Raw genomic sequence first — 72089 nt, forward strand, 5'->3', positions numbered from 1 at the left:
ACTACTTGCTTAATCACCAGAAAGTCGCTTTTCCATTTACTCAAGAGAAATACAATGACTTGGCTCTGATACTGCTATCAAACTGATGTCATTTCTAAACATTCACTCTTAAGTGTCAAGTCCTAGTCAAAGATCTCCATGATTAGCCAGACTCATATTTAAAAGACCATTTTACTTAAAACTGAGGGCAGGCAGCTACTATAACCACTGAGTAGCCCTAGTTATCAAGAACAATTACCCTAAAATTAATATGGGGTTGCCATCCAAAAAATTGTCTCTGTCAAAGTGACCTCTTAAAAGCAACTCATTTTAATCTGACGAGGAGGGTCAGACTAAGAATTTTCAAAGGAGTGCAGGCTCCTTAGTCTTGAGCACAGACCCACTGTCCTCACACTTGGGCTCTTTCCGACTCTGATTACTAAGCCCAATACATAGGAAAACCCAGGTGGAAAAACCCTGAAAGACTGCAGGGGGAAGTTGTTTTTTGAAACCTGGGGAGCAGAGCTGGGTGTGACCATCGGAGAGGCAGCTCTGAGGCGCACACCTCCACAAGCTCTGAGGCGCACACCTCCACAAACTGGTAGTGAGTGCCATAGAGGGGGAAAAAAAAAAAAGCTAGAGAGGCCCGGAAATCAATTCAGAAACACTGCCACCCAGGGGCTGAAACGCTAATTGTCTCTGGTGTAATCAAAAATAAATACGAGAAATTAAGACACGGCCGGCTTAAAAAGCAGGACTGGCTTACAACACTGAGGAGCAGTGGAACGAAGCTGAACTGAAATACCGCCCAGACTGGGAAACAGGCATACCAAACAGAATAATAGAGGAAGTGAATGACAGCCGCTACTGCACATTTTAGTCTTCCTATTTTTTAATTTTAAATTCTTTTTTCAATTTTTTTTAATTTTTTTATTCTAATTTTTTTATTTTCATTTTTTGCATCTTTTACTTAAGAAACTAAATTTTTTTCTTTTTCCTCACTCGATTTTCACCTTTTTAATTATTACATTTTTATTTTCAATCAGCATCATTATTACTATTATTTTACTTTTTTTTTCTTTTTTTTTAATGTCATTTGATTTTCTCTTTCTTTTATTTTGGGATTAGTGTCCTACATTCTATTTGCATCTTTCCCTTACAATCGTTTTACCCTATTTCAACGCTAACATTATGCCATCACTCTCCTCCTAACCTTTCCCTTTTTCGTCTCCTGTTTATCTTAACCCTTTCTGGCTTTAGATTTTCCCTACTTTTTCAGTTTACCTTCTGCTAAAATTTCACCCTACTTATATATCTAATTCCCAACCCCCTGCTCCAAATCCATACATACCTCTCTCTACGCTACCTTAAAAAAATTATTTTTCTCTCTGGCCTTTTGTTGTTGTTTGCTTGAATGTTGATTAGATTGAATTTTTATGCTTTTTTATGAGATTGTTTTTATTATTCTTTTTGTTTGTTTGGTTGGTTCTTTTGTTTGCTTTGTTTTTGTTTGTTTTTTACTTTTGTTTTCCCTTGCCTCACTTGATATTAGTTGGTGTTGCAGTTTGTATTAATCTCCAGGCTCGTGTTGCTGGAATTTGCTGGGATTAGTGGTTGTTCTAGTGGAGTTTACTCCCCATATATATAGTTTGTTCCCCTTTTCTCTCTTAGTATCGTTCTTGTCTCTCTTACTTTTTTATCTTTTCCCTTTTTTTTCTGCTCTTTTCCCAAGTTCAGATTCACAATCTTTTTTTTGTTGTTGTTCTTTCTTTTTACTCTCCCTCTTCCACTCCTATTCCCTAATTTGTCTTTCTCTGGTGGTTACCTTTATTGGAGGTTATTAATATCGTGAATACAATTCTGTTCAGTGCCTTGTGTGTTGTGCCTGGTTGTGTTGTATTTTGTACCTTTAAATCAACGCCAGAGAGAGACAACTATATAATCAGACATCCAGAGAAGAGAGACCATGGGGAGACAAAGAAATAGCCCCCATAGGAAAGAAAAGCAGGCATCACCAGAAAAGGAAGTAAACGAATTAGAGGCAAACAACCTGTCAGAGAAAGAATTCAGAGAAATGGTCATAAGGTGGCTGAAAAGGATGGAAGACAAATTCGACAATATGAGTAAGAACCAAGAGGAAATGAAGAAGAACCAAGAAGAAATGAAAAATGACATCGCTGCTGTAAAGAACTCAATAGAAAGCATCAAGAGTAGACTAGAAGAAGCAGAGGACCGCATAAGTGAGCTAGAAGACAAGATGGAAAAAAATACCCAATTACAACAGCTTCTAGAAACAAAAATTAGAAAGCATGAGGAGAGCCTAAGGGAACTTCGGGACAACACAAAACAAAACAACATCAGGATAATAGGGGTACCAGAAGGAAAGGAAACGGAGCAAGGAATAGAAAACCTGTTTGAAGAAATAATAACAGAAAACTCCCTTGATATAGGGAAGAAAAAACCCACACAAATCCAAGAAGCTCACAGAGTTCCAAGCAAAATGAACCCCAAAAGACCGATGCCAAGGCACATTATAATTAAGTTGGCAAACACCAACGACAAAGTAAGAATCTTAAAAGCGGCCAGAGAGAGACAGACAGTTACATACAAAGGAACCCCCATCAGACTAGCAACTGATTTCTCAACAGAAACTCATCAGGCCAGAAGGGAATGGAATGAAATATACAAAGTCATGCAAAGGAAGGGTCTCAGTCCAAGAATACTGTACCCAGCAAGGCTATCAATCAAAATTGAAGGTGGAATCAGGAGCTTCACAGACAAAAAAAGGACTAAGGGAGTTTATCACCACCAAACCAGCAATGAAAGAAATGCTAAAGGATCTGCTGTAAAAAAAAAAGAAAAAAGAAAGAAAGAAATAGGAAGCAAAGAAGGAACACAGGGGTATAGAATAAAAATGGCGACAAATAAGTACCTATCAATAATAACTGTAAATGTAAATGGATTGAATGCCCCAATCAAAAGACACAGGGTAACAGATTGGATAAGAAAAGAAAACCCATATATCTGCTGTCTACAGGAAAACCACCTCAAAAAAAAGGACGCATACAGACTGAGAGTAAAGGGATGGAAAAAGGCTTTCCAGGCAAATGGAAATGAAAAAAAAGCTGGGGTAGCAATACTTATATCTGACAAATTAGATCTCAAAGTGAAGGACATAACAAGAGATAATGAAGGCCACTTCATAATACTAAAGGGAGAAATCCAACAAGAAGAAATAACCCTGGTAAACATATATGCACCCAATACAGGAGCACCAAGATACATTAAAAAACTCCTGGAAGATATCAAAGGAGAGATTGACAGCAATACAATCATAGTAGGAGACTTCAATACCCCACTATCACCATTGGACAAATCCTCTAAACAAAAAATCAGCAAAGAAACATCAATCCTAAATGACTCACTAGACCAGATGGAATTAATCGACATCTTCAGAACATTTCACCCCAAAGCCACAGAATATACATTCTTCTCAAGTGCACATGGGACATTTTCAAAGATAGACCATATGTTAGGACATAGGAAAAGTCTCTCCAAATTCAAGAAGATAGAAATCATATGAAGTATCTTCTCAGATCACAGTGGCATAAAACTGGAAATCAACTACAATAAAAACAACCCAAAGAAATCAAACACATGGAGACTAAACAGCATGCTATTAAACAATGACTGGGTTACCAAAGACATCAAAGAAGAAATAAAAAACATCATAGCAACAAATGACAATGAAAACACAACAGTCCAAAATCTATGGGACACAGCGAAAGCAATCCTGAGAGCGAAGTTCATAGCTCTACAAGCCTACTGCAAAAAACAAGAAACAATGGTAATAAATTACCTAACCCAACAACTCAAAGAGTTAGAGAGAGAGCAACAAGAAAAGCCCAGTGTAAGCAGAAGGAAAGAAATAATAAAGATCAGAGCGGAGATAAACGACATAGAGACCAAAGAAACAATACAAAAGATCAACAAAACCAAGAGCTGGTTCTTTGAAAGGATAAACAAGATTGATTAACCTCTACCCAGGCTCACCAAGAAGCAGAGAGGACCCAAATAAACAAAATCAGAAATGAAAGAGGTGAAATAACAACAGACCCCGACGAAATACAAAGGATTGTTACAAAATACTACGAACAACTCTATTCCAACAAACTGGACAACCTGGAGGAAATGGACATATTCCTAGAAAAATACAACCTTCCAAAACTCAATCAGGAAGAATCTAAACAGCTCAATAGGCCAGTAACTATGGACGAAATTGAAGCAGTCATCAAAAAGCTTCCGGCAAAAAAAGCCCAGGGTCTGATGGCTTCACAGGAGAGTTTTACCAAACATTCAAGGAAGAACTAAAACCTACCCTCCTCAGACTATTCCAAAAAAATTCAAGAGGAAGGAACACTTCCAAGCTCCTTCTATGGAGCCAGCATCACCCTAATACCAAAACCAGATAAAGACAACACAATGAAAGAGAATTACAGACCAATATCCCTCATGAACATAGATGCCAAAATCCTCAACAAAATGCTAGCAAATCGGCTCCAGCAATACATCAGAAAGATCATACATCATGACCAAGTAGGATTTATCCTAGGAATGCAAGGATGGTACAATATCCACAAATCAATAAACGTGATCCATCACATAAACAAATTGAGAGATAAAAATCACATAGTCATATCAATAGATGCAGAAAAAGCATTTGACAAAATCCAACACCCTTTCTTGATAAAAACTCTCAACAAGGTGGGAATAGAAGGATCATACCTCAACATAATAAAAGCTATATATGATAAACCCACAGCAAACATCATACTCAATGGGCAAAAACTAAAACCATTTCCCCTAAGAACAGGAACAAGACAGGGATGCCCACTCTCACCACTCCTGTTTGACATAGCACTGGAAGTATTAGCTATCGCAATTAGGCAAGAAGAAGAAATAAGAGGCATCCAAATTGGAAAAGAAGAAGTGAAGCTGTCCTTATTTGCAGATGACATGATATTGTACATAAAAAACCCAAAAGATTCCATCAAAAAACTAATAGACTTAATAAATGAATTCGGCAATGTAGTGGGATACAAAATTAACGCCAAGAAATCTATGGCATTTCTATACACCAATAGTGAACTTACAGAAAGAGAGACTAAAAAAGCAATCCCATTTACCATCGCACCAAAAAAATTAAGATACCTAGGAATAAACTTAACTAAGGAGGTAAAAGACCTATACGCGGAAAACTACAGGACACTGAAAAAAGAGATAGAGGAAGACGTAAACAAATGGAAGAACATACCATGTTCATGGATTGGTAGAATCAACATCATTAAAATGTTCATACTACCCAAAGCAATCTACAGATTCAATGCACTCCCCATCAAAATACCAACAGCATATTTCACAGACCTAGAAAGAACTCTCCAAAAATTCATCTGGAATAAAAAAAGACCCCGAATAGCCACAGCAATCCTGAGAAAGAAGAATAAAGTAGGAGGGATCTCAATACCAGATTTCAAGCTGTATTACAAAGCCACTGTTCTCAAAACAGCCTGGTACTGGCACAAGAACAGACATATAGATCAATGGAACAGAATAGAGAATCCAGATATCGACCCAAACCACTATGCTCAATTAATATTTAACAAAGGAGGCATGAACATACAATGTAGTCAAGACAGTCTCTTCAACAAATGGTGTTGGGAAAATTGGACAGATACATGCAAAAAAATGAAACTAGATCACCAACTTACACCATACACAAAAATAAACTCAAAATGGATACAGGACTTAAACATAAGACAGGAAACCATAAAAATACTAGAGGAATCCACAGGCAACAAAATCTCAGACATATGCCAAAAGAACTTCTTCACTGACACTGCCCCTAGGGCAATGGAAGCTAAAGAGAAAATTAACAAATGGGACTACATCAAAATAAAAAGCTTTTTTACAGCAAAAGAAACCATTAACAAAACAACAAGAAAGCCCACTGCATGGGAGAACATATTTGCAAATGCTATCACTGATAAAGATTTAATCTCCAACATCTACAGGCAGCTTATGCAACTTAATAAAAGGAAGATAAATGATCCAATTAAAAAATGGGCAACGGACCTAAACCGAATATTTTCATAAGAAGACAGAAGGAAGGCCAAGAGACACATGAAAACATGCTCAAAGTCACTTATTATCTGAGAGATGCAAATCAATACAACAATGAGGTACCATCTCACACCTGTCAGAATGGCTATCATCAACAAATGACAAGTGTTGGCGAGGATGCGGAGGAAAAGGGACCCTTGTGCACTGCTGGTGGGAATGCAGACTGGTGCAGCCCCTGTGGAGAACAGTATGGAGTTTCCTCAAAAAACTGAAAATGGAACTCCCATTTGACCCAGTAATCCCACTCCTGGGAATATATCCAAAGAAACTAGAAACACCAATCAGAAAGGATATATGTACCACTATGTTCATAGCAGCACAATTTACAATAGCTAAGATTTGGAAACAGCCTAGGTGCCCGTCAGCAGATGACTGGATCAGAAAACTGTGGTAAATCTACACAATGGAATACTATGCTGCCATAAAAAAGAAGGAATTCTTATCATTTGCAGCAACCTGGATGGAATTGGAGAACATTATGCTAAGTGAAATAAGCCAGTCAATGAAAGAAAAATACCACATGATCTGACTCATTTATGGATAATAAAGAACATTATAAACTGATGAACAAAAAGATAGATACAGAGACAGTAAAGCATCAAACAGACTTTCAAATTACAGGGGGAAAGTTAGGGAGAGGTGGGGGAGATAAGAAATCAAACGAAGGACTTGTATGCATGCATATAAGCATAACCAATGGACGCAAAACTCTGGGGGGTGAGGGCATGTATGGGTGTGGAGTGGGGGGGACAATGGTAAGATATGTACACATATAATACCTCAATAAAAAAAATGTCAAAAAAATAAAAAAATAATGTAATAGAAAAAAAGTTGTCTCTGTCAGACACTAATCCTAAATTTCTTACAGTTCCAGATAAATTAAGGTACAACAATTATCTAATTTTTTTACAGTTTTGGCACACACACACACAAAAAAATGAAATTTGGGGGATTACTTGTCCTGCATTCTAAAAAGAAATTTCTACTGAGACATCAAGAAAAATGAAAATGGGGAGGAACCAAGATGGCAACATAGGTAAACACCTGTATTTGCTGCCTCTCACAACCACATCAAAATTACAACTCAGCCCTAACTGGTTTCGCTCAGTGGATAGAGCATCGGCCTGCGGACTGAAGGGTCCCAGGTTCGATTCTGGTCAAGGGCATGTACCTTGGTTGCATGCACATCCCCAGTAGGGGGTGTGCAGGAGGCAGCTGATCAATGTTTCTCTCTCATCGATGTTTCTAACTCTCTATAAGAAATCAATAAAAAATATATTTTAAAAATAATTACAACTAAAAGACAGAACAACTATCATCCAGAACCACGGGAAAGCTGGCTGAGTGGAACTAGAGGTAAAGAATAAAACACATTGAGACTGGTAGGAGGTGCGGAGGCACGGAATGGGCTGGCACCTAGGTGCGCTGCTTTTGTAATCGGGAGGGAGATACAAGCTCCTGCTTGCTCTGAACTCCAGTTCTGGGCAAGACTCTGGAGGACCCAGACACATATGGGGTGAAACTGGACTGTCTGGGATTGGGACAGGGATGGGAGGGCAGCTTTCTTTCAGACAGAGGTGCTTGCAGCGGTCATTTTTCCTGTGCTGGGACCTCTCTGGTGCAGGGCTGACTGGCAGCCATTGCTGTTTGCTCTGCCCAGGAGATTACCTGAGACCCTGCCCCATCCAATTTACAACCCTACCCAAGCTGTGCACAGCGGCTGTTGCATACAAATGGCCTGTCGTTTCTCAGCCTAAAACCTCTCAAACAGGCAGCAGCAGCAGCAGCCTGCCTTGCTACACAGCTGGGCCTAGTCTGGGCACTTCCAATCCCAATACAAAGAAGAGGAATCTGCATATCTCTCTGTAGCTCCTGCTGGGTGGCCCCATGCAGTGGCTGATTTTGCACCTCCTTGGAGATCCAAGAGACAGTGTACCCATGGTCAGTGTGAGACCATACCAGATTACAATTCTTCACATCCATAAGTGACACACTCAAGGGGCAGACTCAGTGAGCACCAAAGCCTCACTGAAGCAAGTCCTGCCCCATAAGGGTGTCTCCTGCACAGCAGCTATTCCATTGTAGACACAGCTGGTCCTCACAGCCAATTGGCCTGGAGGTCAATTCCTCCCAGTGATACCAACAGCAATCAAGGCTTAACTACAACAAGACTGTGCACACAGCCCACAAAGGGGTGCACCAAGAGTGTCCACCTCAGGTGACTGGGGAGGCTGAGCCACTGGGCCCTATAGGACACCTACCACACAAGGTCACTCTATCAACTCAAGGAGACTTAGCAGTTACCCAATACATAGAAACAAACACAGGGAAGCAGCCAAAATGTGGAGACAAAGAAACATGTCACAAATGAAAGTAATGGATGAAAGCAAAATACTAGATATAGAGTTCAAAACCACAACTATAAGGTTACTCAAGAATCTTCTAGAAACCTCCGAGGAACTTAGTGAGACCTTCAAGGATCTTAGTGAGAACGCCAAAAAAATGGAAAAGGACCAGTCAGAAATTAAGCATACACTGACTGAAATAAAGAATAATATACACAGACCCAGAAACAAGGAGGCATGGATCAGACTGTCGGGCCTCAGGGGGAGGGTACGGAAGGGTGGGGGTAAAGGGGGAGATCAACCAAAGGACTTGTGTGCAAGCATATGAGCCTAACCAGCGGTTAAGGACAACAGGGGGGTGGGGGCATGTGTGGGGAGGGGTGTGGGATGGGAATGGGGGGACAAGGACAAATATGTGATACCTTAATCAATAAAGAAATTTTTTAAAAAAAGAATAATATACAGAGATTCAACAGTAGACTAGAGGATCCCAAGAATCAAGTCAGAGATTTCAAGTATGAGGAAGCAAAAAACACCCAACCGGAAGAGCAAAAAAAAAAAAATCCAAAAATATGAAGATAGTGTAAGGAGCCTCTTGGACAACTTCAAGTGTACCAACATCCAAATGATGGGGGTGCCTGAAGAAGAGAGAGAACAAGATATTGAAAACCTACTTGAATAAATAATGACAGAAAACTTCCCCTACCTGGTGAAAGAAATAGACTTATAAGTCCAGGAAGCACACAGAACCCCAAACAAGAAGAATCCAAAGAGGACCACACCAAGGCACATCATAATTAAAATGCCAAGGGCAAAAGACAAAGAGAGAATCTTAAAAGCAGCAAGAGAAAAACAGTTAGTTACCTACAAGGGAGTACCCATACGACTGTCAGCTGATTTCTCAACAGAAACTATGCAGGCCAGAAGGGAATGGCAAGAAATATTCAAAGTGATGAATAGCAAGAACCTATAACCAAGATTACTCTACCCAGCAAAGCTATCATTTAGAATTGAAGGTCAGATAAAGAGCTTCACAGACAAGAAAAAGCTAAAGGAGTTCATCACCACCAAACCAGTATTATATGAAATGCTGAAGGGTATTCTTTAAGAAGAGGAAGAAGAAGAAAATGGTAAAGATAAAAAATTATTAACAACAAAGTGACAAGAAATACATATCTATCAACAAGTGAATCTAAAAATCAAATGAATAAAAAAATCTGATGAACAGAACAAATGTAATGGTGAATGTAATAGAATCAGGGGCATGGAAAGGAAGTGGACTAACAATTCTCGGGGGGGAAGAGGATGTGGGGGTGCGGGAAGAGATTGGACAAAAACTTACACCTATGGACAAGGACAGTGGGGGGCGAGGGCATGGGGTGGGGTGGGAACCGGGTGGGGGGGAGCTATGGGGGGGAAAAGAAGAACATCTGTAATAATATGAACAATAAAGATTTAAAAGAAAAATGAAAATGTCCTCATATCTTATTTCTCCATACTCCCAGAACACCACTTGCACTTGAACAAAATAAACTAACAAGCAAAATAGAAACAGATGAGAAACAGACTCATAGATTAAAAAAAAAAGCAGATTGAGAAACAGACTCATAGATAAAAAAAAGCAGATTGACAGCTGTCAGAAGGGAAGGGGGTTGTGGGGCTGGGATTAAGCAAACAGCAACAACAACAACAAAAATATCATAACAGACAGCAGTATGGTGATTACTAGAGGGAAAGGGAGGTGGGGAAGGTAGAAGAGGGCATGGAGGGGATAAATGGTGTTGGAAGGAGACTTGACTTTGGTGAACACACAATGCAATACATAGATGATGTACTATAGAATTGTACATCTGAAACCTATATAATTTTATTAACCAATGTCACCTCAATAAATTCAATAAAAAGAAAAAAAGCTGCTGCTAGCATGTATGCTAGAATCAAAGAAGATGTGGTATTAATACAGATGATGTATTAAAAAAAGATAATTCCAAGGCTCTTTGTTTCATCAGAAGTATTTTACTAAATGACTTCTATGCTCTTTACATAATGTTGAGGTAAGGTTTATCTCAACTGAGCTCCAAATATCATGTATCAGTAAGCTTTTATTTAAAAGTAAATCATTTTGCCATGGCTGGTTTGGCTCAGCGGATAGAGCATCAGCCTGCAGATTGAAAGGTCCTGGGTTCGATTCAGGTCAAGGGCACGTACCTCAGTTGCAGGCTCGATCCCGGCCCTGGTCAGGGCGCATCCAGAAGGCAACCAATCGATGTGTCTCTCTCATCATTGATATTTCTATCTCTCTCTCCCCCTCCCTTCCTCTCTGAAAAGTCAAATCATTTTCTTTTTCATCTTGGAAAATAGATTTGAAGGAATTATCAGTTAATTTACCTGCCTGATTTTTAGAGGTGCGTTTAGAGGTTTCATAGAACAGAATCATATCTGAAGAAACTATCAGAAACTCTTTAGGTTGGGAGTGACTCACCGGTACTCCTTGGTGTACTCAAAGTCTTGTTTGTTGTAGGCAGGTTTTAAGAAATTGCACTCAATGACTCCAATTACTCCCACACCTTCTCCATGAGTTGGCTTAGGAAAAAAATATTAATTTCAACACTCACATTACTGTTGACTGCCTGGAAGCATTTTCTTTTTATTCCAAACAATAATAGAAAGGTTACATAACCTTTATGGGCAAGGTAAGGCCAACAAGATCTACAGAAACACTCAGAATATATTTCAATAGACTGCAAATATTACATTTAACTTCAACCTCTGGCAAGTTCTAGGACAAGATTTTCAAACTATGATCGTAGATCTAGGATTTTCCAAGGATTAATAGCCATCTCTACTTCTCCCACACTACCTCCGTTTTCATCTGTTTTATATTCTGAAATTGCCATAAGATTTCATTTGAACAAAAAATGACACTGCTAAAAAAAATCAAACTTATATACTACTGTTCTAGGGAACAGAAACCAAACTTCCTCTGAAAAAAATTTAAGGATGCTATGTAATCATCACACTCTATTAAAATAAACAAGTAGGCCACTAATCAACTACAAACATGAGTCAGACTTGCAGTGTTATTAATTACAAGTTGATACAAGATTTTTTTGGATTAAAAATCTTTTTTATTCTTTAATGGAAGGAATTAAGTCAAGGTGTAGTTAGACAAGCACACAAACATGAGTTGTATAAAGATGATATAACAAAGAAAATCAACATAGACTGAAAACTATCTATCCTGGGTCTAATATAAGTTTGTCCTACTGTGAAATATAAAGCAGTTTGTCATTCTTTGTACTTTAGCAATCTTATCTATAAAATAGAAATGAATGGAATTGTGGATATTTCTACTTTAAATTGTAATTAAAACATTAAAGATGATGGTAATATTTGTATAATTCAGTTTATAAAGTATTTTCACATAATTTATCCCATTTAAATCTCTCAACCTTGTAAGCTATAAGGTAGGCAGAGCAGGTAAAATTATTATTGTAGTTCCCATTCTACAGGTAAGAAATTGAACCTAAGATAAATTAAGCAACTAGGTTGTGTAGCTTGTAAGTAGAAAAGCCAGGTCTCAAATCCTGGCCATCAACCACTAAATTTTATGCATTTTCCACTATGCCATATCATCTCCCCAAGAATATATAAAAAGCTACCTTCAACACTAATAGACTTATACACATGGCAGAGTTCTGGTGTTCTCATTCTATTTCTTATTAACATTCACCTAGAAAATGCATTCAGCAAAGTTTCCGTGTTGATAAGTATCTATGAGGAATGAGAAATAGAATTTTTTAACACAAGATGGCTCACTGGTAACATTGAATTCCAGGATAATATTTAATGACCATCATAAGACGGGAGTAAAAGCCATTAATGACTTAATCCCCTTTGCAAATTTTAAATCCTCTTCCCACTTTTTTCAGTCTTCTGTGAAAAAAAAATTAATCACTCACCTTCACCTGGCATCCCACCTTTTCAAAGGGCTTTATGAGTCGGTTGTTGTGATACATCATTATTCCAAACTGGTTATTATTCTTGCAAGAGAACCCAAAAGTTATTTTCACCTGCTTATTCTGAGAAGAAAATCATTAAGGAGAAAAACACCAGGAACTTTGGCAGAAAAAAAGCTTGCATTTTATTACAGCAAAGAACATTGAATATAAATTGGTGCAACATTTCTAGAGGGCATTTTAAAAACCTGTAGTAGTAACTTTATAAATATTAACCTTTGACCAAGTAGTTCTCTTTCTAGGAATCCTACAGAAAAGTCAAGGAAGCCCATAAAGGTTTATGTTACAGAGATTTATCAATTAGTTATAATGGCAAAAAACATAACTAATTTAAATGTTTGACATTAAGAGAATGATTAGATAAATGTTGGTATATCCACATGGTCTATTATGTAGCTTTAAAATTATGTCCTTGAAAAATATTTTGTAATATTAGGAAATGTTCAGAATATAATAACAAGCATTACCTAAAAATAATTATATACAAACATATACATAGAAAAGACTGTAAGAATGTATACCAAAATGCCAGCAGTGATTTTAAAAATTATAAATAATCAAAATGATTCTTAACCTTTGCTAGTGGCTCAATTTTCTGCTAGTTCTCCCAGGTTCTCATAAGAGTTGTAAATAGTACAACACAAATCTACACAATTAAAATTAAGAATGTAAGTCCTGCTAATCATGTGAAACAATGACAACAAAAGCATGAAGAATCAAATAACTTTTAAATATAAAGGATAGTCCTGTTGTAACATATATCATGGGACGAAGTTAACAAGCTTGGATAGATGAAATAAAGAGAACTAATTATTATATATAAAAAATGAACAATGATGAGTTTTTAACAAGTCTGATTTGATTTAAAAAGAAAGGTAAGAGAGTGAAAAAGATAAAGGGGAGAAAAAGTAACTGAGATTTTCATTAAAACAAATACTAACAAGAAATCTTCATATCCAAATTAGTTAAATAAAATTTATTTTTGTTACTTATTTTTTAATTTAAATTCTTTATTGTTTAAAGTATTACATATGTTTCCTTTTTCCCCCATTGACCTATCCCCAGCCACTCCCAGCCCCCACCCCCCTACTGTCTCTGTCCATTGGTTATGCTTATATGCATGCATACAAGTCCTTTGGTTGATTGGTTGATATCTTATCCCCCTACCCCACCCCCCTACCTACCCTCTGAGGTTTGGCAGTCTGGTAAATGTTTATATGTTTCTGGATCTATTTATTAAAATTTCTTTATTGATTAAGGTGTTACATATGTGTCCTTATTCCCCCATTATCCCCTCACCCCCCCCACTCATGCCCTCACCCCACTGTTGTCTGTGTCCATTGGTTAGGCTTATATGCATGCATACAAGTCCTTTGGTTGATCACTCCCCCTTACCCCCACCCTCCCCTCCCTTCCCTCTGAGGTTTGATGGTCTGGATCTATTTTTGTTCATCAGTTTATGTTGTTCATTATATTCCAGAAATCAGTGAGATCGTGTGATATTTATCTTTCTCCGAGTGGCTTATTTCATGTAGCATAATGCTCTCCAGGTCCATCCATGCTGTTGCGAATGGTAAGAGTTCTTTCTTTTTTACAGCAGCATAGTATTCCATTGTGTAGTTGTATCACCGTTTTTTTAATCCACTAATCTGCTGATGGGCACTCGGACTGTTTCCAAATCTTAGCTATGGTAAATTGTGCTGCTATGAACATAGGGGTGCTTATATCCTTTATGATTGGTGTTTCTGATTTCTTGGGATATATTCCTAGAAGTGGGATTACTGGGTCAAATGAGAGTTCCATTTTTAATTTTTTGAGGCAACACCATAATGTTTTCCACAGTCTGTATTCCTACCAACAGTGCATGAGGGTTCCTTTTTCTCCACATCATCTCCAGCACTTGTCCTTTGTTGATTTGTTGATGATAGCCATTTTGACAGGTGAGAGATGATACCTAATTGTCATTTTGATTTGCATCTCTCAGAGGATTAGTGACTCTGAGCATGTTTTCATATGTCTCTTGGCCTTCTGTATGTCCACTTTCAAAAAGTGTCTATTTAGATCCTTTGCCCATTTTTTGATCAGATTGTTTATCTTCCTTTTGTTAAGTTGCATGAATTCCCTATAAATTTTGGAGATTAAACCCTTATTGGATATAACATTGGCAAATCTGTTCTCCCATGCAGTGGGCTCTCTTGTTGTTTTGTTAATGGTTTCTTTCACTGTGCAGAAGCTTTTTATTTTATTGTAGTCCCATTTGTTTATTTTCTCCTTAGTTTCCATTGTCCTAGGAGCTATATCAGTAAAGATATTGATAGGATATACTAGTATGTCAGATATTTTGCTGCCTATGGGCTCTTCTAAGATTTTTATGGTTTCCCATCTTATGTTTAAGTCCTTTATCCATTTTGAGTTTATATTTGTGTATGGTATATGTTGGTGGTCTAGTTTCATTTTTTTTGCATGTATATGCCCAATTTTCCCAACACAATTTATTAGAGAGACTGTCTTGATTCCATTGTATGCTCTTGCCTTCTTTTTTAAAATATATATTTATTGATCTCAAAGAGAAAGGAGAGGGAGAGAGAAACATCAATGATAAAAGAGAATCATTAATTGGCTGCCTCCTGCACATCCCCTACTGGGGATCAAGCCACAACCCAGACATGTGCCCTTGACCAGAATCGAACCTATGACCCTTCAGTCCGCAGGCCGATGCTCTAGCCCCTGAGCCAAACCGGCTAGGGCTGCTCTTGCCTTCTTTGTCAAATATTAATTGAGCATAATGACTTGGATGAATTTCTGGGTTCTCTGTTCTGTTCCATTGGTCTATATATCTGTTCCTGTGTCAGGACGAGGCAGTTTTGAGAACAGTGGCTTTGTAATTTAGCTTGATATCTGGTATTGTGATCCCTCCAACTTTGTTTTTCTTTCTCAGGATTGCTGCAGCTATTCGGGTCATTTTTTACTCCATATGCATTTTTGGAGAGTTTGTTCTAGGTCTGTGAAATATGCTGTTGGAATTTTAATGGGGATTGCATTGAATCTATAGATTGCTTTGTGTAGTATGGACATTTTAATAATGTTGAGTCTACCAATCCATTAACACGATATATTCTTCCATTTGTTTATGTCTTCCTCTATCTCTTTTTTCGACATCATATAGTTTTCTGAGTACAGGTCTTTTACCTCCTTGGTTTATTCCTAGGTATCTTAATATTTTTGTTGTTGCAGTGGTAAATGGGATGGTTTTATTAGTTTCTCTTTCTGTGATTTCATTATTGGTGTATAAAAAAGCCATAGATTTCTGGGTGTTCATTTTGTGTCCTGAAATGTTCTGGACTCCAGAAGCTCAAATCAAACCACAAGTAAGACCCTATACAAATACAATTTGCTACATTTCCAAATTCATTTATTAAGTCTAGTAGTTTTTTGATGGAGTCTTCAGGGCTTTCTATGTACAATATCATGTCATCTGGGAATAATGGCAGTTTTACTTCTTCTTTTCCAATTTGGATGCCTTTTATTTCTTCTTGTCTGATCGCTATAGCTAACACTTCCAATATTATGTTGAACAAGCATGGTGAAAGTGGGCATCCCTGTCTTGTTCCCATTCTCAGGGGAAATGGTTTTAGTTTTTGCCCATTGAGCATGATGTCAGCTGTAGGTTTGTCATTTAAGGCTTTTATTATGTTGAGGTATGATCCCTCCATTTCCACTTTACTGAGAGTTTTTATCAAGAAAGGGTGTTGGATTTTGTCAAATGCTTTTCCTGCATCAATTGATATGACTATGTGATTTTTGTCTCTGAATTTGTTTATGTGATGTATTACGTTTATTGACTTGCGGATATTGTACCATCCTTGCATCCCCAGAATAAATCCCACTTGGTCATGGTGTAAGATATTTCTAGTGTAATGCTGGGTCCAATTTGCTAGAATTTTTTTGAGGATTTTAGCCTCTATGTTCATCAGGGATATTAGCCTATAATTCTCTTTCTTTGTTGTGTATTTTTCTGGTTTGGGGATTAGGGTAATGCTGGCCTCAAAGAAAGAGCTTGGAAGTGTTCTTTCCTCTTGAATTTTTTGGAATAGTCTGAGGAGGGTAAGTTTTAGTTTTTCTTTGAATGTTTGGTAAAACTCCCCGGTGAAGCCGTTCAGACCAGGGCTTTTGTTTGCTGGAAGTTTTTTCATTACTGCTGCAATTTCACCGGCAGTTATCAGCCTATTCAGATTTTTTATTTTTCCTGATTGAGTTTTGAAAGCTTGTATTTTTCTAGGAATATGTCCATTTCATCAAGGTTTTCCAGTTTGTTGGAGTAGAGTTGCTCGCAGTACTTTTTTTACAATCCTTTGTATGTCTGTGGGGTTGTTTGTTACTTCACCTTTTTCATTTATGATTTTGTTTATTTGGGTCCTCTTTGTTTCTTGGTGAACTTGGCTAGAGGTTCATCAATCTTGTTTATCCTTTCAAAGAACCAGCTCTTAGTTTTATTGATCCTTTGGTCTCTATGTCATTTATTTCCACTCTGATATTTATTATTTCCTTCCTTCTACTTACTCTGGGCTTTTCTTGTTGCTCTCTTTCTAATTCAGTAAGTTGTAGGGTTAGATAATTTATTACCAGCTTTTCTTTTTTTTTGAGGTAGCCTGTAGAGCTATGAACTTTCCTCTCAAGACTGCTTTCACTGTGTCCCATAGATTTTGGATTGTTGTGTTTTCATTGTCATTTGTTTCTAGGATGTTTTTAATTTCTTCTTTTATCTCTTTGGTAACCCAATCATCCTATATAATAAAGAGGTAATATGCAAATTGACCATCACGCCCTCACACAAGATGGCCACCCCATGTGGTCACAAATTGGCTGCCACAAGATGGCTGGCAGGGGAGGGCGGTTGGGGGTGACTGGGCCTGAAGGGGAGGGAGGGCAGTTAGGGGCAACCAGGCCAGCAGGGGAGGGCAGTTAGGGGTGACCAGACCAGCATTGGTGGGCAGTTGGGGGGATCAGGCCTGCAGGGGAGGGCAGTTGGGGGGGACCAGGCCTGCAGGGGAGGGAAGTTGGGGGCAACTAGGCCTGCAGAGGAGGCAGTTGGGGGGACCAGGCCTGCAGGGGAGGGCAGTTGGGGACAAACAGGCCTGCAGGGGAGGGTAGTTTTGGGGAACCAGGCCTGCAGGGGAGGGCAGTTGGGGGCAACCAGGCCTGCAGGAGGGGACAGCTGGGGGTGACCAGGCCTGTACAGAAGGGCAGTTAGGGGCGACCGGGCCAGCAGTAACTCTCTGTCTCTTTCTTGCAGCCCTTAAGATTCTCTCTTGCCTGGACAGTGTGGCTCTGTGGTTGAGCATAGACCTATGAACCAGGAAGTCATAGGTTAGATTCCCAGTCAGGGCACATGCCTGGGTTGCGGGCTCAATTGCCAGTATTGGTCATGCAGGAGACAGCCGATCCATGATTCTCTCTCATCATGGATGTTTCTATCTTTCTCCCTCTTCCCTCCTCTCTGAAATCAATAAAAATACTTTTTTTAAAAAAAAAAAGATTCTCTCTTTGTTGTTAACATTTGCCATTGTAATTATGGTGTGTCTTGGTGTGGGTCTTTTGGGGTTCATCTTGTTTGGGACTCTCTGTGCTTGTGTGACTTTTTTCTTCCCCAAGTCCAGGATGTTTTCTGTCATTATTTCTTCAAATAGGTTTTCTAATCCTTGCTCTTCTTCTTTCCTTCTGGCACCTTTATTATACAGATGTTGCTTCGTTTCATGTTGTCCCAAAGCTCCCTTAAGCTCTCCTCCTGCTATCTAATTTTTTTCTCCAATTGATGTTCAGATTGGTTGTGTTTTTTTACCCTGTCTTCTAATGCACATATTCAGTCCTCCACTTCTTCTAGTCTACTGTTGAAACCTCCCATTGTGTTTTTTTTTTTTTATTGTAGCCATATCATTCTTCATTTCCTCTTGGTTCTTACATATGTTGTTGATTTTCTTATCCAGCCTGTTTAGGAACTTTATGAGCCTTACTCTGAATTCTCTGACATATTGCTTGCCTCCATTTCATTTAGTTCCTTTTCTGGTGGTTCCTCATTTCATTTCCTTGGGGGATTGCTTCTTTGTCTCCCGATTTTTGCTGTCTCTTTCTGGCCCTGGGTTCCCTGCTTGGGGTTTCAGAGGTTGAAGACACTATCAGGGCAATGATCTTGAAAATCGTTAGTCCAGAGGCTGGGTCTGGCTTGAGTCTCACACCTTTATTGTCTCTGCTCTGAGTAGTAGCCCCTTCTCCCATGCATCTCGTCCCTCAGTAGTCTGCTTCAGATACTTGGAGTGGTGGGAGCACGTGCACAGTTCCTCTGGTGTGTCACTTCCTGTGAGGACCCAGAGCCCTTTGGCATGCAATTTGCCTTGTGGCCCTTGCACCCATGGCAGGGTGGTACCCTAGGTCCCTCTGGCAGTGCACTTGCAGTGCGATCCTGTGGCCCCCGGCTGGGCACACCACATTGCTCTGTGTCTCCTGGCAGCACTCTCCTGTGGCCTGCATGGGGCACGTGCTGGGTTGCTCTGGTTAGCCCTGGCGGGACTGTCCCTGGGGCTGGGGTGGAGCGGGTGTGGGTTTCTCTGAGTTGCACAATCAGAGCTCTTCTGTGGCCTGGTGTGGGGTGTATACTGGGTTGCTCCGGGTCTCCCAGCAGCAGGTCCCAGGGCTCAAGGTGGAGTGGGTGCCAGGTGGCTCCAGTCAGACTGGCATCATGGTTCTGGGGTCCAGGGTGAGGGCGGGGCACAGGGGTACATCTGGCACTCACTGCAGGGTCCTGGAGCCAGATCCTGGGTTGCTGGGTCCTGGCAGGCTGGTGAGGAGGCCTGGTGTGGGAGGTCATTCTGGCAAGCACTCACTGCAGACATCTGGGAGCCTGCTGGGAGGTACTGTGCCGCTCACTGCCAGGGCACGGTGGTGGTTCCATGTGGGTTTTGGCTGGCAAGTGGCGTTCTCTAGGTGTCCTCTGCCCTTCCTTATTGAAAATTGTCTCTTTAGCTGTGTCTAATTTGTTAATTCCGGGTGGATGTTCTCCAATTTAGTTGCTTTTCCAGCCTGGCCCCAGGAGAATGTGTGAGACATTTCTGCCTATTTGGCTGCCATTTTGAAATCCTTTCTTACTAATTTTTAAAATGATATCAATATCCTCCTCTAAATAACAAGCTATTGCATAAACCCAAGTGACAAATGAGCCAGGTATGAGAAAACACAGTAATGTCTGGCTCAGAACATAAAATGTTCTGGACTCCAGAAGCTCAAATCAAACCACAAGTAAGACCCTATACAAATGCAAAAACAAAACAGGACAAAACTCATCCAAACATACTAAAACTCTATACCATAAAATTAACATTTTTAAGACAAAGATTGTCAAATACTTTCTTTCTATGGTACACTTTTAAAATTCTAAATTATGAGAAGGGAGTACACTGGGGTAAGAGGTTCTCCAAATTAGTATAAGGCAGTGATGGTGAACCATGACACGTGTGTCAGCACTGACGCACGTAGCCATTTCTGATGACACGCGGCTGCTGAGCAGGCTGAGGATGAAACATTTGCTGCTCCTGAGGATGAAACATTTGCGAAATAATGTTTTTTCCTCAAAGTGACACACTACCGAGTTATGCTCAGTTTTTTGGCGAAGTTTGACACACCAAGCTCAAAAGGTTGCCCATCACTGGTATAAGGAGAGGACAAGAAGGGAAAAGAGGCCTGCATTAACTGAGGAATAAATAAACCAGCATCAGTGATCTTGTCTCTCAGTGACATTGGGGGAAATGTTATTAGGAGTTTAATTTTATTCATGTCTATAGTGAATTTTATTTGAATCTTTTTTGTTGTTTTTTTAAAATACATTTTTATTGATTTCAGAGAGGAAGGGAGAGGGTGAGAGAGATACTAACATCAATGATGAGAGAGAATCATTGATCAGCTGCTTCCTTCACATGCCCCACTTGAGACTGAGCCTGAAACCTGGACATGTGCCTTGACCGAGAATCGAACCATGACCTCCTATTTCATAGGTGGACGCTCAACCACTGAACCATGCCAGCCAGGCTCTATAGTGAATTTGTTTAGCCCACATTCTATTAGAGAGAGTAACTAGTTTAATGAGAAGGACAGGTAAGAAGAGTTAAGGTACAAATAGAATGCATAGGAGTCGCCCTGATAAAAACCCATAAAAGACAGAAGTTGGTACAGAAATGTGACACATCTTTAGTAGCTAGAAAACAATTCTTTAGACTGACTCTGTTAAGCTTATGACACCGATATCCTAGCCTACATATAGGGATATAACTAATTTACCTATAGATGCTAACAGTGCTACCTCTGGCTTTGTTAAATTGTATTTGTTCAGGGCTTTAAAAAGAACTTCCCCAATATACTATGTATTTCCAAAAAAGAGAAAATCAATCAGCTTAGAGTAACAACTATATAGCTTTTTAAAAAGAAACAACAATTTCTAATTTTTGGTCAGGGGAAGAAAGACAAAACAAGATAAATAACACCTTTGATAAAGTAAACAGAGTGTATTTCTTTGTCCAAGAGCTGTGTTTAGCTACTAGAAAATACCGTAAATTACAAGAATAATTATTCATAATTTCTTATGATTTCTCAACCTTTCAAATACTTTTTCCCCAAAAAGCCATCAACAAAGTTAGACCTAATTTTCTCAAGTGTCTGAAATCCATTCCTAGTGCAGTGGGAGGGGGGTTAGACGTGAAAATGAGTAATTATTTCTCTGAGTGGCTGCCATTATGAGAAGTAGAAGGAAATCCAAGTTAAACCTGTTAAAGATTTATCTCACCCCAGAAAATCAACCTTAAATTCCCACTCTCCTAACTTCCATCTACATAAGTATGGACTTGTCATGACAAAAGTTCATGCTATGAGTCCTAGTAGGTTTTGGCTCTGTGGATATAGCGTTGGCCTGTGGACTGAAGGGTCCCAGGTTTGATTCCAGTCAAGGGCACATGCCCAGGTTGCAGGCTCGATCCCCAGTAGGGGGCATGCAGGAGGCAGCCAATCAATGATTCTCTCTTATCATTGGTATTTCTATCTCCCTCTCCCTTCCTCTCTGAAATCAATAAAAATATTTTTTTAAAAGTTCATGCTGTCCAAAACATGAACAAGTTCTAGTCAATATTTTGCTTATTTCAATCAATCTATATATATAAAAGCCTAATATGCAAATTGTCCCCATGGCAGTTCGACCAGGAGACCGATTGCTCACTATGACATGCACTGACCACCAGGGGGCGGCACAGAACAAATGAAGGCCCTGGCCAGCAGCCAGAAAGCCCCAATAGGCCCTGATCACCAGCCAGGTCTAGGGACCCTACCAGTGCATGAATTTCATGCACCAGGCCTCTAGTGTTATAATAAAATCCCAATATAAACCAAATGGTGTGGACCTTAAAGCAGAGTTTCAAAACTGGCTATTCACTAGAATCGGCTTAGAATTTTAAAATAAAAAATATTTATTATTAAAAAAAGAGATTTCAGAATCTACTTAATCAGAATCTCCAAAGTCTCAGGATTCTGTATTATAACCATTTCCAGATGGTTTCTAACAACAACAACAACAAAAGTGGATAGATTGGCAACTAAGAAAAAGAGTAGCCTTTGCCAGTTTTTCTCAATGGTTAGAATATTGGTCCTGAAACCAAAGGGTCTCAGGTTCGATACCCAGTCAAGGGCACGTACCTTGTTTGCAGGCTCCATCCCCCAGGTCAGGCATGTGGGGGAAGCAACTATGAGATGTTTCTTTCTCTCTCCTCCATCCCATCCACTCTCTCTAAAAAAACAAAAAAAAAACAAAACAAAAACAAAACAAAACAAAAAACAATGGGAAAATAACTTCTGGTGAGGATTTAAAAAAATAAACAGAGTATATTATAATAGGATTTATATTATAACATATATTTTTTAATTAGGAAAGTAAAGTTTTTTGTTTTTCTGTGCCAACTTTGAAATCTAATCCTGAAATGAAGAGATAAATTTCATGTAGTTGTAAGGATACTGTGAAGGTAGGTTTATATATATCATATGCTACATTCACCAGGCTCTTGGCAATCATCTGGGTAGTCACCTTCTTTTGACGCAGAAAAATTTTCATTCTTGGCTTCATATACAGAATGCCACAAAATGCCTATGGAACAGTGAAGGGAAAGTTATTATACGATATAACCAATTCTACTAACATCCCCTTTAAACACTGCTAGCAACTGAGGTCTATTCTGGGCAAGGATTTGGCTCAGTTTCCATACCATGTTATACTATGTCAACTACCATACTAAGGTGGTGTTGAATCTGTTCACTAAACTCTTTTGGTGGAGCCAGTGAAAAGGAATCCTAACACCGGGCTAAAAGACTGTCATCTTTATATAACTAAAGAGATATTGTTATATAGATTTTCATGTTACAGGAAATCTTACCTCTCATTGTTGAAGAAAAACCATTCTTACTCACCCGTAAAGAATACTCTGTTTCTGGCAGTTCAGAAGTAACACCACCAGTCTCTTTTTCTTCTGTGCCAAAGTCTGATACCAGGATGTCATATTGATCTGTATCAAAGTCCAACTCAGACTTTCCATCTTTATTTCTGGGTAAAAGAGACAAGTACCAATCTAACAAAATCTGGTTCCAAAGGACAAAAATGCACTAGGAACCCAAGAGAAAAGAAACAATATGAGCCCAAACTCAGATACCTATTTCTTTCCCTGACTATCAGTACTGAACTACACATTACTCAGTTTGAAGACCACACAATATTTAGGCTATTTCCATTCTGAACAAATCTAATATGCATTAAGAGGTGGTAATGCCAAGTACAGAAGGAAAGAAAAAAAAGAAAATGTGTATGTATGTGATCTGATCAAGCAATTGGATGTCAGTTATCCTCAAAGAAGGACCTTATAATAGATCCCAACCTTCTGGGTATTGTTGGGTAGGTCATTCAACATCGTATTTCCTAACTGAATAAATAGATGAATCAAAACCTACTTTTTCTCATTTTAACAATTGTGTAAGGACTAATGAGATACTGAGATTTTTCACAGATCTTATCTTCTTTCTAAGGGAAAACGGTTATTTGCTAGTTCTCTAGAATATCATTTATGGAATTATCATTTAAATATAATAGTACTCATATTCCTTTCATAATTCCTTTTTCTCATAATCATTTTGGGTCACTTAGCTGTGGTTCATTCCAAGACTCTGAGTTATATTACTAACAACTGCCAGGGAAAAAAGCTAAGACCCATTTTATTCCTGATGGGTTATGGAGAAAACATATAAACCAGAACAAAATTTGTTCTGTGCAACAGTAGCATCCCCAAATACTCTTAAATAGAGAGAGAGTGAAGGAGAGGGATGGGAAAGAACGGTAGGTTGATTGCATGACTGAACGAATAAAACTGAAAACTATTCCTCACTCTCAGAGCTACCTCAAAGCTCTAGTGATACCTCCTTCATACTTCATTCAGGCTTTGCAAGCTCAGAGCTGCTGTGGTGAAAATGTAGTTCCTTCTTCTAGGCTGGACAAGAGCCATTATGGCATGTAGCTTTTATAAAGCCCATGTCATTATAGTAGTATATTATGGATTTTCCTGGATAATCCTGATTCTTGCTACCCCATCCCACTCTAACACATACTCTGAGGAGGTTCCCTGTCCTTGCCCCTCACCATTCACCATCCAAGGAAAAAAGGTCTGGAGAAACATTTTTTGAAATTGGGTAATGCTGCATACTATTTTGCTCTTATATATTTCCAATGCATATTGCAATAATATTAGCCTCTGAGAAGTCCTGCAATAAAACAGCATGGTAAACTTTAAGCCAGCTTTTCCTAAAGTTATATGACCATGGAATCCTGTATTTATATGAACACCTACTACTATATAGTTGAGAAACAATGTACAATGAAAAAAGTCTGCTTAATGTATTTAAATCACTGGAAATACCTCAGGAAAATGATCCTTTATAATACAAATTATATTATTTGAGGTTTTATTGAAAACTCCCAGTAGGACAAAAGAAAATCTAAACTACCAGTGTGAAAAACCTCTTTATTTTTTGTTCTTTTTAGTTGAAAATACTCTATACAAACCAGCATAGTGTTGTTGTTTTTTTAATTTACTGATTGGTTTTAAAGAGGGGGGAGGGAATTGGAGAGAGGAAAACATCAATTTGTTGTTCCACTTATTAAGTTGATTGCTTCTTGTATTTGCCCTGACCGGGGATAGAACTTGCAACCTTAATGTATGAGAACGATGCTCTAACCAACTGAGCTACCTGGCCAGGGCAAGTATAAGTTTAACCCAGCTAAGAAAGGAGGTGAAATACTTGACTTAAGGAGAAAAATAAATATACCTGATACCCTGTTCTATTAAACATAAAATAAGACCTCTATTTTATAATAAAATTTTTTAGTTTTTAGTGGACACTTAACTGTATTCCATTTGACATGACTAGATTAAACAAATGACATAATCTAGCATATTTCTAGATCGTCTTATTAGCTCTCAAAACATAACCAGAAGCCAGCCTCATTATAGTTCAAATTTATTTGCTTCAAAGTTGTGCTTTGTTAATTAACCTTATGTCTCTTTTTCTTTTATTCCCGTTTTACTGAATTTATTGGGGTGACACTGGTTAACAAAATTATACAGGTTTCAGGTACACAATTCCATTTCACATCATCTGTACCCTGTATTGTGTGTTCACTGCCTCAAGTCAAGTCTTCATCCATCACCATTTATTCCCGATATACCCTTCTCCAGCTCCACCCCCCTGCCATAGTCACCACACTGTCCATGAGTTTTTTTCTTTTTTGCTCCATCCTTCCAACCCCAACCCAGCTTCCCAACCTCCCTTCTGACAGCTGTCAGCCTGCTCTCTATTTATTAATCTGTCTCTATTTTGCTTACTAGCTCATTTTGTTCATTAGATTCCACATGAGTGAAATCATATGGTACTTATCTTACTGGCTTATTTCACTTAGCATAATGCTCTCCAGGTCTATCTATGCTGTCGCTAAGGGTAAGATTTCCTTCTTTTAACAGCTGAGTAGTATTCCACTGTGTACTAGTAAATGTGCCATAGCTGCTTTATCCACTCATCTACTGATGGACACAGGCTGCTTCCTAATGTTGGTTATTGTAAATACGCTGCAATGAACATAGGGGTGCATATATTCTTTTGAATTAGTATTTTGGGTTTCTTCAGATAAATTCCCCAAAGTAGAATCGCTGCATCATGAGGCAGTTCCATTTTTAATGTTTCAAGGTAATTCCATACTGCTTTCCATTGTGGCTGCACCAATCTGCATTCCCACCAACAGGGCATGAGGGTTCCCTTTTCTCCACATCCTCCACAACACTTGTGGTTTGTTGATGTATTGATGATAACCATTCTGACAGGTGTGTGGTGATATCTCTTTGTAGTTTTAATTTGCATTTGTTGATGATTAGTGATTTTGAGCATCTTTTCATATACCTATTGATCATCTGAATGTCCTCTTTGGAAAAAAGTGTCTATTCAGGTCCTGTGCCCATTTTTTTTTTTTTTTTTAGACTGGGAAAGGAAAAAGGAAGTCCTGTCTTGGAGAGGTCAAGCACAATCAAGAAGCAAAACAGTCATCAGAGACAAATCAGAGGTCTCTGTTCTGTAGGGAGACTACTGCTACCCCACAAATGAAGGAATACTAGTCCCTCTCAATGTTAATGGCAGAATTACACCCCAGCCCTTGAGTTTGGCTAATAAAGAATTCAGAGCCAAGAACTCAAATACAAGCAAAAGTTTATTTAGAAAGTCACAGAGGTAGAAGAAGTGAACCAGCTGGGCTGTATGACTTAGAAAACACTTTATAGAGGCAAAAGAAGGGCCCTTGGAGCTTAGGAGAAAGAAAGCAAAATAAACATGCCTGAGGGAAGAGGGGGAAAGGCGTGCTCCAAAGAGTGTGCATGGGGAAAGGAGAGGGAGAGCACATCCGGTGCCCATTTTTAAATTGGATAGTTTATTCTTTTGGTGTCGAGTTTTATGAGTTCTTTATAAATTTTGGATATTAACCCCTTATCAGATGTATTCAGCAAGAATGTTCTCCCATTCAGTGGGTTCTCTTTTCATTTTGTTGACAGTTTCCTTTGCTGTGCAAAACTTTTCAGTTTGATGTAGTCCCATTTGTTTATTTTTATTTTTTATTTTTGTATCCCTTGCCTGAGGAGATATATCAGAAAAAAATATTGCTACAAGAAATGTCCGAGATTTTACTGCCTATGGTTTTTTTTTTTCCCTAGGAGTTTTATGGTTTCACGATTTACATTTAAGTCTTTTTATCCATTTTGAGTTTATCCTTGTGTATGTTGTAAAAAGGTGGTCTAGTTTTATATCTGTCCAATTTTCCCAACACCATTTACTGAATAGACTATCTTTATGCCATTGTATGTTTTGCTTCCTTTGTCAAATATTAATTGACTATAATGGCATGGGTTTATTTCTGGGCTCTCTATTCTGTTCCCTTGACTTCTATATATGTTTTTATGCCAGTACCATACTGTTTTTATTATTATGGCCTTGTAATATAGTTTGATATCAGGTAGTGTGATTCCTCCAAATTTGTTCTTCTTTCTCAAGATTGCTGTGGCTATTCAGGATCTGTGATATATGTCATTGGTATTTTAATAAGAATTGCATTGAATCTAAAAATTGCTTTAGGTATTATGGACATTTTAATGATGTTAATTCTTCCAATTCATGAACACACTTATTTGTATCTTCTTTAATTTCTTTCTTCAGTATCTTATACTTTTCTAGTACACATCTTTTACATCCTTGCTTAAATTTATTCCTGGGTATTTTTATTCTTTTTGAAGTAATTGTGAGTGGGATTGTTTTCTTAGGTTTCCTGATAGTTCATTATTGGTGTACAAAAATGAAACTGATTTCTGGATATTTATTTTGTATCCTGCTACTTTATTGAATTCATTTATCAGTTCTAGTTTTTTTGGTGGAATCATTAGGGTTCTCTATATTCACTATCATGTCATTTGCAAATAATGACAATTTTACTTCTTCCTTTCCAACTTGGATGCCTTTTATTTCTTCTTCTTATCTGATTGCTGTGTCTAGGACTTCCAGGAGTATGTTGAATAAGAGTGGTGAAGGCAGACATCCTTGTCTTGTTCCCAATCTTAAGGAAAATGCTTGTTAATGTCTAGTTTTCATATTTTATTTTCATTGTCAAATAAGTTAAATAACTATCATGTACCTATCTCAAAACAGTGACGATGAATATAAAATAGATATTTATAATGGATTCTAAATATTTTAGAATAACATTGAACTATCTTGATTATTTGTGGCAATAGCTTCAGGATATGCATGTCTCTTCATTATCAAGCTCCACATTTTACTAATAAGAACCACTATCTCTCACAGAGCTGTGGTTGTACAAAAGAAAAAGTATGCAATGAAATGCAAATATCTATCAAAATTTATATACTTTACTTCTCTAGAAATTTATTAAAATGTACTTTCATCACACTACCTTTGCTTATTAAAATCTATCACCCTTGGTATACTATACCTGCGGATGTTCCAAATGAGAACACGAGTGCCTTTTTTGCCTGGGATGGCATCAAACTGGGACAGCAGGTCATTTTCACTGTTGAAAATTGAATAGTTCAGGATGGCTTCTAGGCTGGGCAAGGAATCCTCAGTAATAATCATTTTTTGTAAAACCAAATACAGTCAAAGAAAAATTAATATTTTAAGAAGATGCTATAATTAGGAAGATCTGCCTTTTGAGTTGCATGTTTAGAAAAAATATAGACATAAAGCATGGGCATCACTGCTACAGAAGAAAGGAAAAGGCAAAATGAATAAAGGTTGTAGAGACAAACATAAAAATCAGTTACCCCTGCAGAATATAGCTTCAAAAATATAATGTAAAGACTGTCCTATATTTACAAAATAGAACAAAGGCTGAATTTTCAGACTCTTTGGAAGCAATGAGCTCAAACTTTACTGCTCTTGGGTCAAGACGACCTGGTATCTAACAGAAATAACAGCTTGTCCAGGAATGGGGAAATGAGTGATTCTGCCATCAGATAAGCTGATTAATAGAAGGTTTCTAGGAGTATGATACAAATATAGCTGCCCTTAGGGAAAAAATAAAGAGAGGGGGCACTTTACCAAGGGAGTGGTGGTGTGGGAGAGATAGAGATCAAATCACATAACAGTGAAATTTTCCATACAACAAAAACATTTCTAAGCTTCTATCAATGGTCCACTTATTTTTAAAAAACATTTAATAGGGGGGAATTCAAGTTAAATTTAGGACAGTTGAATTGATAGCTGGATTTGTCGTGAAGAAAGAGGTTTCTATCAAAATATCAGATTAGACTAATTTTTAACCAACATTTCCAGAAAGGATATTGTTTTGCTGGTTGAATGGAACAATTGGTACAATAACTGCCTGGGCCTGGACATATTCCAGGTAGGTCTGTGATAGGAGTCCAACAGTGAGAGTACCCCCATTCTTGGTGAAGACAAGAGCATCCTTTCCTAGCCGCATGGAGCCTGACTTGAAACCATTACCAAAGACCCCGATGGGACACTGGCTCTTCTTTATTACTTTATCTGTAAAGCCAAAGCTGTAATTACACAAGAAAAAAATAAATCAGAAAAAAGAAAGCAGAAAGATAAAAAGCATCCTACGATAGGTGACAAGCAGAATGTTTAGCTTACAAATGAATAACACTTGTAAAAAGTCATTCCTTTTTTTCTGTTGCTATTCTGGGCAAAACTATTAAGTTAAAAACATAGGAAATTACTATGGGGTAATGGGACTGATTTTCCTATGTGGTTTGTGTGTACATAAATACTTCCAGTACATTAGTGTCACGTTCTATAAATGTAAAGGCGGCCTCTTTTTACTAACAGATAACTGGAGAAGGCCATGGGTCTAGAGAAAATGGCTCTGATTGCTAATAGTAAGGTTAAGGTAGGGTAAAAAGGTGGTTATCTCAGAGTACACTGTATGGAGGGTAACAAACGTACCAGATAGTGGCACTGGTCAGAGGTGCCAGCCTAGGCATCCCCTAACCTGGTTACATCACCTTCTAGAAATCTGAAAGTCAAGGGTTATATATCTAAACAATTTCAACTCTCCACCCAAAAGATAACCCTTCCAATTCTTACCCTCTGCTTCATCTGCTGGGACAGTTTGTTGGAATGTGGCCAATGGATAAAAATAGGTAGTTCTGCCTCTGAATATCAGCAAACAGCTGCAGTATAAAGTCTCTCTTATTCTATTAAGGGCATTTCACTGAGTCACCTCAACAATCTCTGTATCTCCTTATGATCAGTTTAATCTGTGGGTCAGATCTTTTCCCTTTCATACATTCTCCATTCAAACACACAACAAAATAATAGAAAAAAAAACAGATATGAAACCTAGAAAATGATTATTATCTTCCTCATATATCTTCCCTCACCATAAATAAAACTAATTTTAAGGATTATTCTCTCCAAATTGACTATGTTTACAGTGTTATATACTACCATTCATTCAATAAATATTTACTAAGTACCTATTATGTGCCATACATTGTGCTAAATACTGGAGACAAAACTGTTAATAAAAGAGACAAGATTCTTGTCCTTGTGATTTACAGTCTAAGGAAAGATTTCATATATTACAGATTAGATGCTTCTCCAATATCAATAAACTAGATACTCTATATGCTATGTCTGAGCAGCATGGCCTTGGTTGTTATACTTTTGAGCAGGATTGAGTTGCCTGGTTCCCACTTCCTGAAGGCTGTGGTTTGTTTTTTCCCCTAAGAAGTACCATCTTTCAATTTTCTTTTTCAAAGTGTTACGTCCTTCTAGAGTAAACAATTTACAAGAGCTTTGTGCACCCTACAAATAAATATAACACAAGGAAAAGTAATTTCTAGGGCAGTAGTTCCTTTGAAAATCCCAAAGACTGTTGTGTTTCTGCTATCTATGGGCCTTAGTATTCCAGGAAATAAACTTACAGAAGTTGGTAAGATTACAGCATTCCTATTCCTCTAATGAAAAAAATTGGATATAAAAGATTTGGTTATTACGAGGAATAAATTATATACTATATGCACAATATATTATAAAACTAGGGGCCCAGTGCACGAATTCGTGCACCTTGAAAGCAAGGCTGTGGTAGGCACAGGGGTGGGTCTCGGCCCATCCTCTGCGCCCCTGTCCAGCCCCTCCCACCGCTGGCCCCAGTCCCCTCTCTGCCAGCAGCCCTGCTTCTGCAGCCAATGCTCCCATGCACTAATGGCACTGGCCCCACTTGCATCCGCTGATAGCATGGAGCGACTGGGACCGGCGCCAGCAGTGGGTGCGAGCAGAGGCTGCTGCCCTGATCACCCCTCAGGAGCAGGGGGAGGTGGAGAAGCCCTCAAGGGCGATTGGGGCTGGCAGCCACCACTCGTACCCGCTGATGGCGCCAAGCAATCGGGACCGGCACAGGGTGCCGGCAGCAGGTGTGAGTGGCAGCTCCAGCACCAGCAGCAGGTGTGAGCGGGCCGGCTCCAGCAGCAAGTGCAAGCACCAGGCGGGACCGTGGCGCGCGGGAGCAAAGAGTTTTCAGTAACCATCAGCGCCCCACCTTGTTCTGGCGTACCCGCTCACCTGCTCCACCATCCCACTGCGGTCGATGACCGCCATGTTCTGGGAGCACCCCCTGGTGGTCAGCGCACTTCATAGTGACTGGTTCTTCAGTTGTTCTGCAGTTCGGTCTATTTGCATATTAGGGTTTTATATATATAGATAATATTCAAACTTGAATTTCAAACCAACTCTAGAAGTCACTTTGAGAATTGTTGTGTGCTATCCTCTAGCTCTACTTCAGACCTAATATCATACATAAAACTCAAGGCTCTTCATAAGCAGTTATCTACCATGTGAAATGAACCTATATGGTTATCTGAACTTAAACTTTCTCTAATGCTACAAAAACTTCAATTGGGTGGTCAAGAGAAAGTAGTGAAAACAAAATTCTATATTACTCTCTTAATTTCCTAGCCATTCCTGTCCTTTCTGCCATCTATCATTTCTTTTCCCCTTTGTAAGTATAAACCCTGATTGTGTTACTTAGTTTGAGAAGACCAAATGACTGTACAAGGTTGAGAAAGTAAGTAGTAGGATAGGTCCAGAACAAGAAATGGAAAAGGTTATTAATAATGAGAAGAGAGAATCTGGAACTCTGGATATTGTTGTTATGTTCCACTTAATTCTTCCTGTGTGTTCTTTTATTCCACTTCACAGTCCCATGTTAGGTATTCTATTTAACTGAAAATTGCAGAATGGATGCCAGATACCAATCAAATAACTACTTAATATAAAAGCTCCCACAATAAATAATAGAATTGTAGGAATTAATTTTGTACAGTTTGGTATAGCTCACTCATTTTCCACAGAGCTAGCTTGGCTTAGATAGGTGGTTTCACTTCACTAAGTTCTGTTCTATCCTTTCATGTAAGAGACAACAGTGTTTACACACCAAGGGGGCTTGGATACCAGCTCTTTGAGTGGAATTCAGGAAGACAGCAGCTTGCTCCTAACTTTATTAAAATGTCAATATTCTAGAATCTAGAGAAGTGAATTTAGATTGGGACTCTGACCAATGAAACAAACCTTAGCAAATCCATGAACATACAAGGGTGGGCACTGCTGTTTCCTAGATACATTAGAGATATAATATACAATATCAAAGAATGAAAGACTAAGCACATTGCTATTCTCTTGCTGTTGTTTTTAAAAACGACCTACTAGGAAGTGCACTTCTGAGCACAGTTAGCAAGCAAATACCTTCAATCCATGGATCTGTGGCTGCTGTTTATTCTTATCCTCTCAAAGAAGAGGTTTTCCACCTTGCTGAACTAGGCAGCTGAATATATAAACCAGCTGGTTCACACACTAATCGCAGAAGCTAAAGATAATTAATTATGGGCCTTAAATAAATTTAATGATAGGCTTTTCCTTTTTTATTTGATTTTCATGGGATTCTGTATTTATGGAGAAACTGTTGCTGCAGTTACATAACTATTTTATCTGCCTGAAAATTGGAAGGTTACCATAAAGAGCTGGAAAATGTGGATAGGATTATAAGAAACATTATAGATCAAATAGAATTTCTGTAGGCTTAATAATTTTGCACATTTACCTCTATTATTTTTTCCAAATATAAAGGTAATATTCCCCCAACCCATATAAGAAAAATTAATATACTTAATAATAATTTTCAAAGCTACCTCTAAAGTTCAATTCTTTAAAAAAGAAATTGTGGTAAGTGGAATCCTTGGCTAGAAGTTAGGATTGGATTAAATGATCTCTTCTAAATAAATGGGACCTCCTAACAGATTCAAGTTTAAGTTACTATCAGAAATAAAATCCAGCACATATACCATACATAATCCAGGACTCATTAAAAATTCTTTTAAATTAATATTTAAATATGAGGAACAATTTCCCAGCTCAAACTGGTGGGAAATATATTTGGCATGATAATTCCAAAAAAACGCTATGGTGAAAGAGGTTTCTGCCTGTTTAGGTCTGTTTTGTTCCCCAAGAAAGAAATGAAATTTTAAATGAATGATACACATTCTTCATATTTCAACTCAAATGTCTTTTCTTCAGGGTAGCCTTTTTTGTATTCCATAGATTAGAGCAGATCCCTCCATTATATGTTCTCATAGAAACTACTTTTTTCATAGCAGTTATTACTAGGTGGGATAGCCTATTTAGTAGTATTACTTCTAATCAATCCTTTTCTATATTTCTCTTTAAACCGTCAGTCCCTTGAGAGCAAAGATCATGTCTGACTGGTTCACCACTTTATTTCCAGTGACTTTCACATAGATGTCCAGTAAATGAATGAATCTGGAACAAAAATTGTTGCAATTATTTTAAAAACCATCCTCCTTTTTCCTCCTGCTTTGTAACTATAAGCACCAATTTTCACAGACATAGTTTCCACAGATGAAATGAAAAGCAGTAAGATCTGCTGGGCCCACTATTTGACACCAACATCACTGGAATAAGGTGTGGTGGGAAGGAGTTTGTAAAAAGATAAGTGATTTATTTACTTAACACGTTAAACGCCCAGTCAGTCACCAGTGACTGACACTATACTTTCCGTCCGGAAGACAAAACAGGCTGAGCGCTTAACGTGTTAAATATATTTTTATTAAATTCAGAGAGGAAGAGAGGGAGGGAGAGATAGAAACATCAATGATGAGAGAGAATCATTGATCGGCTGCCTCCTGCATGTCCCCCACTGGGGATTGAGCCCACAACCCGGGCATGTGCCTTTGACCAGAATCAAACCCAGGAACCTTCAGTCCGCAGGCCGATGCTCTAGCCACTGAGCCAAACTGGCTAGGGCAAAAGATAAGTGATTTAGAAAATAAACTAGTACATACAGAATTAGACATATAAATATTGTTGTTCCACCCCATCTAAAATTGTATTTATTTTAATAAAAAATGTTAACTTTAGCAGATAAAAGTGATGGCCAGCTCTATAACTTCACCAACATACTGAATGCTTTTTTATCTCACTTCTAGATGCTTTCCTCAAACATTCTTCTAATTATGAGGGTCTGAGACACAAGGTACACAAACTGCTGAGTAGTAAACCATAACCAAATTTATAATTAGTTATGCCCAAATTTCATTTCTTTTCTTTGATGGATCAACTGGATTTCCCTGCAAATAAGGTTACAGAATTTGAATACCTTCAAAGAGAATTACAACAAAATGAATGTTTTCCAATTCTATATTTTGAAACCCTTTCCCCTCTATAGAATCCCTCCATTGTTACTCATGCTTCACATACTAGTTCAGGAAGCGAGATGGAGAGTAATCAACCTCATCTACTAAATAAAATGAAGAAAGAAGGAAGGAATTGAGAAAATACTCATCTTTCACTGAGTGATATATGAAGATCATAAAGTTACATTCTCAATCACAAACCTTTTCAAGTAATTAGCTGAACTGAGAGTGGCAATAGAAATCTGTATCACCAGCTTCAGCAGCTATAAAAGAGAATTTCCTGACTTTGAATTTCTACTGCAAAATCTTCAAAGATTATGTATATAAATGCCTTGTATTTATCTTTCATGGGGCTTGATTATACCCAGCTACATTCATAGTTTTAATCCAAAGATCATCCCAATTCCAATACTTCTGATCTAAGAGTAATTTAGGTTAATATAAATTATAGAAGGTCCCAGACAAGTGATTGCCTCCACATCTTTGCACTTGCTCTTCTCTTCACCAGAATTCTATCCCTTCATACCCTGTTCCTTTACCTTGTTAAACTTGACTACTCACACTTAGATCTTAACTAACACTTCATCTATGGCGCTTTTCCTGACCTCTTAGATCAGATTGCGTTCCCCTGATTACTTGTCCCATGGCATCCTGTACTTTCTTATCATTATACTTATCATTTTTATTATGATTACTAGAGGCCCGGTGCAAGACATTCATGAACTGGGGGTTGGGGGGGGTGTCCTCAGCCCAGCCTGCGCCCTCTCGCAGTCCGGGACACCTTGGGGGCAGGCGGACATTCCCCGAGGTATCCTTAAGCACAGCTGCAGAGGTGGGAGAGGCTCCCGCCACTGCCGCTGCACTCTCCAGCCTTGAGTATGGCTTCTGGCTGAGCAGTACTCCCACTGTGGGAGAGCACTAACCACCAGGAGGCAGCTCCTGCATTGAGCGTCTGCCCCTTGGTGGTCAGTGCGCGTCATAGTGACTGGTCGTTCTGCCATTTGGTCAATTTGCATATTAGGGTTTTATTATATAGGATTGCTTAATTGTTTGAATTGCCAGTTAGACTGTATGTTCTGTGAGGGCAAAAACAGTATCTATTTCATAACCAGTGCCCTGGCACATAATAAATGCCCAATAAATATCTGTTGAATGAATAAAGGGAAAGTAAAATATTAAAGAAAATTATTAAGCCTTAACTATAGTTCATGAACACAAGACGAGAGGCAAAGAATGAGATATTTTTACCTGAGCATTCGGTGTAATTTATGAGGTGTCATTCCACATCCATCATCAGTAAAGGTCAAACAAGATTTATTCTTGACCTCCTCAACATCTATAAAGACCGTCCTGGCAGATACATCTGGATCTACAGCATTATCTGTAAAAGGTAGAAATCTGTGATATTAGATCACTTTTTCTAATATTCTAATAAAATCTCTAGTTCAATGCCCCTAAGACATAGAAGATGTTCTTTATTCCCTTCATGTGGATGTCCCAGAAGGTGAACAGGAAGTAGTAATGGTAGTGCACATACTAGGTTATAGGAAACAATAGATATGATAGCAGATGGAATTATAAGCTGATTTTTATTTCATATGTCTGATCTGTGATCTGCTTTTCTCCCCTTAATATTCAGGGTCTGTGGGAAAATAACTCTTCTTATATACAAAGCATTTTGCTCTGTTTTCATCTTATTATTTCTTGTCTTTTGGCCACTTTGCTGCTTATGAACACACACAGTAAAGGATGGTTGTAGAGAAGAGCTAAATAACAATTTTGGTACTAATAGATGTGTATTACACATTACAGTTTATTGTGAAAATCTTATTTTCTACCTTTTTACATAAATTCCTCTGCTAAAGAACACAGATATAATCATCATCCATCTTTATAGCCTAAGAGGCATTGAAAGAGTTAGATGTTAAAATCAAAACATTTAATTGCCTGCCTAGATCCCAGTGATAGAAACAAGCTTTCTTGGGGAGAAACAGTGATTCTGCTTAGATACTCTATAATAGTCTTAAAGGTGAGACTGCCCAATCCTCATTAAATAGAGAACATAGAATTAAAGTAGAAAAAAATAGAGAACGTTTCATAATTCATCCTGAGTTAGGTCTTCATAACAGGTTAATTATTTAAAAGTCCAAAGACATCAACTATAGCCACAATCTTACATCTGCATCATGTTCACAACACCAGGAGGTGCCTTTGTCTAGTGGCCACATCTTTTTTGCCACAGATGCCAGTTTACATAATTGTCAGTCACAGACACATGTGGTGCAACTAACTGTCTTAAAACTTACTGGCCTGAGTGGGAGGGCAGTTTGTGCAATCTGTTGGATAGGTTTCTTAAGCACTCCTGTCTCTACTAGCTCTTTAATCAAGACTGACACCTTCCTTTCCACCATGTCCCCTTTCCCTGGCATCCTATACTACTTTACTAATAGCACATGGCTGGGCTGAGAGACCCAGTGGGAGGCTATCTATATAGCGGTCCCATTACCACTGTTCAAATTGTGGCATTTCTCCATTGTGAACATCCCTTAAAAGCAAGAGAGGTATTACACATATTAAAAATATTAATTTTTTCAATACAATTAACAGTATCAGTTACTAGAGGCCCAGTGCACGAAATTCATGCACAGGTAGGGTCCCTAGGCCTGGCTGGCGATCAGGGCTGATCTGTGGGGCAGCTGGTGGGGCGATCGTGAGGCCACCGCTGGCACTTGCCTTGGCCGGCCTGGCACCACCTGCTCGCCAGCCCCAGCTAGAACTGGGGGCAGCTCCTGCATTGAGCGTCTGCCCCCTGGTGGCCAGTGCACATCATAGAAACTGGTTGTTCCACAGGTCATTCCACTGTTCGGTCGATTTGCATATTAGGTTTTTATAATATAGGATAACCACTTTGATGTGTGGAATGTCCATCATATAAAACAAGACACAGATTAATTTCAAGGGCCACAATGATGTTGCCAGAACCAGTGATAAAACTATTACTGATTGTAACCTGAAAAAGTCATAACCAATAGTCCTAGAAGGGTAGGTCTGATGGAGTCAATCTTTAAGGACTAGGTGGGCCCCAAACTCTGTGTCATGTTGCAGATCAACTGGGCCAACTTTTGGCAGGAATTATAAGTTTGACATGCAAGAATGGCTTTATCAGAAATACAAGTTTTGCTATGTAACAGAGGGAACTGATTTTTTTCTTTAACTGACAGAAGGATCCAGCATTTTAAAGCTGCCTACATTGTTTCAAGAAACTATTTGGCAAACAGGCCTTGAATTGTTTTAGGACCTATCAGTGACTCCTGCTGGCAGAAAGCCAGGGCCATTGAGAATGATACCTTTAACTTGTCAACCAACAGGACACCATGTCTACTTTGAAAACTTTGCACGTGGAGAAATTTTTTCTAACACTTCATAAACAAACATTCACAGTTCAAAGATGTAATACATATCAATTCCAATTCTGTGTTCATACAGCAGTGCATTCACTGAATCGGCTTGCAAGCCTCTCATAAAATCACTTTTACTTTTTTCCTCTTTAGCGCAAATTTTGCCCAAACTTTAGTAGGTGCTTCTTTACAGGAACACACCAAAGAGTTTTAATACAGGCACTTCAGGAGTTACAAGGTAGTTGCCAGGAGCAGCTAGATATTTTATCTCCTTGGCAGAAAGCTGGTAGAGTACAGGGGGGAGGGGGCATGCAAGATCCAGGGTCAGCTGGAGCCACAGGGCAGAAATCAGTGAGGCAGTCACAGCAATAAATTCAGCTTTGCACTTACTTTCAGTTTTAAGTGGCTTTTCATTTAGCCTTAACAAATGAAATTATAATAATAACAAGATCAGCCTCAACAAATGAACTTATAATAATAAACCACCAATATGGTGGCTGATTTCAATCCTACCTCTTGCTGCTTAACCTTCCAAAAGTGTATGCTGCCAGATGCACTTTCTCCCATGGCCCAACCCACCCAGTCTTATGAACAGGTAGGACAATGAGAGAATTTCTACTCCTCTGCCCTTACCCACTACTTAGGCAAGGGTTACACTAGCAGATCCTGATATGCCTTTATCCCCTAACCTGGCCCACACAATCACATGTACTACCAGATCCCAAGTGGTCTTATGTCTTCTACCTCTCCTCACCTACTACTTAGTCAAGGGCATAAAAAAACAGATTGCAGGCAATCTATTTGCTCTCCCTTTTCCCTAACCTGGTCCATCTGATCTCTGATCTTCTAAAAAACACACAAAAAAACACATTGTCACTAAAGCCTCATTCCTCATCAGAACCTGGAAGGCAATTGTCCCATGACAGCCTTCCTGGAGAAACAGGCTGGAGAGTGGGGAGATGGCTTTTTTATTTAATTGAATTTATTGGGGTGACATTGGTTAATAAAATTACATAGATTTAGGCTTACAATTCTATAATACATCATCTGCATACTAGAGGCCCGGTGCATGAAAATTCATGCACTGGAGTGGGGGATCCCTCAGCTAGGCCTGCCCCCTCTCACAGTCTGGGAACCCTCAGGGGCGGGAGGCGACCCGGCGATCAGGGGAAGGCGATGCCCCCATCACACCTCTGCTGCTGCCACTGCCGGCAGCGCAAGCCTCAGCCAACCCTGGTTACCTGAGCCTCGGGCGGCCCTGAGTGGCTGGGCAGCCACCATCCAAGGCTTGCCTGAGCCTCGGGCCGGCCCTGGAAGGCTGGGCAGCCAACATCCAAGGCTTGCTTGCGCATTGGGCTGGACCTGGGTGGCTGGGGCGCTGAGGGGACTTGGGGACTCCAGAGGCAGGCAGGGCTAAGGGGACTGGGCGCCGCCATCTTGTGGCTGTCGGTGCTGCCATCTTTGAGGGCATGGCAGTCAATTAGCATATTCCCTCCTTATTGGCTGTGAGCACTGCCATATTTGAGGGTGTGGCAGTCAATTAGTATATTCCCTCTTTATTGGCTGTGGGCGCCGCCATCTTTGAGGGTGTGGCAGTAATTAGCATATTCCCTCTTTATTAGATAGGATTGTACTGTGTGTTCACCACCCCAAGTCAAGACTTCTTTCATCACCATTTACCCCTCCTGGGGAGATGTCTTTGAGGTAGTGCTTCATGAGTCTCCCATCCTCTCCTGTCCCAGAAGGATGGCTATGTGGATTCCTGCAAGTTTGCAGTTACCCTACAGACATCCTGCAAGTATCTAAAAGTATTCGCGTCTAAAATTAAGGTCACCCTCTTCTGACACAAGCTATTCTTCCTGTTTCATACACACACACACACACACACACACACACACACACAGTCAGAATTCAAATGACCACAAGTTTGATATTCAAGTCATTTTTATTCCCTCTCATCTGGATTATTATGATAACCTCCTCACCAGACTTTTAAAACCAAGTCTTTATACACTGTTGCAAGATTAATTTTCCTGAAGCACAGCTCTGATACTGACATTGCCCTGCTCGGTAAACTTCAGACTAGCCCAGCTGATGTGTCTCAGTGGTTGAGCATGGATCTATGAACCAGGAGGTCATGGTTTGGTTCCTAGTCAGGGCATATGCCCGGGTTGCTGGCTCAATCCCCAGTAGGGGCTTGCAGGAGGAAGCTGATCCATGATTCTCTCTCATTGATGTTTCTCTCTCTTTTTCCCTCTCTCTCTAAAGTCAATAAAAACCTATTTAAAAACAAAAAACGTCAGACTAAAATATCAAACCTCCCAGTCACATCCTGGTCCCAGTGGGCCTTTTTTTAAAAAATATTTTTTTATTGATTGTAGAGAGGAAGGGAGAGGAAGAGAGATAGAAACATCAATGATGAGAGAGAATCATTGATTGGCTGCCTCCTGCACACACACCCCCCACCAGGGATCTAGCCCGCAACCTGGGCATGTGCCCTTGATTGAATCAAACCCAGGACTCTTTAGTCCACAGGCCAACACGCTATCCACTGAGCCAAACCAGCTAGGGCCCAGTGGGCCTTTTTTAACTTCATTCTTTATTTGGTACTTGGAGTAAAAAAAACCTGTGTTTGAGTCCTGGATTTGCCACCTACTAGACATGTAACCTTGGAAAAGTCAATTAAATGCTCTGAGCCTCTGTATCCTTATCTGCAGGATGATGATGATGATGATGATGATAATACCATTTATATCAAAGGATAAAGTTAAAAATGTATTTGTGAAAGCTCTTTATAAACTCTTTAAGGACCTAGAGTTTTGACAATTTGTGAACTTCATGCTCTAATTAAACTCAACTACTCAGTATTCTTCATGCCTTTGTTCAAGCAGTTGTTACTTTTGCCTGGAATGCCCTCCCCTCCCCACACCCATATCCACATGTCCCAATCCTTCAAATCTCAGCTCAAATGTCATGTCTACAAAGCTTCCCCTAACACTCCTCTTCCTGGTAAGCTGGAAGTCATCCCTCTCTCCTCTGAACTCCCACAGCACTTGATGTGTATATCTTTACTGATATATCACTTTTTATTTTATTGTTATACAAAGCATAAAACTTCTATACATATTTTATCTCTTATTAGAAGAGTGAATTTTTGTAGCGAAATGGTGGCCTTGCCCACAGTGAGTACTCAATAAATATTTATCAAATGAATGATTCACTAGAAAATTAATGCACAAGTGGAGAAGAAAACTGTTGAAGGAAAACCTACAATGAAAGTTTTGGATTACCAGTTAACACTTTGCTCTCCCTTTTCCCTATTATTAATATGACCACAAATAGTTGTGATTTTGATTTAAAATGTGTTAGTTTTTATGAGCATTTTATCTGTATACACACATTTATGCCTGCATATATACATGTACATGTGTGTATATAGATAAAATACTCATAAAAACTGGTACTCATATGGGACAGCTTAGGCCAGGCTTAGGTTAAGTTAATGGTTAAGACAAAAATCATATGTACACAGAATTACAAATCACCCATAAAGTTCAGTACACAGTAGATACATATGGTTTTGCACAGTGTCACTATGAGCTAGCTGAGCAAAAAACACATTTGTCTCCCATTCCCTACTAAGTAAATTGTTAGTTTTCCCTCTCTCTCTTTTTTTTTTTCATTTTACTAAGTTACATGCACATAGATCTCATTCCACTGGGCCGAGTTTCACTCAAGGCATGGTGCAAGACTTTAAAAATATAGTCCCTGTTCTCTAGGATTCAAAATACATCAATGTCACTTTTTTCTCTGCACCTTCTAATGGACAGTCATACATATTGTAAGCATTCTGTTTTATGGTCAAACTAATCATCAAAGTTCCCAGTCACCTTTCCAAATAACTCTCCTGCTCCCCACTGACTTCTTGTCCAAGACAATTCACACTGCATGGCCAGAGCGATTGCTTAAGTAGGAACTGGGGCTCATTTGGGGAGCTCTGAAACATTTTCAAGATTTTTTGTGCTACTTTGCCCCATAAACATCTCTCATCTCTTTAAGTTTTGGAAACAATGTGCTCTGTATGCTGCTGCATTTTGTCCAGGGATGGTTTTCTTCTTTGCTTTCCACACAGTATTTAGCACACTACTGCAAAAAGCTGGTGTACTTGGCTTCAAGGGAATCAACTGAAAACGCTATAAAAGCAAACATCGGTGGAACAAGAGGTTAAGTGCTCAGTATTCATTCCAGCGGTGTGAGGGCGCTCTTGGACCACGGACCTAGCCCTCCGAAGTCGCATGGAGCCAAATGCACTCGTGTCATCTCTTAAGAAATGTCCCATCATTCCCAGATTCTTTGGTCCCCAAAGTTAAAGAACTCCGTTTTCCAGAACTTTCTTCATGACCCTACTGGGTGCACTACAATGGCCTTATGCTAGCGTGGGGCCTTTCCTCTGTAGACAGTCCCTGTGACGCCCAGCTGCCTTGGGGCCCCATCTCCCTTTGATTATTAACTAAGCTATCCTAAAGTGCCTGGAACATCACGAGCCAGAGGAAAAAAAACCACACAGGAGTCCTAACTCTTCGGAAACACCTTGTTTCCTCGGCTTTATTCGCGAAACACCATTCCTGTCTAGAGAGCCATCCTCCTGCTCCTCCGCCTGCGGAGCGGGGGCCAGTCCCGACGCCCCCACCCCAGCCCCGGCCCGCCCCGCGCGCGGCTCCACACATTCCTCTCGCGGCCGCGGCACCACGTTGGCACCACTGCCTTGGGCGATCGCGGCCAGGCCCGCCCTCGCCACTCACCTAGCAGCTCAGCGATGGCACTGAAGGGTCGCGTGTGGCTGCTGGAGTTGCTCTGTAGATAGCGGGGGCTCATCTGGAGGCGAGAGAAGGTCCCGTCCCGCGTGAGGCCTCGGCCCGCCGGGCCCTCCCCGCGCGCCCCCCGCAGCCCCGGGGCCCGCGCGCGCGTCCGCCCCCTGGGGTTCCCGACCTACCGTGCTCAGGCGGATCCCAAATGCCTGCGGGCTGCCGCCTGGCCGGGCCAGCCCGCTGCCCGGCGCGCCAGGACCCGCGGGGGCCCCTCGGTACAGGAGCATTTTTTTGGCCGCCACGATACTTGGTTGCTGCTTCTAGACTACTCGCCCGGCCGTCCCGGGCTGGAGCTCACTCACTCGCACTTGCAGCTGGCGGCGGCTGTCCTGGGCCGGCCCTCCCTCGCTCCCACCCGCAGCTGGCGGGGGCGGGGCGCGCTCCAGCCACCTGTCCCGGGCGGGAGGGGTGAGGCCCGCAGAGCTGAGCGGTGGCCCCGCCCTGTTAGCACCTCTCGCGACCCACCGACTGCCTGGGCGTCCTCCGGCCGTACAGAAATATGGCGACCTCCTGACAGCCTCTCCTTGATCCCCGCCCCTAATTAATTCTTGGCGTTTGCCATAGGCCAGACCGCTGAGCGGGAAAGCGCGGGGGGCGGGTGCGTGGGGAGGGGCTGGAATGAGGCAAGGAAAGGGAGAGGGTGTAGGGTTTTCTGGAACAGAGTCCCAGTTAGGCTGCATGACTAAGGGGCAGGATAAGACAAGTTTTAGAAGTTCTAAAGACCACAGTTGTGCTATCTGGGGAGATGGGAAAGCATTCTGACTACTCTGGTTCAAATGTCTCCCGAAGCACCCAGAACTTTCTAGAAGGCAATTGGCAAACCGTCTTCAAGTCTTTGCAGGCCTGGGGGTAAGCTGTTTATAAAAAAAGAAATTGGAATGCACTTAAATGCCCCAACATAGCGATTGGTTAAGTTACAGAGTGAATATTGATGTGGAAAATATTCATGAGGGAATGAAGGAAACAAGAGGTTACAACATACTGTGCAATGTGATATCTTTTTATTGGAAAAACAAGTATTGGAAAAACAAGTATACATACATATGCATGCGTACACATGCACACACTCACACACCCTGAGAAACACATGAAATGATATATTCCAAGATGATCTCTCCACGTCTGGAATTATTCATTTTTTTCCTTTTTTCTTATTTGTACTTTCTAAATTTTATACTATTAAACGTATACTGTTTAATTATAGAAAAAAGTTTTTTAGTTTTTAAAACAATATAAAGTTCCCTAGTATGATCATAATTTGATCATTCCTCTATGATAATTTAGGTTGTTTTCAACTTTTTTTATAATACAAAAAGTGCTGCTTCAGACATCCTCATGTACAGATTATTAATTTCTGGCACTGTTATTTCTACAGAGTATCGCTGTGTCTAATATCATGTTTACTCTTAATGAATATTTAATACTATACTGGGAGGCGATTTGGCCTCCCAGAAATGGTCAAAACTAGATGGTCCTAATCTGATCTGACCAACCTCCCCCCCCCCTTTTTTTTGCCAATGTTTTGAATAAAAAATTGTGTCTCCATATTGTTTTAATTTGCATTTCCCCAACTACCAATAAAGCTGAATATCTTCTCAGATGTTTATTGTATATTTGTATCTCTTCTGTAAGTACCTGTTTATATCCTTTGAACATCATCTCCCCCCACCCCCCCGCCTTGGGTCCTTTGCATTTGTCTTTTTTTATATCTTTAAAAAAATTTAAATACACAAAAGTACAGAGAATAATATAGCAAATCCCCAAAAACTTATTACTGAGATTCAAATATTATCAGGAGTTTACCATACCTGCTTTATATACTCTTTTCTTTTTTTATTTTTGTAAACATTTTAGAGCAAATCTCAAATATCATGTCATTTTACTCTATACCCTTCAGTGTCCTCTGAAAATATGCAATTTTCTTAGAAACATAACCACATGGCCACTTTCACACTAAACAAAATTCATACCAATTATTTGATGTCCTCTAATATCCAGTCCATATTCTGATTTCCTCAAGTATCTCAAAAAATATTTTTTATATTTAGTTTGTTTACATCATCATCCAAACAAGATGCACACATTGCACTTGGTTATGTCTGCAATCTACTTTAATCTAAGCCAGTCTCTTTTTATTCACGCTATTGAGTTGTTGAAGAAACCAAGTCCCCTGTACTGTTGAATGCCTACACTCTCATTTCTCTGTTTGCATCTTTGTGTTGTCACTTAGCTTGCACTTCTTGTTAGAGGAATAAGTGAAAATTAACTATAAATCATAAGTTGGCTCTGAAGGCTTTATTAGATTCCAGTACAATTTTTTAAAAGCAGGAATGCTCAGAGGTGGTGCTGTATACTTCCTATTGCATCACATTAGGAGGTACATACTGTTCAACACTTAGTGATGTTCAGATTGATCCATCAATTCAGGTGGAGGTAGTCTGAATGTTCCACCACAGGATTACCTCAGAAATATTATAGATTCAGCTCCAGACAGCCTCAATAAAATGAATATTTCCATAAAACGAGTCACATAAATTTATTGGTTTCCCAGTGTATATAAAAGTTATATTTATACTATATTGTAGTCTATTAAGTACGCAATAACATTATGTCCAAAACCACAATGTACATGCTTTAATTTAAAAATACTTCACTGCTAAAATATGCTAACCATCATCTGAGCCTTAATAATCTGTCATAATCTTTTTTCAAAAAAATCTTTATTATTGAAAGTATTACATGTTCCCCCTTTCCCCCCATTAACTCCTTCTAACCTCTTTCCCCCTCCCACTCCCACACCCCAGGCCTTCAAATCATAATCTTTTTGCTGGTGAAGGGTCTTGCCTCAACGTTGATGGCTGCTGACTGATTAGGGTAGTAGTTGCTGAAGATTGGGATTGCTGTGGCAATTTCTTAAAATAAAACAACAATGAACTTTGCCACATTAATTGACTTCCTTTCAAGAATGATTTCTCTGTAGCATTAGAGATACTCTTTGATAGCATTCTACCTAGAGTAGAACTTCTTTCAAATTTAGAGCCAGTCCTCTCAAACCCTGCCACTGCTTTGTCAACTAAGTTTATGTAATATTCTAAATCCTGTGCCCTTATTTCTACAATCTTCACAGAATCTTCACTAGGAGTAGATTCCATCTCAATAAACCATTGTCTTTGCTCTTCCGTAAGAAGCAACTTGTAATTTGTTAAAAGTTTATCCTGAGGTTGCAGCAATTCAGTCATATCTTCAGGCTCCACTTATAATTCTAGTTCTCCTGCTATTTCTACCACATCTGTAGTTACTTCATCCACTGAAGTCTTGAACCCCTCAAAGTAATCTGTGAACTCCTATTAATGTTGATTCTTCTCCCATGAATCATCACCGTGTTCTTAATGGCATCTAGAATGGTGAATCCCCTACAGAAGGTTTTCATTTTACTTTGCCCAGATCCATCAGAGGAATAATAATCTATGGTAGCTACAACCTTATAAAATGTATTTCTTAAACAATTAAACTTGAATGTCGAATTTACTCCTTGATTCATGGGCTTCAGGATGGATGTTGTGTTAGCAGGCATGAAAACAACATTATTCTCATTGTACATTTCCATCACAGCTCTTGGGTGATGAGGTGCATTGTCAATGAGCAGTAATATTTTGAAAGGCATCTTTTTTTTCTGAATAGTAGGTCTTAACAGTGAGCTTAAAATATTCAGTAAACCATGTTGTAAACAAACGTGCTGTCATTCAGGCTTTGTTGTTTCATTTATAGAGTCTAGACAGAGTAGATTTAGTGTCATTCTTAAGGGCCCTTGGATTTTTTTGGAATGGTAAATGAGCACTGGCTTCAACTTAAAGTCACCAACTTCACTAGCCCCTAAGAAAGTTTTAAAAGAGGCTGTCTTTTGAAACTTTAAAGCCAGGTATTGACCTCTCTCTAATTAGGAAAGTCCTAGTTGGCATCTTCTTTCAATCTAAGTTTGTTTGTTCTACATTGAAAATCTGTTCAGTGCAGCCACCTTCATTACCTTATCTAGATCTTCTAGATCAGTGGTCGGCAAACTGCAGCTCGTGAGCCACATGCGGCTCTATGGCCCCTTGAGTGTGGCTCTTCCACAAAATACCACGGCCTGGGCGAGTCTATTTTGAAGAAGTGGCATTAGAAGAAGTTTAAGTTTTAAAAATTTGGCTCTCAAAAGAAATTTCAATCATTGTACTGTTGATATTTGGCTCTGTTGACTAATGAGTTTGCCGACCACTGTTCTAGAAAATTTGCTGAAGCTTCTACATCAGCACTTGCTACTTCACCCTGCACTTTTTTTTTTAATTTTCTTTATTGATTAAGGTGTCACATATTTGTCCTCATCCCCCCATTCCCATCCCACACCCCTCCCCACAGATGCCCCAACCCCCTGTTGAACTTAACCATTGGTTAGGCTCATATGCATGCACACATGTCCTTTGGTTGATCTCTCCCCCCTCCCCCCACCCTCCCCTATCCTCCCTCTGAGGCCCAATAGTCCGATCGATGCCTCCTTGTTTCTGGTTCTGTTCTTGTTCATCAGTCTATGTTGTTCATCATTTCCCCTAGATGAGCGAGATCATGTGTCACTAGAGATATACTTATAAGAACTGAATGTGAGACGAGCAATAATAGTTATGCTGACAGGCAAATGAATCAGTCTGTAGTGAGTTTCTTTCTGGACCAACAGTTCTTTTGAGACCCAATATCAATGACCACCAGTTCCTTATGTGTACATGTCGGCACTGACCCCTCAGCTCTGGATGGTGGACAAATGGTGGTAATGCAGGTCCGATTCCCTCTGGTTTGGTCTCGGCCGGACCCAGGGGCACGGCTTCACCCGGACCCGGGGGCACGTGGCCTCACCCAGACCCAGGGGGTGCATGGCCCCACCTGGACTCAGGTGCGCGCGGCTTCACCCAGACCCAGGACCCAGCCTCACCCGGATCCAGGGGCACACGACCTCACCCGGACCCGGGATCCAGCCTCACCTGGACCCAGGAGCGCGTGACCTCACCCGGACCTAGGTGTGTGCGGCCTCACCCGGACCCGGGACCCAGCCTCACCCGGATCCAGGGGCACACGGCCTCACCTGGACCCAGGATCCAGCTTCACCCGGACCCAGGGGCGCGTGGCCTCACCCGGACCCGGGATCCAGCTTCACCCGGACCCAGGGGCACGTGACCTCACCTGGACCCAGGGGCACGTGGCCTCACCCGGACCCGGGATCCAGCTTCACCCGGACCCAGGGGCGTGTGGCCTCACCTGGACCCAGGGGCACGTGGCCTCACCCGGACCTAGGTGTGTGCGGCCTCACCCGGACCCGGGACCCAGCCTCACCCGGATCCAGGGGCACACGGCCTCACTCGGACCCGGGATCTAGCTTCCCCCGGACCCAGGGGTGCGTGGCCTCTCCCAGACCCAGGGGCGCGTGGCCTCACCCGGATCCAGGGGCCCACGGCCTCACCCGGACTCGGGACCCAGCCTCACCCGGATCCAGGGGCACACAGCCTCGCCCAGACCCAGGATTCAGCTTCACCCGGACCCAGGGGCGCGTGGCCTCACCCGGACCCGGGATCCAGCTTCACCCGGACCCAGGGGCACGTGACCTCACCTGGACCCAGGGGCACGTGGCCTCACCCGGACCCGGGATCCAGCTTCACCCGGACCCAGGGGCGTGTGGCCTCACCTGGACCCAGGGGCACGTGGCCTCACCCGGACCTAGGTGTGTGCGGCCTCACCCGGACCCGGGACCCAGCCTCACCCGGATCCAGGGGCACACGGCCTCACTCGGACCCGGGATCTAGCTTCCCCCGGACCCAGGGGTGCGTGGCCTCTCCCAGACCCAGGGGCGCGTGGCCTCACCCGGATCCAGGGGCCCACGGCCTCACCCGGACTCGGGACCCAGCCTCACCCGGATCCAGGGGCACACAGCCTCGCCCAGACCCAGGATTCAGCTTCACCCGGACCCAGGGGCGCGTGGCCTCTCCTGGGCCCGGGACCCAGCCTCACCCAGATCCAGGGGCACACCGCCTCGCCTGGACCCGGGATCTAGCTTCCCCCGGACCCAGGGGCTCGTGGCCTCACCCGGACCCAGGGGCGCGTGGCCTCTCCCAGACCCAGGGTCGCATGGCCTCACCCGGACCCAGGGGCGCGTGGCCTCACCCGGACCCGGGACCCAGCCTCACCCGGATCCAGGGGCACACGGCCTCACCCGGACCCGGGATCCAGCTTCCCCCGGACCCAGGGGCGCGTGGCCTCACCTGGACCCAGGGGCACGTGGCCTCTCCCTCACCCTGCACTTTTATGTTATGGAAAAGGCTTCTTTCCTTAAACTTCTTGAATCAACACCTGCTACCTTCAAACTTCTGCAGCTTCCTCACCTTTCTTAGGCCTCATAGAACTGAAGGGAGTTAGGGCTTTGCTTTGAATTTAGCTTTGGTTTAAAGGAATATCAGTAACTAGAGGCCTGGTGCACAAATTCTTGCACAGGTGGGGTCTGGATGGCTGGCCTGCCCCATCAGGGCTGACCAGGCCGAGATGGCCGGGGGAGGGGCACTGGCAGTTGGCTGGACAGCCTCGCCCCCTGGCCCAAACTCCCAGTTGAACTCCCAGTCGAACTCCCAGTTGAGAAGACAATTTGCATATTAGCCTTTTATTATATAGGATAAGGCTGTTTCACTTATCATTCATGTGTTCACAGGAATAGCACTTTTAATTTCCTTCAAGAAAGTTTTCTTTGCATTCACAACTTGGCTAAATGTTTAGTGCAAGAGGCCTAGCTTTTGACCTATCTTGACTTTCAACATGCCTTCCTCACTAAGCTTAATCATGTCTAACTTTTGGTTTAGAGTAAGGGATGTGTAATGCTTTACTTGAATACTTAGAGGCCACTGTAGGGTATTAATTGGCCTAATTTCAATATTATTGTGTCTCAGGGAATAGTGAAGCTGGTGAAGAGAAAGAGAATGGGCATTTGGTGGAGCAGTCAGAACACACACAACATTTCTCAATTAAGTTCTCCATTTTATAAGGGTGTGGTTTGTGGTGCCTTAGAAGTATTACAATAGTAACATTAAATATCACTGACCACAGATCACTATAACAAGTATACTTATAATTTAAAAGTTTTAAATATTGTGAGAATTACCAAAATATGACACAGAGATATTAAGTGAACAAATACTGTTGGAAAAATGGCAGCAATAGACTTACTTGAGGCAGGGTTACCACAGTCTTCAAACTGTAAAAAAAAATGCAATATCTGTAGTTAAAGTGAAGCACAATAAAACAAGGTGTACCTGCATAAAGTTCCCCATCAACCTTTTACTTTATGTTTTCATCAATTGATGGTCATTGTCTGAAAAATATTTATTGGGATTGCAAATGATGATAGTCTAAACCCATAATTTCTTTTCTTTCTTTTACTTTTATTTTATTTAATTTTTAAAATCTTTATTGTTGAGAGTATTACAGATGTCCCCCATTTTTCTCCTCATTACCCCCCAAACCCAGTTCCCACCCCACTCCAGGCCTTCACCACCCTATTGTTTGTGTCCATAGGTAATGCATATATGCATATGTCCTTTGGTTAATCTCTTCCGACCCCTACCTCCACCCTTCCCTCTGAGATTCATCTGTTTGTTCAATGTTTCCATGCCTCTGGTTCTACTTTATTCAGTTTATTTTATCAGTTTATTTTGTTCATTAGACTTCTTGTTTGCTTATTTTGATTTTTAGATTCAATTGTTGATAGCTATGTATTTGCCATTTTATTGTTCATATTTTTCTTCTTCCTCTTCTTTGTCTCCTCCTCTTCCTTCTCCTCCTTCTCCTTCTTCTCCTCCCTTCTTCCTCTTCCTTGTCTTAAAGAATACCCTTCAACATTTCATGTAATACTGGTTTGGTGGTGATGAACTCCTTTAGCTTTTTCTTGTCTGTGCAGCTCTTTATCTGACCTTCAATTCTAAATGACACCTTTAGTGGGTAATCTTGGTTGTAGGTTCTTGCTTTTCATCACTTTGAATATATCTTGCCACTCCCTTCTGGCCTGCAAAGTTTCTGTTGAGAAATCAGCTGACAGTCATATGATGTTCCCTTGTAGATAATGGCTTTTCTCTTGCTTTTAAGATTCTCTCTTTGTCTTTAACACATGGCATTTTAATTATGATGTGTCTTGGTGTGGGCCTCTTTGGCTTCCTCTTTTTTGGGACTCTCTGTGCTTACTGGACTTGTAAGTCTATTTCTTTCACCAGGTAGGGAGAGTTTTCTGTCGTTTCTTCAAATAGGGTTTCAGTGTCTTGCTCTCTCTCTCTTCTTTTGTACCCCCATAATGTGAATACTGGTACACTTGAAGTTGTCCCAGAGGCTCCTAAAACTATCTTCATATTTTTGGATTCTTTTTTCTTTTTGCTCTTCTAATTGGGTGTTTTTTGCTTTCTCGTATTCCAAATCTTTTATTTGATTCTTGGAATCCTCTACTCTACTGTTGAATTCCTGTAAATTATTCTTTATTTTAGTTAGTAGATGCTTAATTTCTGACTGGTCTTTTATTATATATTTGTCATTCTCACTAAAATCCTTAAAAGTCTCATTAAGTTCCTCTAAGCTCTCATTAAGTTCCTTGAAGCTCTCATTGAGATCCTTGAGTAACCTTATAACCATGGTTTTGAACTCTGTATCCAGTAGCTTGCTTGCTTCCATTTCTTTCATTTGTAACATGTTTCTTTGTCTCCACATTTTGGCTGCTCCTCTGTGTTTTTTTCCATGTATTAGATAGAGCTTCTATGTCTCCTGGAATTGGTAGAGTGGCCTTGTGTAGTAGGTGTCCTAAAGGGCCCAGTGGCTCAGCCTTCCCAGTCACCTGAGCTGGGCATTCTAAGTGTGCCCCTGTGAGGACTGTGTGCACAATCTTGTTGTAGTTGAGCCTTGATTGCTGTAGTTGGCATCACTGGGAGGAATTGACCATCAGTCCAATTGGCTGTGAGGATGAGCTGCAATGACAGTGTAAGAGCTGCTGTGCAAGAGACATCCCTATGGAGCAGGCAGGACTTACTTCAGTGGGCTTTGGTGCTCACTGAATCTGTCTCTTGAGTGTGTTGCTCATGGATGTTTAGAGTTGTAATCTGGTGTGGTCTGAAGCTGTCCACTGAGTGCACTGGCTCTGGGGCCCCCTGGAGGTGCAAAGTCACCCACTGCCTGTGCCCTTCTTGGGGCCACCTGCCAGGAGCTACAGAGTGATATGCAGATGTCTACTACTTGTGTTGGGCTTAGAAGTGCCCAGAAGAGGTGAAGCTGTGAAACAGGGCAGGCTGCTGCTAGTGCCAGGCCTGGGGCCACTGATTGAGAGGTATGGGTCATACTGACACCAGCTGCTGTTTGTTTGAGAGATTTTAGGAAAGCCTGAAGCCTGAGCCAGGACAGGCCATTCATACGGAAAAGCTGCTGTAAACAGCTTAGATGGAGCTGCAACTTGGATGGGGCGAGGTCGCAGGGAATCACCAGGGCGGAGTGAACAGTGTGAGCTATGTTGATGGAGACTCAGATATGGCTCCTGCCAGTTAGCTCTGTGACAGAGGAGGTCTCAGCATAGGAACATGACCTCTGCCAGCACTTTTCTCTGGGAGAAAGTTGCCCCTGAGTTCTTGCCCCAATGCCAGACAATCCAGTTCCTCCAGGTATGTCCCTGTATCCCCCCATGCCACTGTCCCAGTGCTGTAGCTCAGATGGAGCGAGTCCAATTAAGTCAATGTGCCAGCCCTTTAAGAGGAACTGCCTGGGACTCCTGAAGCCTCTGTGTCACTCAGCAAAATCCCTACTAGTTTTAATAGCTCGAAGTTACAGGGACTTCTCTTCCCAGCACTGAAAACCTGTGATGAGGGGTCTGGTGCGGGGCTAGGACCCCTTGCTCCTCAGGGGAGGCTTCCACAGCTTAGACATCCTCCCAATTTAAAAAAAGATGCCACACATGGGTGTTGGACCAGCCCATTCTGCACCTCTGCCCCTCCTACCAGTCTCAGTGTGTTTTCTTCTTTACTTCTCTAGTTGTAGGACTTTCATTCAGCCAGATTTCAAGTGGTTCTGAATGTCCTGTATTTTAGTTGTAATTTGGATGCGGTTGTGGGAGGCAGCCAGTACCATGTTTAACTACACTGCCATCTTGTTTTCTCTCCCCATCATTTCTTGTAATTTATTAACTAGATCCTTCTGTATAGAACTTAGCCTTATCAACCATGGCTATTTTATTACTCTGAAATACAATTTATATAGGATTGCTAGGATAAATGCTTAATTCCTTATTTTTAATTGAAAATTTTAAGAGTTGGTGCATGTAGTGAATACTATGATGTGTCAGCCCATCTCCCATTTCAATAAAGAAGTTTTTGGCTGAGCTTCTGTGAGAATTATTGGCAAGCTGCCTTCAGTTCTTAGCACTTCAGGGATTGCTTCAGGTGCAGGGCATTGTCTCACTCAAGGTCACAAAGTTTCCTGGGGAAGCCCAACACAGGGACTAGCAAAGAAAGGCCTTACTGTCTCAGCCCAACTTAGGATAATTCTGAAGGGTCACTCCAGATCTCTCAGTGGGATTGGCAGAAGCTACTGTTGGACCTGCAATACAGCTTGACTTCCCTCCTGTGAATATGCCTGCTTTCTTCCACAAGTGTCAATCTAAAAGGCTCCTCTTAATAAGCTTCCTGAACACTACATTCTGTATTGTAGTCAGCTTTCTGGGGAGCTCAAATTATTACACTTGAAACTTGAGAGTTAGTCAAGAAATCCATCACTTAGATGGGATTTGGGAACTAGATCACTCACTGCACAATTGGCAATGAGGACCATATCACAGAGGGTAGGTGGAGCATAGATAGCCCCCTGCCACAAAGTGGCAGTCCTATTATTGTTAAGATGTTCACCAGGTGGTGAATTAGGATGATATACTGGTAGGGGACAGGGAATTGGTGTGGTGTATCAAGTGTTTGAGAAATATGGGGAAGATATTAGCTATAAGCCTATATAATTTGGTGTTTATTGAACTCCAACAAAGATTAAACTCCCAGTGGAGACAGGTTTGCTATGCCAAAACCAGGGTGCCTCCTGGAAAAGAATAGTATGTTGACAAATGGTTTGGGGATATCTAGATTGATGCCACCAAACTCTTGATTATTCAGATTTCCCTGAATCTTCTGAGCCTGAAGAATTGTCCTGACTTCCTTATTGATAGAACACCCCCCCCCCCATGCACACTTCTTGCTTGGAGACGATGCAGAGCTTAGTCCCTGTGTTGGGCTTCCCCAGGAAATGTTGTGACCTTGAGTGAGGCAATGCATCATCTGCATTATCCACAAGATAATATGTGCACTCACTTCCCCTCCTGGTCACTATGCCCATAACAAGGGTTAAGGCACAGCATGAACATTCTAGGCCTGATAAGAGAGGAAAATTACTATACCCCAAGGAGTTGCAAGACTGAGCCAGCATATATTGGCAGGAGCTTCAAGGATTCATTTGAAATTGTATTCTGAAAGTGCTTGATCAAGGGAGCTGGACTATAAGCTTGAATAAAGGGGTGTTTATCAATGTGAGAACACTCTCCTGAAATATAAGATTTAACACCCTGGCAAGGACCACAAGAGATGGCACAAACTCATTACTCAGATAGTTCCTAGAAGTATAGAAAAAGTGATGATGCATGCTAAGTGAGGTGGAAATGCCAGCATTGCTGTGGCAGTAGTGGAAAAAGGAATGAAAAGATTTAGAACTGAGCATACATACTAGAGTTGATATACTGACAAAACTGGAAAACTAAAACAGAAAAGCACAGAATACACCATTTACCAAGGATGAGAAACAAGCTGGTAAGAGAGACACCAGCACCACTAAGAAATACAACAGTGGCTCTCCTCTGTAGGTTAGCCTGACAGTGAAAATGGCCGTTACAGAACTAGGCTCATGATAGCAGTGGGGATTGTAGGGTTCTGAAAATATAGAGATTCTATGGCTGAGTATAATCATCAAAAGTCAAGTGGGTGCCATTACCATAAGGAGTGATAAGCTTGGAGGAGAAGCCAGAGGAGCCAGAATTGCAATTATGGATATGGTAAGTAGAAATTGGCATTCCTAGGGGACAAATAGATGTGCAAGGAAAATAAATGTCCATTCTGGAGATGTTTTAACCAGAACTCTTATGTCTGAAATGAGCATTCAGTCTTCCTAGCGGAGTGATCCATAGCCATGTCTTCCTCTCAGTACAACATATTTTGAGAGCTTTGTTTGGCTTTGTTTTTATTTGTCTCAAGACTTGGAAGTTCTAAAACTTCCCATTTACTGCCTTCTTCTAAGGTGTGTGGTCTATCTGTCTCATGCGCTTTGGGGAACTGGAATGCTTTACTCAGTATTGGCGTATTTGTTACTTGAGGGAGTTGGTGTATAAATAAAAGCTTTGTTTCATCCCAAGAATTTGGCCTCCTGATTGGAATCTAGGGTCAGAGGCTTCCTCTCAGCACCTCTCCAGCTCCCCAAGACAGAGAGGCAATCCTGAGGGAGCTGCTCAAAGTCTAGGGTTTGGCCTCTTTCAGGCCTTGCAGCCGCTGTGCACCAATAAACAAAAGCAGCAAATGACTGCATACAAATCCCATTGCAGTGGCTCCACAGGGCTGTAAAAAGGCAACACAAGGTTCCCTGTACTTTACCACCAATCAGAGCAGCAGCAGCTGGCATGTTGTGAGGGAGGACTCCAGGGAACAGAGTCTGTCAGTGGGCACAGCATGGATGCCAGTTGTGAAACCATGGGTCTTACTGCAAGAGGAGTAGGGAGGTGCTTCAGTGTGTGTGTGTGTGTGTGTGTGTGTGTGTGTGTGTGTGTGTGTGTGTGTGTGGTGGGGCAGGGGTGTCTCTTAGACTCCCTAGGAATCCTCTCTCTGTCTTGGAGCATGTCCTTGGGTCCCAAGCCTTGAGCCATCTGTATGATCTTTTTCATTTCAGCTGGTTCAGGCTGAGCTCCTCTAGCCACTGTCCCAGGCAAATGGAGGAGCTGGGAGGAGCCACAGAGGCACCTGACATCTCCTCCTGTAAGAGGGAGCTGGAATTTTTCAACACACATATACTCATTACCATGTAGGGTGCTCCCCGGGGGAGGAGGGGGCTTTCTCCTAGCACCTTGTGATTCAATCTCAAAGGCCACTTGTTCCAAGTTCTCAGATGGATGTGACAGAGGTTGAGGGTCATAAGAAACGGGCTCCTGTCTCAATTGAATTGGCCTGTGACCTTAGGGAAGTGTCACAAGCCATGTTCCCAGGGAAACGGTGTGAGACAGAGCTAAGTGAACAGTAGGATTCTTGGGGAGCACACCTAGGATCAACACCTGCTGTGGGGGAGGAGTGGTGAAGAAAGCAGGACTCCTCAGAGAAGGAAGTTGAACTGTGATGCAGCCACAACAAAGGCTTGCACAGGGAGCTCTGGAGCCAGTGTGGCCTCTCAGAGTTGTCTTAAATTGTGGTGAAAGGACCAGGACTTTACGCCCCTGCACTGACCAGTCCTCTGGGATGGGTGCACAACCTTGGGCATGGTGGCTTTCTTCAGCCAAAGGCCATTCCTGGAGAGGGACTCAGTACACTGTCCATCACCAATACTCCCTACAGATGGGGAAACCAGGGCTTCAGCACTAAAGGGGAGGGGGACCTGGGCAGTGCTCCACAGCATCCTTTCAGCAAGCTTCTTGCCCTCTCCTGGCCCCAGTTTTCTCATCTTTCAGCTGAGTGGTGAGAATGAGCTCTAGGATCCCTTCTAACTTCCACCAGCCCACCCCTCTGCTCTTACTATCACCTCCCTTTCTCTTAGGCTACACTTAATTTGACCTCCCACCCCTTCTTAATGTTTTGTAGTGACTTCTCATTGACTATGATAAAGTACAAATTCCTGAAGTGACTTACAGGGCCCTGCACAATGGAGTTCTGTCCTATCCCTTCAGTTTCCTTCCTCATTACTTACTCTCCATGGCCAATATTTGGTTTCGACATGTTTTCCCTGAAAATATTCTCCCTCCTTTCCTCTGTTCTTTCAATAAGGATGTGTCCTTTAGGCATTTATGAGCAGGGTACAAGGGAAAGGGCTTCAGACCTAGATTTGGGATGACATTCCAGGTTCATCTCTTATCAGCTTTATTACCTTAAGCAGGTCACTTAAGCTCCTGAGGTTCAGTATCCTCCTATGAAAAAATGGTGATGTCTTTTAAGAAATTTGTATATGGAGAGGTGGGAGAAGATGGCTGCCAACAGGAAGGCAGACTGCAAGATAGCGTGTGAGTGAGAAAACAAAGGGAGAGTGTGTGGTCGCACGGGGAGTGTTTGTTGGTGAGTTGAGGGACAGCTATACTCCAGGAGACTGTGGGGTCTGCTGGACGGGGTTCCCCTGACCCGGCAGCCCCCACTGCTGCTGGGTTCCCTCCTGGAGTGACCGGCTCGGGTGCGGAGACTGCACCATCTTGAAGGGGAAAGTGGATGTTATCTGAAGCCTGAAAAGCCCGGGGAATCTGCAACTACGTCACCCACCGAACAGCTGCGAACCCGAGAACACTGGTCCCCAATTGGCGCAAACACGCAGATTCAGAGGAGCTCTACACTCCACCATGGAAAGGTCAGATTTTGCCTGGGATAGTGAGGTCTGTGGTCCCGGCAGGAGAGAGAAACGGGAGCATGGTGGGAGCTGGAGGACCTGGGGAAGTCTGCGCCTAGAAAAATCCGTGGCCTTTGGAGCTGGCGTGATCCGTGAACGTGGAAGGGGGTCCTCAGAGCTGCTAACAGAAGGGAACTCTAAAAAGCAACTCATTTTGATCTGGATGCAAAAGGACAACCTAAAAATTTTAAAAGTGTGCCGGCAGTTAAGAAAATTGTATATGGTTGTTGTGGGAAGCAAATAAGGAAACATATGTCAAGGGTCTAGTGTGAAGCTTAACAGAGCTCAATAAATGTTGGTTCTCTTCCCTCTTCCCTTTGTTGAAATAACTGAACCTAAATAACACCCAATGATACATCCATTTAAGTAATATTTAGAATAAATAAGTGCTGTACATAATTTGGTACTGATCTTACTAATATTTAACTAAAAAAATATATCAAGTCACTCAGAAATTTTAGACTAGTGCCAAATAAATTCCCAGTCTTTGTTTAGGCTGCTCCCTGGTCTGTGTCTCTCTCAGCAGCCAAGGCATCTCTGCCTCAGAACTTAAGAACACAGAAGCATTTTTATTCCCTTGACCAAGAGGCATCAGTCAGCATCACCTGGGAACTTGTTGGAAACACACATTCTCAGTCACCACCATCCCAGTCCTACTGACCAGAAGCTTTGGGGGTGGGCCCAGCAATCTGGAAGCGTCCCTGCCCCAGATGAAAGCTCAGTTTGAGAACTACCTCTGCTCTAAAGCACAGGGCTATAGCACTTGGGCCACCTGCCCAGGGGTTTATCGGTGCCTTCATTCCCTCCATGACCCAGAAAGCGGGAGGCATGACAGTAGGAGTTTGATGACTCCAGTAAACAGTGGGCCTTTGACAGGAGGTCCAGGGTGTAAGTTGTCCTATTGGCCAAAGTAAGAGCCCCAGGAGTGGGTTGCTGGGCTCTGCCCAAGGACCAGTCTCATGAAGCCAGAACCTCCTCCAGGTCACATGGTGCATTCCCTGCCTCTGGGCAAGTCCTCCCAGGACCAGAGACTCCTGATCTTCAAGCCTACTCAGCATAGTCCCTAAAGCGGTGGTTTTCAAAGTGTGGCCCCCAGACCAATAGCATCAGAACCACATGTTAGAAATTAAAATTCTCAGGCCCCAACCCAGACCTGTAGGTGATTTTGATTCCAGTTCAAGTTTAAGAACCACTGGCCTAGACTTTACGAACTAGTTTAACTTAATTTGTTTTCCCGGCCTCCTCATTCTCTGGCTACTTCTTCCTTACTATGGAGAAGATAAAAAGGAAGACAAAAAAACATATTGGAGAAGATATATGAAGCCCTGTTCCCTAATTTGAAGAAACTCCTTTCCACTTTACTCTTTGGATTATCTGTTCCTACCTGCCATTTTGAATAGGACCCATGATTGGTCTAACTTGATTTATATTTGATACTTATTTCTCCAATGGCTTGTTGCTACTGGTAAAAGCTTCAACACACACAAAAACAGAATGTTTGGAATACAATATGAATAAGCATTTGAGCAGAGATTTAGTTTCATTGCAGCCATTGACATGGTTTGTTCTACAGCTCTGATTTTACTTCCAGTTGTGAAGACTTGGGGAAGGCAAACATATTTCAGAAAATAAATAAATAAAGGGCAGAGGTTGGGGAGATATACTTTCCAACTGGCAGTTCAATTATAGGTCTAAATAGATCTAGATAGCTAAATTAAGCAGGCAGCTTTACAGCAAGGGAAATGGGAATGCAGGAAGCATAATTAAGCTATGGAGACCTCACTGGGGAAGTAGGGAACTGGGGAACAGGCGATCTGGCTTAAGGCTAGATAGGAGACCAGGGATGGGAGTGAGTTCTGTGGGAGGAGCCCAGAGGGTATATCAGGGGCTCTGGCCCAAGGTCCAGGGTCACATGGACAACTAAAGGACTTCCCAGCCAGAGTGAGGGCTCCATAAAATGCTTGCTGAGAGAAGAGTCAGTGCTCACCAATGTACCTGCCAGTCTGAAGGAGATGGAAAAAACAAAGTGTTGAATAAGCCTCCTAGTCTCCTTCCCAGCACCTCAAACTGGCCTGCAATCAGCTCACTACTTTTACCCAACTTGTCTCCAGCTCAATGCCAAACATAAAAGGCCTTCCTAGAGAAAGCCACTCTCCCTTCTGGGCTTCATTGGCTAAATGGATTTCCTCCTTCTTTCTGTTCCTATGGTCTTATTAGGGGCTTGAGTGGACCTGCCAGGGACTGACACCTTGGTCAGCACAGAGCATGTGCGCTCCATGATTTCCGTTTTCCCACTGTGCCTCTGGGCAGCCCTCCTCCTCCTGGTTGCTGCCTGACAAGAATCTCAGAGCATCTCAGGAAGCTCCAGCTACCTAGAGGGATGAGAAGTGGGGAACCTGTGGGTGGGGGGTGAGCTCCAGACTAGGCAGGAGTATGCTGGTAGCTCACCAAAAGCTGACTCTCCTGGGAGTGCTCTTAGAGCCAACTGGACACCAGATCAGTCTTCAGCTGTGCGTCAAGGAGGTGTGTTCCCTGGGTACATGGGGTTCAGAGGGAAGAAGGCACCTATACACAAAGTACTGGATGCAGAGCTTGTTAGCTCACACAGGTGGGACTAGATCAGGTGTGTATATTTGTTTGGGGGGTGGAGCTACTTAAGTAGCATGATACATGGGTTATATGCATTTGTCAAAATCATCAAATGGTACTCTTAAAATTTGTTCATTTCATTATTTGAAAAATTTACCTAAAATAATAACTGTTAAGAAACATTGATCTCTAACAATATGCATGATGAATTATTTCAAGGGAAGCTCCTGATGCCTGCAACTTACTTTGAAATGCATTAAAAAATTATGTGGTGTGATACACAGATATAAGAATGGATAAACATGTGATAAAGCAAACATAATAAAATGTAAAATTTAGGACTACTTGGTGTCTATATGAATGTTAACTCTATCATTCTTTCAACTTTTTGTAAATTAGAAAATTTTCCCAAAATGGAATAGTGGAAAAAATAATATTGTATTTGGCAGGGAAGTGTGGAAAGTAGTGTCATTCTCAATGATCTAAGTGCAGGAGATTAGACACTGCATATCTATATTTAGGTCATTAATATGACCCCTGGGGAAAAAAAAGCAGATAGGTCTTGGTAAATGATAGAGCATGGTCCAAACTTCTGCCACTGTGCTAGATAGAGGTGGTATATTTCCTAGAGCATATTAACACAGTGTCTGGTATATGGAATGCTGCAATTAATTTGGTGATATGTTATTTTCTATATTATTTAGAAAAGATGTTAAGAAAACCTTCAGATCTATATGGGACAGACAACAATATACATTTGTAATTTTATTACCGGGCTATGTTAACTCTTACCCTCTGTTACAGTATAGTCTGGAGAGATCTTGATAACCCATAGGACATCACATTAATCCATTATATGAAAGAAATCATTCTATTCAGACTGAATAAGTAAAAAATGGCTTGCACATTGGTGGCCTTGGTGACATACAATCACTCACAACATGGGAGATGAGCCCTATAATCGTTCAGGGGCTTGGCACATCAATACATTTCTTAAGTGTCTATTGGTTAGGGGCACACTGAGTAATCCCCTCCAACATAAAAGACAAACTATTCACTTGGCACGTCTCATCACGAAGAAGGAAAATGCAACTTCTGGTAAGCTTCCTCACCTTGGAATACCGCTCTGACCCATATGCTGGATGATGTGAAGGCTGATACTTTGAGTGGAAGTCAAAGCAGGGAGCACTCTGCAGCAGATCTTTACTACAGTGCAAGCAGCCCTGCTGTTTGGGCTATATGTCTTTGAAAAATAACTCTGAGCATGCTACTTGGTCCTGGCATAAATGGAGCAAGCTGCTTGTGGGACACCAGGTGAGCATGTGGCCACAACAGCTCATCATGAGCTGGGTTCTGTCAGGCCCACCAAATCTTAAGGGCACATTAGCATAGTAATAAGCTTCCAGAAGGAAGTGACACTTTAGCACAAGTAGGACCAGAGGACATAAGTAGCTATATAAGTGGGTTGCCCAGACTCCCATGTCATCCACCACTATTTCACAAGCATCTCCTTCTATGCTTACACTTATGGTGTACTAGAGGTCCAGTGCATGAAATTTGTGCACTGGTAGGGCCCCTAGCGACTGCCAGCTGCCAGCTGGGTACTCCCTCCCTTCCCCCAGCTGCCTGCTGCCACCACCGCCACTGGCTGGGGCCTCACTCCCTTCCCCCGGCCAGCCCCACCCCCTGGTCGAACTCCCAGACAAACTCCCTGTCGAGGGGACAATTTTCATACTACACTTTTATTATATATGATGGGAGCATCAGCTAACAAGGGAGGAAAAAGTCTGAGCTTGTTTCATGGGTGGATTGCCATGGTGCATGGTTGTAAGCTGAAAATGAATGGCAGCTGCATTACAGTCCTACTCATGATGACCTTGAAAGAAATTAATGAGGGATAACTCTGAAGGGACATTCTAATTGAGACTATCTTTAAGCCTGCATCACAGCTTTACTTCTCCCTCTGCTCACTGCTGTTTCTTTCCTCTCCCTTCCCTAGGTGGTGATCCAAAGGTTAATTAATTAACATGCTGCTTACTAACACCATCTCAAGAGTGCATCTTACCAGAAAAGTGTCCCTCCTTTCTTTACTTCTTTACCTTTTTTATTTTCTAATTTCTCCATTTGTAAAACATCTTTGTATATTAGTAATATTAAGCCTCTGTTATATGTGCTGCAGATATTTTGTCCTAGTCTGTCCTTTGCCTTAACTTTGCTAATAGTGTCGTTTGCAAAACAAATAATTTGTTGGTGTTTTTTGTTGTTTTGTAATTGAATCTGCTCATCTTTCCCTACATTTACCAAAAGATAATGACTTTGGTGTATAGGTATTAACCTGAAAGGGTAATTATGGTATATTGTTAAGAGATATAAGCAAGTTGCAGAATAATATATAGAGCAGCATTTATCAAACTTTTCTGATTTAGGACTCAGATTTAGGACTTTGGAAGTGCAGATTCAATAAGCTTAGTGTGGGGACAAAGAATCTGTATTTTAAAAACAAATACTCAAGGTGATTTTATGATCATATTCTTTTGGGTATAGAATATCACTCCATTTTTTAAAAGAAAATAAGGGAAGGAAAAAGTCTGTGTGGGGAGGGGGGAAAGGGGCATGTGCCTGTACATACTATTGAACATAAAGAAAAGTGTGTAAGGATACATTAAATTAATATTGGTTTTTCCAAGTGAATGGAACCAGAAGAAATTAGGAGATTATGTATTTCTTTATATACTTCTGTTATTCTTATTACAATGGGCATGAATCACTTTTGACATTTTAAGAAATCCCGTAAATTTTAAAGCCATTTTCAAATTGACTTTTTTTTTTCTTTTAAAGAAATAAGATGAAGAAGAAAGAGAAGCATTCAGAAGAGTTGTCGTAATTCTTGGCTAAACCTTCCCTGCAAGCTCCACCACAGCATCAGGAATTTCCCCTCTATCAGAGCAGCTAAACCTGGCCAGTGGCAGATGTGGTTTACACCTAGGTGTCCATGAAATAGTTAACAGAGTTTCTATGTTTTTTAAATTTTGATTCACACCAAAAATAGTTTATACAGGTTGTGTAACAGCTGCTATTGCAATTATGTCTAATGGAAGGTTTTGATTCACACCAAAAACACTTACATGTGTTTTGAGTAGCTAAAACTTCTGGTTTCCTAGGAACTAACTATACAAGTCTCCCCTGGGGACTCTGAAATCATCCTTCTTACTTTGCCTGGTTCACTGCCTTGGAAACATTCAAAACACATTTCTGATCTGCTTCTTCAGGCACTGGGATTTTGAGACTTACTTGTCCCTTTTATTTAGAAAAAACGTTTGTCTGATTATACAAGTAATTACATGCTCACTGTAGGAAATTTGAAAAAATATAAAAAGAAACAGGAGAATCACTCATAATTCTACCACTCAGAGACAACAACCACTGTTAAACTTTTGGCATTATTAACTTCCAATTCTGTTTCCATGTACCTTTTACATAGTAGAGCTCATCCTGGGCATATAATTTCATATGCTACTTTTATCATCCTATATAATACAGAGGTAATATGCAAATTGACCATCACTCCAACACACAAGATGGCCACCCCCATGTAGTCAAAGATGGCTGCTCCCATGTGGACACAAAATGGCCACCACAAGATGGCCAGCAGGGGAGGGCAGTTGGGAGGGACCAGGCCTGCAAGGGAGGGCAGTTGGGGGCAATCAGGCCTGCAGGGGAGGGCAGTTAAGGGTGACCTGGCTGGCAGAGGAGGGCAGTTGGGGGGGACCAGGCCTGCAGGGGAGGGCAGTTAGGGGTGACCAGGCTGGCAGGGGGAGGGCAGTTAGGGGCAATCGGGCTGACAGGGGAGCAGTTAGGCATCAATCAGGCTGGCACAGGAGTGGTTAGGGGGTGATCAGGCTGGCAGGCAGAAGCGGTTAGGGGCAATCAGGCAGGCAGGCAGGCGAGCGGTTGGGAGCCAGCACTCCTGGATTGTGAGAGGGATGTCCAACTGCCCACCAGGATAGGGCCTAAACGGGCAGTCGGACATCCCTCAAGGGGTCCCAGATTGGAGAGGGTGCAGGCTGGGCTGAGGGACAGCCTCCCCCACCCCCCCCGTGCATGAATTTCATGCACCGGGCCTCAAGTTCAACAATAATGGATATTGCACATATTGGCATTATGAGGAAAAGGTCAAATGGATGATTTTGAAAATCGGACATCCCTCTCACAATCCAGGACTGCTGGCTCCCAACTGCTCACCTGCCTGCCTGCCTGATTGCCCCCTAACCACTCCCCTGCCAGCCTGATCGACAGCTAACTGCTCCCCTGCCAGCCCGATTCCCCTAACTGCCCTCCCCTGCCAGCCTGGTCGCCCCCAACTACCCTCCCCTGCTGGCCCAGTCACCCCTAACTGCCCTCCCCTGCCAGCATGGTTGCCCCTAACTGCCCTCCACTGCAGGCCTTGTCCCTCCCAACTGACCAGGCCTTGAGATTGGAAAGGGTGCAGGCTGGGCTGAGGGACACCCCCCCCCCGCCCGTGTGCACAAATTTCATGCGCTGGGCCTCTAGTATAATATGATAAATTAAGCAATTTCCAACAAACCATGCTTTTTATGATTCAATTTATATCCATGCACTCTGATTTACTTTATCATTCCCCTTTTATTCAACATTTAAGGTGTTTCTATTGTTTTGTCATTTTAGATAACATTGAATCATGTTTCTTTAGGAATAAAACCATCTGAATTTGAAACCATTGCCCATTTCCAATACTGATGATGGTGTTGCTTAATTTCTGTACTCTAGTAAGGTACTTAGAACTTTTCACCTTGTATTCATCACAGTGAATTCCAGAATACCTTAAGCTTATCTACTAAGAGACCACTCTCCTGAAAATAAGGTCAAGGAAATAAATGAAATCGTACTTCCAATGATAGAAAGGACCAGTGGGTTAACCTAAAACCTAAATATACAAAACTCACAGAAAAGCAACAACAATGGTATCCTTTATATTCAGCCCAAGCTCCTATGTATCTATTTCTTCATTGTCCTTTGTTTTTATCTGAAGTTTTAGGTCAAAAACTTTTCCATTCTGTTTGTTTTGGCAGAACTCTTTCAAAGAGAGTAAGGCTAAAAGACACCTTGTCCATTTGAACTGTGCATTTGCTAGTTGAGCTAATGCCATAAAAGAGATTGTAGTAAAACTGGAATCATTTTTACAAAATCATGCTGGCAATTTAATTAGGGCTAAAGGCCTGTGAGATTTCAAAAGACATATTTTTTATTCTAATTTCACACACCTTCAAATCTTTCTCAAAAAAATAGGACCCTAGTTCTTTTAAAAATACTCCAGAAAAAAGTGTGGCTGTATGAAAAAAAAGTAGACAAAATTAAGTCCATTGCAGTATTATTTATAATAGCTAAGATCTGGAAATAGCCTATATGCCCATCAGTAGATGAATAGATAAAAAAGCTGTGGTACATTTACACAATGGAATACTACTTGACTTTAAAAAATAAGGAAATCTTACCTTTTGCTACAGCATGAATGGACCTGGAGAGTATTATGCTAAGCAAAATAAGCTAGTCAGAGAAAGACAAGTATTACATGATCTCATTCATATATGGAATCTAATGAACAAAATAAACTGGGTGGGTGGGTAGGAAGAGATCAACCAAAGAACTTGTATGCATAACCCATGAACATAGATAATAAGGTCGTGAAGGCCTAGGGCAGGGGGTGGGGGTGGGCTAGAAGGGGTCAAAGGCGGGGGGAAAACATATGTAATATTTTCAACAATAAAGATTTAAAAGAAAAATAAAGAATGGGTATAATGGTTACAAGTTATAGGCAATGGGGGCCGGGGTGGGATTCCATTGTTTGGGCAACAAGGTTGTTAATCTTTCCATGGTAATATGCAGCTCTTGATGAGAATGGTCCAAATTCCAAAGTTAACTCCCAGGTCCAAGGATGACTCCCAGGTCCTAGGGATGTGAAACCCCCAGCCAGGTTGGAATGTGTTTTCTTTCTTTTTTTTTTTTTTAAATTTCTTTATTGATTAAGGTGTCACATATTTGTCCTCATCCCCCCATTCCCCTCCCACACCCCTCCCCATGGATGCCCCAACCCCCTGTTGAACTTAACCATTGGTTAGGCTCATATGCGTGCACACAAGACCTTTGGTTGATCTCTCCCCCCTCCCCCCACCCTCCCCTATCCTCCCTCTGAGGCCCGATAGTCCGATCGATGCCTCCTTGTTTCTGGTACTGTTCTTGTTCATCAGTCTATGTTGTTCATCATTTCCCCTAGATGAGCGAAATCATGTGTCACTAGAGATATACTTATAGGAATTGAATGTGCGAGGAGCAATAATAGTTATGCTGACAGGCAAATGAATCAGTCTGTAGTGAGTTTCTTTCTGGACCAACAGTTCTTTTGAGACCTAATATCAACGTCCACCAGTTCCTTATGAGTACATGTCGGTACTGACCCCTCAGCTCTGGAGTGTGGACAAATGGTGGTAATGCAGGTCCGACTCCCTCTGGTTTGGTCTCGGCCGGACCCAGGGGCACGGCTTCACCCGGATCCAGGGTCCCACGGCCTCACCCGGACCTGGGACCCAGCCTCACCCGGATCCAGGGGCACACGGCCTCGCCCAGACCCAGGATTCAGCTTCACCCGGACCCAGGGGCGCATGGCCTCACCCGGACCCAGGGGCGCGTGGCCTCTCCCGGGCCCGGGATCCAGCCTCACCCGGATCCAGGGGCACACGGCCTCGCCCGGACCCGGGATCTAGCATCCCCCGGACCCAGGGGCACGTGGCCTCACCCGGACCCGGGGGCGCGTGGCCTCTCCCAGACCCAGGGTCGCGTGGCCTCACCCAGATCCAGGGGCCCACGGCCTCACCCGGACCCGGGACCCAGGCTCACCCGGGTCCAGGGGCCCACGGCCTCCCCCGGGCCCGGGACCCAGGCTCACCCGGGTCCAGGGGCCCACGGCCTCCCCCGGGCCCGGGACCCAGGCTCACCCGGGTCCAGGGGCCCACGGCCTCGCCCGGGCCCGGGACCCAGGCTCACCCGGATCCAGGGGCCCACGGCCTCGCCCGGACCCGGACCCAGCCTCACCCGGATCCAGGGGCCCACGGCCTCGCCCGGACCCGGACCCAGCCTCACCCGGATCCAGGGGCCCACGGCCTCCCCCGGGCCCGGGACCCAGCCTCACCCGGGTCCAGGGGCCCACGGCCTCGCCCGGGCCCGGGACCCAGGCTCACCCGGATCCAGGGGCCCATGGCCTCACCCGGACCCGGGGCCAGGCTCACCCGGATCCAGGGGCCCACGGCCTCGCCCGGACCCGGGATCTAGCTTCCCCCAGACCCAGGGGCACGTGGCCTCTCCCAGACCCAGGGTCGCGTGGCCTCACCCGGTTCCAGGGGCATGTGGCCTCACCCGGACCCGGGACCCAGCCTCACCCTGACCCAGTTCCCAGCCTCACCCGGACCCAGGGGCGCGCGGCTTCACCCGGATCCGAGACCCAGCGGGGTTTCGTCTTCTTGATCCCAATTCCTGTTGGTCAATTCCCTCTCAGCAATTCCTTCGGCCATTTTCTCAGAGCTCCAGGGCATCCACCGCAGAACTCGTTGGGCAGCGGGCTCGGCGAAGCTCCGGTGTGCCCGGTGCGCGGCGGCGGGCTGGTCCGGGGTGGCTGCGTCGGCCCTTGGGTCTGCAGCGGTGGCCGGTCGCCGAGCGTGCACACCTGGCCGCTTCCGGGGCGTTGAGATTCTTGAAGGACTCGGAGGTCAGCAAGCGCGTAGTCTCCCACCCCATGTCTCCCAGTGGCTCGTCTGTCCGTGCTCGGCAGCGAGTGGAGCCTTCCCCTCAGCCAGAGACCGCTGGGGGAACTGTGCCGAGCACGTTCCAGGCCGCCATTGTGTCGCCTGAGCCGTAGTTTTTAAAGTGTGGTCTTTGAGTCACCGGCATCAGCTTCATCCAGCGTACCCCTCTTTTATTCTAGTTGTAGAGCATCTGCTCAGTCAGCCCTCCGGTGGTTCTGGATGGTGTCTGCTCTGCTCTCCCATCGTAGTCTCAAAATTGTTGTGGTAGGCAGCAATCAGGCTTCTGCCCTATGCCTCCATCTTGGTCCTTGTTTGTATAGTTAAGTCTTGATTGTTGTTGGTGTCACTGGGAGGAATTGTCCTCCAGGCCAATTGGCTGTGCGGACCCTCTGTGTCTATAAAGGAAGAGTTGCTGTGCGGGAGACATGTTTATGTGCCGGGTCTTGGTGCAGCAAAGCTTTGGCGTTCCCTGCGTCTGCCTCTTGAATGTGTCCCTTATGCGAGTGTTTGAAATCTGGTGTCATCTCACACCGACCACTAGATGCCCTCGTTTCTGGGTCTCCAATGGAGTGTAGGTCAGCTACTGCCGGAGGCCCCTCAGCAGGAATTACAGCATCCCTTATATTCGTGACCTGTTTCGGTGTCTTCCCCTTTTGGCTGCCTCCCTATCTATCGCTCAGCTTCCCCAATCTCCGTAGGTGGTCGCTCTTGATACCCCCCTTTGTGGGCTGAGTGCAAAGTCTTGGTGTTGTTAAGCCTTGATTGCTGTTGGTACACTGGGAGGATGTGACCTCCAGTCCAATTGGCTGTGAGGATCAGCTGTGTCTATGCCGGGAGACAGCCCCATTCAACTAGACTTGCAAAATTGTAAAAGCCTCTGTGTTCAGCTTGGATGGGGCGGAGTTACAGGGCGGAGCCTACCGCCTTGGCTTCCCGTCAGCCCCGCCCTATGAGGTTCCTGTGTCTCAGCGTCCCTCTGTACTCCCAGCAAACACCTCTGAGAGAAAAGCGCCCTGGAGTTTCGCCGGCTGCCAAACAGTCTAGTCTCTCCCCCAATGAATCTGGATTCCCAGATTCTCGCCCGGAGCTGGGTTTCCGTGTAGTCGGAACTGGGGCTCACCGCAGTCTGGCGCTTTTGTCTCCTTCCCACCAGGGCGACTCAGCGGCACAGTCAACAGCCCATCCTCCGCGCACAATCCCGTGCGCTCCTCCGGTGCTCTGCTCTTCGCCGCCTCTCTGCACCTCTGCCTCACAGCCCAGCTTTCCCCAGCATGAGCCTGGCTTCCCCGGGTCTCTCCCAGAACTGGGGATCAGTGCAGTTGGAACTGGGGTTCAGCATGGTCAGGAGCTTTTGTCTCCCTCCCGCTAGGGCAATCCAGCGGCACAGGCAACAGTCCCTCCTCTGCGCACATTCCCGTGCGCTGCTCTGGCACAACTCCTCTGCCTCCGCCCCACAGCCCAGACTCCCCCAGCCTGAGCCCGGCTTCCCAGGGTTTCGCCCGGAACTGGGGTTCAGTGCAGTCGGAGCTGGGGTTCAGCACAATCTGGCGCTTTTATCTCCTTCCCGCCAGAGAACGCCAGCCAGGCCGTCAGCCGCCCCTTCCTCTCTGGCTCCGTCTTCCCCGCACGCGCGCGGGCTCGTGTCTCCGCCCGTGTCTCCATACCTCAAGCTTTTACGGCTTCTCTGCTTTTCCTTGTGGTTTTCTCTTTCCCTCTAGTTGTGGGCATTTCAGTCAGCCAGCTTTCCTGTGGTTCTGGATGATGTCCGTTTTGACTTTTAGTTGTGTTTTTGAAATTGTTGTGCCAGGCTGTAGGTTAGGTGTTTAACCTATGCCGCCATCTTGGTTTCCAGAATGTGTTTTCTTTAATCAGAACAAAACAATCAGGTTTATCAGAGCATTATTCATATTTTTGTAACTATAGCTAGTCCCCAATATTCTATTTCTGCCCCTAACATATCTTGTTAAACAGGTTAGGAATATTTTGAGCTGGTTATATGATAACACAAAGCTTTTCTATTTTTCCTGATGTATTATGATTTTTTCTCTAAGTAAATGAAAAAGAGCCCACATACTAACCCTGACAAGCTCAGGGGAGGCCTGCCTGGTGGGCCTCACAAACTCAGAGACCAAAATTAACCATGGAGAATGGTCTGAACATAAACATTCCTAACTAATATCTGGTACCATGGAGGGTAGCAGATGTAGCTTCCTTAACAAAGGCAGTTTTTACCTTAAGTGAGCCTGACTATTGTCAGTTTGCATCTAAGATAACATACCTTTGAAATGTCAGAGTAATCTCCTTTGCAAGACCCCTCAGGGCACAATTTCCACACCAAAGCAGAGACCATAGAACCTCTCATTATTACCTTTTTCTTGCATACCATTTCTATGTGCTGTAAATGTTAATTATTAACTATACTGTACCCACCAAACTAAAAAAAACGTGTCTTTCCATTTTACTTTTTATCCAATCCCAGAGTTGCCTCTGCTCTGCTTTCTACTGCCTCCCTAATCTATCACCAATGCATTTCAGGTAACCATCCTTATTCTCCTCTTTTGATACTAATGTATAAAATAAGTTGTAAAACTGCCATTCTGGAGCATTGTCTCAATATATTGCAATTTTGCTTTCCAGCAACTGTTGTCAGTTTGGCTCAAGTAAGTTCATAAAAATTCTCTACAAGTTTGCATGTTTCTTACCTCTACACATATATGTCGTATTATGAACTTTAATATACTACATATATGTAGTTATCACCAAACACTTAAATTGTAATGCTATCTAATGTATAAAAGTTAATTTTTTAAATATATTTTTATTGCTTTCAGAGAGGAAGGGAGAGGGAGAGAGAGATAGAAACATCAATGATGAGAGAGAATAATTGATTGGCTGCCTCCTGCAGTCTCCACACTGGGGACTGAGCCGCAACCCAGGCATGTGCCCTGACCTCCTGGTTCATAGGTCAATGGTCAACCACTGAGCCACACCAGCTGGACTAAAAATGAATTTTTAAAACATCATAGTCTTGCCCTAACCGGTTTGGCTCAGTGGATAGAGCGTCGGCCTGCAGACTCAAGGGTCCCAGGTTCGATTCTGGTCAAGGGCATGTACCTTGGTTGCGGGCACATCCCCAGTGGCGAGTGTGCAAGAGGCAGCTGAATCGATGTTTCTCTTTCATCGATGTTTTGAACTCTCTATCCCTCTTCTTTCCTCTCTGTAAAAAAATCAATAAAATATATTTTAAAAAAAACAAAAAAAACATCGTAGTCTTGTTAAAACATATAATTTAAATAATTGTCATAATAGGAGGAGGAACCAAGATGGCAGCAAAGTTAAAAAACTAAACTGCCACCTCGCACAACAATTTCAAAAATACAACTAAAAGACAAAACGTCTACCACCCAGAACCACGGGAAAGCTTGCGGAGTGGAAGATTTACAACTAGAAGGAAAGAGAAAGGAGCACAAACGCTGAAAAGCTGAGGTATGGAGGTGCGCGAATCGGGCTGGTGGCAGGCTACTGGGCACGCGGCTTTTCTTCAACCCAAAGGGAGACAAGCTCCCAATCACTCTGAAATCAAGTTTCTGGGGACACGTGGGGGACCCAGACGCCTACGGGGAGAAGCTGGACTCTCGGCCATCGGGTTGGAAAGTGAGAGTGACTTTTTTGCAGAGGTGCGCCCAGCAATCAGTGTTTACTGCGCTGGAGGGCGGGACACGGGGACTTGAAAACTCGGAAAGGCAGAGACGGCTGATGGCAGCCATCGCCGTTTGCCACGCCCTAGCCTATTGACACCCACAGACCCCGCCCTGCCCTGAGACCCCGCCCCACACATTCTACAAACCCACCCAGGCTCCACACAGCGGCTTTTGCATATAAATGGCCTGTTCAGTGGCAGCTTAACCAAATTAACTGCAGCTCCAGTCAGACTGCTCCAAAACCACCCAAGCAAAGAGGAGAAAACTGTAGTTCTTGCTGTAGTTACTGCTGGGGGGCCTCAGACAGTAGCTGACCTGCACCCCATTGGAGATCCAGACACTAGTGTATCTAGTGGTCGGTGTGAGACAACACCAGAAATTTAACCACTCTCATAAGGGACACATTCAAGAGGCAGACTCAGTGAGCACCAAAGCCCTACTGTGTCTCCAGCACAGCAGTTCTTCCATTATAGACATAGTGGGTCCTCACAGCCAATTGGCCTGGAGGTCAATTCCTCCCAGTGACACCAACAACAATCAAGACTTAACTACAACAAGGCTGTACACACAGTCCACAAAGGGGTACACTAAGAGTGTCCACCTCAGGTAACTGGGAGGCTGACCTGTTGAACCAATAAGACACCTAGTACACAAAGCTACCCA

General features: G+C 42.4%; 1 protein-coding gene across 1 annotated transcript; it reads right to left on the bottom strand.

Annotated features, from left to right (window-relative positions):
- Positions 1 to 9933: 9933 nt before the first annotated feature.
- MORC4 (MORC family CW-type zinc finger 4) lies at positions 9934 to 43111 on the bottom strand. Its single transcript, XM_079764346.1, has 9 exons — positions 42760 to 43111; positions 42569 to 42641; positions 35617 to 35749; positions 28981 to 29199; positions 28131 to 28277; positions 23015 to 23147; positions 22566 to 22694; positions 12467 to 12586; positions 9934 to 11087 (listed from the first exon to the last, which is right to left on the bottom strand). The coding sequence occupies exons 1-9, from the start codon at positions 42859 to 42861 to the stop codon at positions 10983 to 10985; spliced, it is 1161 nt and encodes a 386-aa protein (XP_079620472.1). The 5' UTR covers positions 42862 to 43111; the 3' UTR covers positions 9934 to 10982.
- Positions 43112 to 72089: the final 28978 nt, after the last annotated feature.

This window comes from Cnephaeus nilssonii, assembly GCF_951640355.1.
Source record: "Cnephaeus nilssonii genome assembly, chromosome: X".
Classification (NCBI taxonomy): Eukaryota; Metazoa; Chordata; class Mammalia; order Chiroptera; family Vespertilionidae; genus Cnephaeus; species Cnephaeus nilssonii.

Coding starts and splice junctions, on each gene's coding strand:
- MORC4 (XM_079764346.1), bottom strand. CDS start 42,861: ATGCTCCTGTACCGAGGGGCCCCCGCGGGTCCTGGCGCGCCGGGCAGC. Junction 35,750..42,568: donor TGCCATCGCTGAGCTGCTAG/GTGAGTGGCGAG, acceptor TACCTTTTACAG/ATAATGCTGTAGATCCAGAT. Junction 11,088..12,466: donor AGGTGGGATGCCAGGTGAAG/GTGAGTGATTAA, acceptor TTTTTTCCTAAG/CCAACTCATGGAGAAGGTGT.